Raw genomic sequence first — 72,089 nt, 5'->3', positions numbered from 1 at the left:
AACAGTTTCAGTATAACGACCATAACAGTTTCAGGCCCCCCCCCCCCTTTTTCTTGTCCATTCTTTCAAACCTTGAAATGTGTTGATCAGATTTGACCAGTAAAGTTAAGTTATATGTTAGTCCTATGTGTATTAGTGTTGTTTTCCACTGGTAATAGAGACAATGCAAGTGTGCTTTCAAAACTGCTTATTCTAGGGAAATCTATGCCCGATTCCAGTCTGATCAATATACAGAATGCAGTTCGTAGTAATCATTGCTGTGTGGTGTTGTGTGAATTTAGCTCGTCCAAATTAGTACAAAAAGAGAAAGCTTTAGTTCAGTGGATTTTTGTGGTTACAAACTTTGCCAAATAACGCATCATTACTACGTGTTACTATGCTTGTACTTGCACCCACTTGTACAAGGAAAAACTCACTCATTGCCTAAGTAGGCTGGCGACCGAATTATGAATTATTGGTAGCATCTACTGTGTGTACTTCTTGTCCATGCGAACGAGCAATTATACTTTACATTTGCTTGATGCATCACTGTAGTTATTAACTGAGTACAAGTCCGATTTTGCTTCTATTAGGTACACGCGGTCAAATTATGTACTAAAATCCTTGTTTATAAGGTGAAGCCCGTGAACTTATTACAGTACAGGCTTTATACAGCTAACCTACGTCCGTTTAGGGCGGTAGCGTTGCAACCTGGCTGAAAATGACTTACAACTTCGTGGCGCCCTTAGCCTTGATGGCAGCTTCCACTCTCGCAGCACACGTTCAATCAGGTGCTGGAATGTTTTTTGGGGAATGGTATGGTAGCCCATTCTTCACGGAGTGCTGCACTGAGGAAATGTATCGATGTAGGTCGGTGAGTTACATTGCATTTTGATCATCATCTGGTCACTGTATTTGTGCTGGTTAACTATGAGAAACAGCTCTCGTTATGTGCTTTGAGTAAATAAGGAACATGTCAGCTGGAGAAGTCAATGAATTTGATCATCTAAAATAAAACTTTTCTCAATAAGGTCAGAAGCTGAAGCAATGAATTAAAATTTGTGCCACGGACGGGACTTGAACCAAAATCTCCTGGTTACTTGGCGGATGTGCAAACTACTATACCACCACACCATTACTACTACCACAGCTGCACAAATACAGCACTAAAATTCCCTCCCTACCAGAGACTTCAATTCACACCTTCAGCCCACTTGCTCCTTCTTAAACCGTTTGAGAACTGTGTTAGGGAGGACACTGGACTACAGTGGTCTGTGATGCTGTAGTAGCCTGACTGTTACGGTGATGCAGCGGTCAGCTGATCTGGCTAGTAAACAGAGGTTCTGGGTTGAAGTCCTGGCTGTTGCTCAAATTCTAATTCATTGCTGTAGCTTCTATCCCTATTGAAGATAATGTTGAGACTCATATGTCTCCAGGAAAATATTAATCCATTGTGTCAATAAAATTGTTTTATTTTATTTTTACAGATGTAATTTATTACGGCAGTTATACGGGTAGATATGCAATTGCTTATTAATCATACACTAATGACAGTGGCTCTTCATAATTTGCCAGCAGGAATCAATTACGCATACCAGATCATGATGATAACGCTAATGATGATGATGATGATGCTGTCGATAGTAACCGTTAAATTTTGTCGTACAGAGTATTTCAAAAAGGTTAACCAGATTACACAAGATTATATGTCCTACACAAGGGCAGATAGAAGCTTGATCAAGTTTTCGTTACGCATAGGACTACAAAGCTTCTGAACGAACTCTCCGGTTTTACGAGGGCAAATCTTCTGCTGGCAAATAAACGCAACTTTGAAGAACATTTTACAGTTACGTTTAGGATCAAAGTTTTCGGTTAGCCCTCACAAAATGCTCAATGTTCCCTCCATCAGGGGACTCGACATGTATCCAGACGATAGTCAAACGCGTCTCATACCGTAGGGAGCATACCTGGAGTTAAAGCAGTGCTGTGATTCTCTTCATCCAAAGTGTTTAGAGGGAAAGGACAGATACAGACGAAGTGTTTCAAAACACTCTAAACATACATTGCTACATAATTTGTTCAGGAATAAGGTTAGAGAAACGTCTGACACGCTCGAAGCTCGAAATCATGTTCAATCGCTGGGATTATCATATTTTAGCCAATTAAGTGAACCGCTGAGCTAAATTCCACCAGCCAAATATGTTCTAGTATTCATTAAAATTCTGAGATTCTAAACAAAACATTTAACCCTAAATTTTCAACCGGTATATCATTTGCTGCACGTAATTTCGACCATCATTCAAAGGTGCGTCAAATGTTTCTCTAATATGTTTTATATCATACATTTCGACAAATTATTTCACAAAACATTCGAAAGCGTTTTTTCAATTTTGTTTTTTCTTTTTCAAGTTTTATTCGTAAAGCATGAAATATAATGTCTTTAAATATCGTTTGGTATACTGTTACTGTTAAGCGTATATAAATCAAGAGAAAGCAGAGACGTTTCAATTCATGTTGTGTTATGATATTTTCCTGCACTTCATTTACACAACTAGCCGCAGCTCTTCGTGCAATTTTCCAGTTTTCCGTCTAGTCGCCAACTGATGCTGGTCAAATCGAGTCCCCATTTGTCCAGTTGTCACTCTTCTTTCGGCAATGAAAGTTCGGAGAAAAATCAATCGTGTCATATTTTCATTCGCTGAATCGTTTGGCGAAAAATAAGCATCATGTACTACCTTGCTGGCCAGTGGTGAAGTGCGAGATGCATACGCTGTAGGGATGCAGCCCCGTAGTCTGGTGTAAAATAATGTCGAGAAGTTGTTAAGTAAATTGCAGCTGCTGAAACAGAGAACGTAAAACGTCTTCTATACTAGTGATCTCGATTCAACACATGTTGGGCAACTAGGGGTGGAGCGAGAGACATCGCAGCAACAACTACACTCATACGAGCGACCACATGATCCGGAAACTTACAGTGGACGTAAAGATAAACTTTTAGTTTCGCGTCGTCAGTTAAAATTACTATCTTCAAACGTGTACTTTGTGCAACCGGATAAAAATTTTTGAATCCACCTGTTTTGCAACTTCCTGGCGGCAATGTTTTCCTTTTGAAAATTCGGTCTTGGTGTCATTACGAATACATGAGAACAGGATGTATGAAGGTAAAGGGATCCATTTTGACTATTCAGTACAAAATGGAACCACCCATATCGTCAGTAGGTAAACAAAGTAACTCTTTATCTCACCGTGTCTGCGACATAGATGTAAGAAACAACTACTTGTATTTAACTGACCTTAATTGGTACAGAAATCAGACGCTAAGGAGTGGATCATTTTCTTCTACAAACGCTAGGAAATAATTCTCTTGTGCGTTCTCGTGAATGTCTCTATTGTAATGTAATAATTATTTCTACGAAGTACTGAGGTTAGTGTTTCTTGCAACCTAACCTTCATTAGCGCAGATTTCGCAAGGCATCCTCTGTGTAATAGATATTATTTGTAACACGGTGTTTCCTTTGCAGTGTGTTTTTGCACCATACAGAGCGTTCCTAGAATTTCTCATTAACCTAATGCAGAAGTGTTATGTTAATTGCCTATCAGTCTCCCATTTCAGCATCGCGCCTTGAAAACGTTTCTTGTATAAATAAATGCTAGCAGCTGCACAACACAGTTATCTCTCTCTGCCGATCTGACTGAACATAAAACTTCCAGACAGATAAAGTCATACCTTTCACCGGATACAAAGTTCTGCCCATTGATTTTCGAAGGAAAAGAAACTTACATCACCTGAAATTTTCGTCCGTGTCTGGTAGAACGTAACAATATTAAATCGGAAATACTTCCAAATGTTCTGCAAAATTATATTTATTGAGTCACGAATAAAATTCGGTTTTTAGGCCACTGTCATGTGAAAACTAAGTGTTGCAAACAAGGATAAAATGACGTGCGATTTACACACGTATTGTCAACCAAAGTGTTTATAGTTTCATGTACGTATCAAACCTCTGTGTGCTTAAAATTTAATTTTTGTCGCTAACCTTATTAAAGAATTGTAATGGCTGCACTGTTTTCTGCAAAAATCCATTAAAATGAAACTGAATGAATCATTTTTTACATAAGACTCAATAGTTTCGACGTACACAGTGTTTGTATTTCTTATGTAACCCTCAAATTAACTAACACACAATGCATGTTATGTGGAGATACATTTAACAACAGGGGAAAACAAAATTGAATTAGAATTTTAATCTAGTATTGATAGTTAAAGACTTAGTTTAACAGAGGTGAAAAACGTAATTAAGTTACACCACTACACAGTAAACTAACATTACATGTCTTATATTTGCTGATTTCTACTGTCTGAAGTAGAGTCATCTTTCTCTATTCCTTACGAGAGTTTAAAAATTCATATCCTACATCACATGAACCGTTTTCTGTCAAGAGATGATCGGCTTAGGTTGTATATTTGTTTCTTAATCTCCAGCTTCTCTCATGTTCAGATAACAAAATTACCACAGCTCTGCCTGACTGACCAACATATACTTTTCCATAGTGTACCTCAGTTCCCAGGGTTGCAGTTTTATTATTGAATAAAATTTCTTGTATGTTGTTGCTGCTATAATATTCAGGTCCTTGATTGTCAGACTCTTAATTTTTTCTGACGTCAATTGAAATTTCACCAACATGTGGGATGTTTCTATAACTACTGATTGAGTTCTGCCTGCGAGCGCACAATAGTGGTGTGATTTCAAACACATTATTTTCTCGTCGTAACTTATCAGACAGACGTATAGCCATGTGTGGCAGCGATATGTTTGGTGGCCAGTAGTTCTGCGTGAAAGGCAGATTCAAGTAGTGGAACTTGTGTAGGTGATGCACCACTGAATGGAAAGCAGCATGTTAGTAGCTGTGTGGGTGCAGGGAGCTTACAGGAATTATCGTATCTGCAGCTGTGACTTTTCTGTAAATGCTAAATAAGTGTCTCCTTGTGCTAGTATCTGTATTAATATCAAAGAATGTTATAGGAGAAAGTCAATGTTCCATTATGAACTGATTTTTTTATGTTGGGAGTCCAAAATACTGCAGTAATTTACCTAATTGTTTAGTGGTAAAGTTTATATAAATTTATCGAACTGGGGAACGGGAACCTACAGCTTAGCGTTTTGTTTCTGGCGACTCGACTCTTCACGTCGTTGAGAGGTGAAGGCCACGTTGAACCATAAACTGAAAAATCCTTGGTCCGATCGATATAAAATCCCACAACCCGTCGGTGGCCAAAGGCTCTCTTCAGAGCTAGATCAGCAGATGCGACTATTTTTGGTATGTGTAGGTATTATGAAATCCAGACCTTTTGTTGCGAGACTAACGTTTTCGTTATGTTAGCTGAAATTTTATCACCGTAAGGAAATCAACGGATATAAAACACAAAATGCCATCTTATTGTTAAATGACCAAATTTAGTTCTTTTTTCCCTCTAGTTAAATTAAATTTTAGTTAGAAACACAAAATTAAAATTGTAAATTCAACTTCACGTTTCATGAGTTATTAATTGCATCTCCACATAAAAACTGTAAGTTTCCTCTTTAGGGTTCCGTACCGCAATCGGTAAAAAGGCATCGCTTATATAAAGATTTTTGGTCCCCTGTCTGCCCGTCTGTTAAGCCTGCTTTCTCTCAGGAACGGGTAGAGGTAAAGTTGAAATTTATGTCATATACTAACGTCTACAGTCTTTTTGTGGTGTAAATAAGCTTCTAAATCAGTGCCGTCAAAGCGACAACCACATAAGTCACATACTCTACTATTTGCAAACTCAGAGCTAAAACAAGGTTGCGATGCCATCATGCGCAGCTAGAACAGAAATATTCGTCCTCGGAGTCATTCGCGGTGGAATGCTACAATAAAATTTACTTGGTTTAGAAACCGTGTCATTTCAAATAAAACACTCGAACTTTCGATAGTTGTCTCCGCCATCGTCGTCTGGAGGTAAAACCACTGACTGCCGGGCATTGCAGAGTGTTCTGTTCATATAGATGTCATGGGAGCGTCTCGAAACTTCCAGAAAGGGCCGGAACGGCGCATGTGCAGAAGCCAACTTGGCAGATCCTAGCGGCTCAGTCCTGTTCCGGAACCAGGGCCCTCGAGATATACAATCTCTGCAACGAGCGTGTGGCGTCACAATAGTCAGCTTGTCCGCCACACATCGCGAACTTTCGGCTCAGTGCAGGACCCGCGGGAAATCAATACGTAATTGAAAATGTCTCCTCTAAAGGTCTTACCTTTCTCGTGTGCTACTGAGAGCTTGCATGCATTTAAACGCGCAGTCAAGAATTACTAAACTCGTCTGAATTAGTTACTCGCTCCCCGTTGTACTACGCTGCTGGCATTCGTAAGACCTGCAGTGTCACGTGATGTGACGTACGCGCCATGGCCTGTCCTCCTCGTGGGCCTCGAGAGGGACTGAGTGACGTCACTCGGTGCGAGCGGCCAGCACCACGTTTGAAATTGCTGCTTGCGCGTCCATACAAGCATAAAGCCTACGTCTTTGCTTTCGCTCAATGTCCAAAGCCAACTCCACTCCGTACTAAGGCTACACCCCAGGTATCTGTTGAAACTGTTGCTGTTTATTCTAATTTCCTCTGAATCTTTGAAAGAAGAATCCTGTTGCTATGTGGTTTGAGACAAAACGCTCGTTATTGTTTTATTTTATTTTATTTTATTTTTCAAATTGTAGTTTATGCCCGTTTTCTTGCCAATGTTCAGTCACGACCGACTTCTCAAGTTCCCTTTGTCTCATGTGTCATAAATGCTCTGCACAATGCTTGGCTACAATGCGAGTGGTTTGATCTACCCATATACCAGCACACTCACAGAAGTAGCCATACACGCCAGGAACAAGGCGAGCTGTTTTGTCCTTAATGAGGCTTGACATATGTATCTCTTACCTTGGAGGCGGTCTGGAGTCCTGGTTTCATTCCACGTCTCTTGAGCACGCGCCCTATTTCTCTGGTAATTGCTCCACGGTTTGCAGCTGGCTCGACGTATTCTGCCGATAAACGAGTCGTCTTACGTCCATGGCATTTCAAAGCTGTAGCGGTGTCTCCCCCGCTGTAAGCATTTTCTCTGAACACGCGCTTCAAATGCTGAAATTCAGACTCTTGATGGTCACCGTCAGATACAATCTGTGCACTGTTTGCTACCGTGCTTAGTACCGCTTGCACGTGTGTAGTGGGTGGAAGCTGTTGGCGTTTAAGTACCGGTCGGTGTGCGTAGAGTTCCTGTACACTGAATGATCCAGCCGGCCTCCTGCCTTCTATTCATCTAAAACACCTAAGAACGGAAGCTTGCCATCCCCCACCAACTGGACAGTGAATTTAATGTTGAGATCGACACCGTTCATGTGGTCGACGAATTACTACAGCGCATTTTCACCATGAGGCCATATCGAGGTGACGTCAGCGTATTGTTGGAAGCGAGATGGTCACAACCTCGCAGAGTTCAGAGCTTGCTCCCCAAAGTGCTCCACGAAAAACTTGGCGATGGGCAGAGACAATGTGCCCTCCGTCATCTCATAACATTCATGTGGTACATAAAGTGAATTGTCATTAAGGCATGGCGGAAGAACTTGAAGATCTCAGGCGGCAACTGTTGGACCAGAAGATCCAGCGTGTCTTGTATCGGCACTCTCGTAAAAAGTACCACAACCTCCAGACAAACTATCATGTTAATTCGCAGTCTTACTTTGCGACCCACAACAAATCAAAGATAGGCCGATATTGCATAATGTTTAAATAGGTTAAACCGTTCCCACTGCTGGCTAGCGTAGTTCAGAGCGTTCACGCCGCATTAGAGAAAGGCAAATTGAAAAGTCGGCCGTGGCTGAACATTGCCTAGGAACGGACTTAACAGTACAATTACAAAGATCGAGACATTCGGCTCAAACCACATCATACTGGGATTCTGTTATCAAAGAAGCGGCTGAAATTAGAGTAAACAGCAACAATTTTAACATAGGCGAGCGCTACACACTCAATAGGGCATGTGTATGTGTTTGTGTGTGTGTGTGTGTGTGTGTGTGTGTGTGTGTGTGTGTGTGTGTGTGTGTGTTTGTGGCGTGGCAGGGGGGGGGGGGGAGAGGACGGAGGGGGCGCTGCCTTGGACATTGAGCGAATACAAAGACTACAAAGACGTAGGCTGGACGTTTGTAAGGGCGCGGGAGTGGTGACTTCAAACGTGGCGCCATCTGCTCGCGCCGTGGCCAACGAGATATGTGGGTCCTGCAACGAACTTGTGACGTCACACTAGAAGGCTTGTCCGCCACACTCCGGGAATGCTGGGCTCCGTGCAGGGCCCACGGGAAGTCAATATTTAATTGAAAAGTTACCGCCTAAATGTCTTAATCTTGCCAAGTTCTATCGAGGACTTGCATGGATTTAAACACGCAGTCAGGAATTATTACATTCGTCTTAAATACTTACTCGCTCCCCGTAAGACCTGTAGTGTCACGTGCTGTGACCTACGTGCCATGGTCTGTCTTTCCCGCGGGTCTCGGCTCGCACAAAATGACGTCACTCGGTCCCCCGGCAGGACGGAGCCACTAGGAGCTGTCCGTGCATGTGCCACTCTGGCCTTCTTTGGAAGGTGACCGACGCTGCCATTACATCTACGTAAGCAGAAAACCGTGCCAGCGCCGACAGGCAGCGATTTCAACTCCTGATGACGGTGACGTAGACGGCTGTGGAATGCTCGAGAGTTGTATTCGAAATGACGCGGCATGTAAACCGAGAAGATTTTATTGAGAGAGAATGATTCCTTTTATAAATAATAAACACCTTTCTCTCGCTGCAATGTATTTTATTAGTTCCAGAAGCCTTTCGTCTTTTACTCTAAGCCCTAAGGCATCTTCAGTGGGCTCTAGAATGACACAGTATTGTTTTTCAGTTACTGTTGCATCGCTATATGGCTGTATGATCTTTGAATTTCACACCCAGCTCCTTTAGGTAATCTGTTAATGCCCAAAAAAGGTGAAGTGAGTCACTGACATTAAATAATTTCGCAATCAAGACTGATTTTTATTCTGAAATAGATGTAATCATCTCGTTCCATGTGGAGAGTTATGATGTTGGTTTACTGCAGTGTGCATTAGATTACCAGTAAGACAATTCACTGTCGCGAATGTATGTCATCGTGTGAGATATGTGTCAGACCGAGACTTTGTAACCTTTTGTGCACATCTTTTCCCATGAACGAGTATTCATACAGAGTGGTGTAGACTATAAGGGAGTATGATTTAACAGTATGAATTTCAAGATATAGAAAGTGGTTCTGCATTATTTTTCAAATTTATTTCGTTGGATTTTATTTTCAGTTATCCATTATAAGTTCTGTGAAACGGATAATCTTTGTCTTGTAAATGATAGAGGGCTGTACTTCTGATTTCCAAGGCTGTTTTATTAAGTTAAATATCGTCACCATTCTCACTGGGAAACTGTAGTTTTGTGGTCTCATTTCACTAAAGATCAATACACTAATTTTAACTCAAAGTGTTGAACAGTCTTTTCTAGTTAGATCACTTTCTGTTTTCGTGTTTTGTTTAAATACACGACAAATCTGAGTGCTATTCCGAAAGTAAGTTCCGATCGGTCGCGAGCTGGAAACCACTGTGAAAATCAACAGTTAGCTATACCTCCCAGCCCACTTCTCTACATAGTCACCGCTACAACTTTGACATCTGTCGTAGCATTGCACCAACATATCAATATCCTCATCATAGAAGGCAGCTGCATGTGCATTCCGCCAATTCTCTACGCTCATCTACACCTGGTTGTTTGTGCTAGAACGTTGTCCTCATAGCCAGCAGTTCATGGGAGCAAACACGTGGGAGCCAATTAAGGGCTCTGTTTTGGGTGACCGAACACTTTCCAGTGAAAACGCTGCAAGAGCATCTTCTTGGCCCCTGCAGAGTGTCCCTGAGAACTGTCACGAAGAAAGAAACGCATGACAGTTATGTAATGTGGGCTGCATTACATCAGGCGAAATCTCTCACCAGGCTTACTCTGCGGGAGACACAGTTATCTAGGTATCTGCGCATGCTCACAGTGTGCTCAGAACTGGAAAGAGCGACGTGACCTGATCGACGGCCTTACTAGAGACATTGCTGAGCACATGTGTGCAAATCTTCATTTGATTTTCACAGCGGTTTCCTTATCGTGACCGACTGGGACTTGTTTCCCAAATAGTCCTCGTAGGCTGCTACCCTCTTATGAACTGAGCTTAGGCAAATAGTGGCACAAGTAAATAACGTCAGATGATTAGAATAACGTGCCACGAGACAAGAGTGCAAACAGGTAAAACAATGTGGCACAATATGCTTACATGGTAGTGCAGCTATTAGATGAGGTAAGGTTATGTTGGCTGCTGTAGGTGGATCTCAGAATGCTACATGTGGTATCGCTGGGTCAAAGTATCACATTCGTTTTACATATGAGCAATATGGAAGTGCTTAATTATTGCATTCGTTGTCAACTCATATTCAGACAGACAGCGGATTGATACAAGCGGAAGCTAACGCAAAACCAATGGCACCAGTAGTTTTCATGAATCTGTTTACTTATATGTATATATATTGAGATATGCTGACCGTTAATTAACCATTGCTCATAATTATATAAAATTGTATGCTTTTTGACTATTCTTGCGGCTTTAATTTGAGTAAGAAAGTGTTAATACTCTTATCATGGCCGTTATAAGTTTCTTCGTATATGTCACTGTAATATCAGGGCTTGATCGTCACTACTTTTGGGACTGATTTATCCTCTCGTAAAACACCGACGCAACTTTGACACTAAAGAGACAGATTGTTTGCTGGAGACTTCCACGATGTGATGGCGACCACTTCAGACACCAATTTCTCCACAGTCACAACAATCATTATACTGCGCAACGGGAAATCAAGGTTGGCACCGGACAGCAAAATATAAAACGGTCCTAGGCTCAGTTTGAAGTTTTTGGTAGAGTTAAACAGAGTGCAATGAGCAGTTCTGAATTTTTATGAGCACTTGATGAACATATTTATCAATTTCTGTTTTCTTTATCTAAACAACTCCTAATCTACGAGGGCAGTTCAATAAGTAAGGCAACACATTTTTTTTCTGAAACAGGGGTTTTTTTATTCAGCATTGAAATACACCAGGTTATTCCCCAATCTTTTAGCTACACAACACTATTTTTCAACGTAATCTCCATTCAATGCTACGGCCTTACGCCACCTTGAAATGAGGGCCTGTATGCCTGCACGGTACCATTCCACTGGTCGATGTCGGAGCCAACGTCGTACTGCATCAATAACTTCTTCATCATCCGCGTAGTGCGTCCCACGGATTGCGTCCTTCATTGGGCCAAACATGTGGAAATCCGACGGTGCGAGATCGGGGCTGTAGGGTGCATGAGGAAGAACAGTCCACTGAAGTTTTGTGAGCTCCTCTCGGGTGCGAAGACTTGTGTGAGGTCTTGCGTTGTCATGAAGAAGAAGAAGTTCGTTCTGATTTTTGTGCCTACGAACACGCTGAAGTCGTTTCTTCAATTTCTGAAGAGTAGCACAATACACTTCAGAGTTGATCGTTTCACCATGGGGAAGGACATCGAACAGAATAACCCCTTCAGCGTCCCAGAAGACTGTAACCATGACTTTACCGGCTGGGGGTATGGCTTTAAAGTTTTTCTTGGTAGGGGAGTGGGTGTGGCGCCACTCCATTGATTGCCGTTTTGTTTCAGGTTCGAAGTGATGAACCCATGTTTCTTCGCCTGTAACAATCTTTGACAAGAAATTGTCACCCTCAGCCACATGACGAGCAAGCAATTCCGCACAGATGGTTCTCCTTTGCTCTTTATGGTGTTCGGTTAGACAACGAGGGACCCAGCGGGAACAAACCTTTGAATATCCCAACTGGTGAACAATTGTGACAGCACTACCAACAGAGATGTCAAGTTGAGCACTGAGTTGTTTGATGGTGATCCGTCGATCATCTCGAACGAGTGTGTTCGCACGCTCCGCCATTGCAGGAGTCACAGCTGTGCACGGCCGGCCCGCACGCGGGAGATCAGACAGTCTTGCTTGACCTTGCGGCGATGATGACACACGCTTTGCCCAACGACTCACCGTGCTTTTGTTCACTGCCAGATCACCGTAGACATTCTGCAAGCGCCTATGAATATCTGAGATGCCCTGGTTTTCCGCCAAAAGAAACTCGATCACTGCCCGTTGTTTGCAACGCACATCCGTTACAGACGCCATTTTAACAGCTCCGTACAGCGCTGCCACCTGTCGGAAGTCAATGAAACTATACGAGACGAAGCGGGAATGTTTGAAAATATTCTTCACGAAATTTCCGGTTTTTTCAACCAAAATTGGCCGAGAGAAAAAATGTGTTGCATTACTTGTTGAACTGCCCTCGTAGATTCTCTATTGCAAACGAAGTACCTACTCTATCTAACACCAAAAAACACTTAATGTAGAGTAATGAAATTTCAAGAATACATTTGCCTCGGTGACATATATAAGTGATTAACACTGCAAGATCACTGGTTTATGTTAGACCCATTGCGAATGTGCAATGCTGATACATTAATAAAAGGTGTAGCTGCCAGAATACTGAATGAAAACATGCAGACGTGTGCATTGTGTTTTACAGATACCGGATGTTAGTTTGTGGGGTAGAATTTCGACACTCCATAGCGCATGTCGGGTTACAACAACGGTATGTGGGCGAGCATTATCCTGTTGGAAAGCAACCGCTACAGTGCTGCTCAGGAATGGCAGCAGCACAAGTCGAACCACCAGGTATACGCTCGAAACCACAGTCAGGGAGCCTGGGACAACGATGAGGGTCCTCCAGCTGTCATACAAAATCACATCCCAGACCATAGCCCTAAATATAGGTGGAATGTGTTTAGCATGCAGACCAGTTGTACGACCTGAACTTCACTCCTTGTAATCAACACACGGCCGTCACTGGCACCGAGACAGAACCACGCTGCCCTCCAATGAGCTCGTGCTTGATACCACCGAAGTCGCAAATGGCGATGGTTAAGGGTCAGCGAAATGCATGTTGCAGTGCGTCGGGCTCGGAGCTGTCCTTGAAGTAACCCGTTTGTAACAGTACGCTGTGTCACTACGGTGCCAACTGCTGCAATATTGCTGCTGCAGCTACAGTACAATGTGCCAGGGCCAAACGCTGAACACGATGATCTTCCCGTTTGGTAGTGCAATGTGGGCATCCGGAGCTCTGTTTTCTTGCGACGTACGTTCTTGTGACTGCTGCTGGCAGCAATCACGTAGAGTTGTTACAATATCGCAGAAGGAAGACCCAGCTGTTCATAGACCCATTACACGACCTCGTTCAAACTCGGTGAGATGTTGATAGTGGAGTCTTTATCGCCTTAAAGGCATTTCCGAAAGACATTTCTGAGTAAAATCAACCGACCAAGTCCAATCTCAAAGGTAACTAACGCTCAAAACCGCTTCAGCGTGTATTTAAGCAAATCTGATTTTTATCCTCATAGCCCCACTACTAGCTTCACTCTTACGCGACTGGAGAGAAATCTAAGTAGACATCATCTTTCAGATGAATATACACGCCTACCAACATTCATTTATGTCGTACAACCCCTTCTTGTTGTTGCGATTTTTTTGTCCGTCAGAATACCTGGTGATCAAAAAGTCAGTATTAATTTGAAAACTTAGTAAACCACGGAATAATGTGGATAGAGAGGTAAAAATTGACACACATGCTTGGAATGACATGGGTTTTATTAGAACAAAAAAAAACAAAGTTCACAAAATGTTCCTACAGATTGCGCTGGACAGCAAAACGTCAGTGGCTGCGCATGACAATCGTGTATAAAAGGAGCTGTAATGAGAGAGAGAATCAGATGCGCCAGCAGTCGCAGCATGTTGACATTACCTGAAAAGGCGCTTTCAGTGAAGCTGTATTATCAGAATGGGGAATGTGCTAGCTGAGCGTTACGATCCTATCGCCGTAGGAAGGGGATTCGAACGGGTAAAGGTCCGTTGACAAATTCAGCTGTGGCGAGAATGATTTCGATGTTCGAAGCCACGGGTTGTTTAGACGATAGACCCCGTAGTGGCCGACCGAGCACAAGGTGTAACGCTTCTGAGACAGTTCAGGAAGAAACGGAGACTGTAGCGGGTTCGTCTATGCACGGGGAAGTCAGCGCTCGTGCAGTCGCACGTTGCACCGGCACTCCATACACTACTGTTTGGTTGGCACTTGGGCGTACCCTCCGATGCTATCCGTACAAAATCCATCGTTATCATGAACTGTTACCTGGCGATTTAGTGAAGCGGAGGGCATTTGCGGTGTGGGCGTTTCAAAAGATGGCGGAAGATGACGATTGGTTGAGTAACGTGTTGTGGACCGACGAAGCTCATTTAACGCTACGCGGGTATGTCAACGCCCACAACTGCAGAACGTGGGCTACCGAAAATCCTAAAACTGTCGTGGAAACTCCATTGCACGACGAGAAAGTCACGGTATGGGTTGGATTTACCACACATATCGTTATCGGGCCTTTTTTCTTGGAGAAAATGCGTGATTCTGGTTTTGTAAATGCTACCGTGACGGGTGAGAGGTACGCCGATATTTTACAGAATTGCATCATCACCAGCCTGGCTGATAAACACCTGCTGGAACGTACGAGGTTTATGCAGGATGGCGCTCCACCCCATATTGCTAGACGCGTGAAAGATCTCTTGCGCGCGTCGTTTTGTGATGATCGTGTGCTTAGCCTCCACTTTCGTTATGCTTGGCCTCCCAGGTCCCCAGACCTCAGTGTGTGCAATTATTGGCTTTGGGGTTGCCTGAAGTCGCAAGTGTATCGTGATCGACCGACATTTCTAGGGATGCTGAAAGACAACATCCGATGCCAATGCCTCACCATAACTGCGGGCATACTTTACAGTGCTGTTCACCACATTCTTCCTCGACTACAGTTACTGTTGAGGAATGATGGTGGACATATTGAGCATTTCCTGTAAAGAACACCATTTTTGCTTTGTCTTACTTTGTTATGCTAATTATTGCTATTCTGATCACATGAAGCGCCATCTGTCGGACATTTTTTTGAACTTTTATATTTTTTTGGTTTTAATAAAACGCCACGTCTTTCCAAGCATATGTGGATTCCGTGATTTATTCAGCTTTCAAATTTATACTGACTTTTTGATCACCCGGTATTTAGTCTTAATTAATACGTAACACATTACTACTAGCGCCAACAGCCAGTTCAGTAATTTTATGTATTGTGTGATCAATTTGTAAATGGAAATGAGTGCCAATTGATGTGACTGTCATAAAACCAGTAGTTTTGTTCGTTAATGTGGATACATAATTTGCATTTTCTGCAGCTGGTACCTTACTACACCGTAATAACCTCTGTTGCCTTTGCCTCATTCAGCCAGTAGTTGACTTACCTAACCTTACCTTACTCAAGCCAGGCTGGCAACAGTTTACCGGCCGGCCACTGTGGCCGAGTAGTTCCGGGTGCTTCAGTCCAGAACCGCGCTGCTGCTACGATCGCAGGTTCGAATCTTGCCTCGGGCATGGATGTGTGTGATGCCCTTAGGTTAGTTAGGTTTAAGTAGTTCTACGTCTAGCGGACTGATGACCTCAGTAGATGTTAAGTCCCATAGTGCTTAGCGCCATTTGAACCAATTTTGAACAGTGTACCAAACAACTCAACATTGTCCTTAAACTAACTCCTTTGCAATAGCGGGTCTGACACGAACTACCACCGTGATACGTGGTCTGAGACCAAACCTCTTAGAGAACTGCTATAGCTATACAAGTCCATTTCCAATAATTTCGACGATTCTGTCTGTGGCAGTGGCTGCCTCTTCCGATGTTACTTTCTGCTTATTGTTACAGATCGCACTTCAAAAATGGTTCAAATTGCTCTGAGCACTATGCGATTTAACATCTATGGTCATCAGTCCCCTAGAACGTAGAACTACTTAAACCTAACTAACCTAAGAACATCACACACACCCATGCCCGAGGCAGGATTCGAACCTTCGACCGTAGCAGTCGCGCGGTTCCGGACTGAGCGCCTAGAACCGCTAGACCACACACATCGTACTATTAATTTGTTATCTAACAGGGAAAGTCATGGACAGACACGTCATCCGATTGTATTATATGAATGTTCTATAGTTTTAAGTCATTCATAGTCCCGTCATATTCACAAATTTCCGTACTAAACATTTTGCGTGTGTTCTCAAGTCTCAGACACTCTTCAGATATACACTCCTGGAAATTGAAATAAGAACACCGTGAATTCATTGTCCCAGGAAGGGGAAACTTTATTGACACATTCCTGGGGTCAGATACATCACATGATCACACTGACAGAACCACAGGCACATAGACACAGGCAACAGAGCATGCACAATGTCGGCACTAGTACAGTGTACATCCACCTTTCGCAGCAATGCAGGCTGCTATTCTCCCACGGAGACGATCGTAGAGATGCTGGATGTAGTCCTGTGGAACGGCTTGCCATGCCATTTCCACCTGGCGCCTCAGCTGGACCAGCGTTCGTGCTGGACGTGCAGACCGCGTGAGACGACGCTTCATCCAGTCCCAAACATGCTCAATGGGGGACAGATCCGGAGATCTTGCTGGCCAGGGTAGTTGACTTACACCTTCTAGAGCACGTTGGGTGGCACGGGATACATGCGGACGTACATTGTCCTGTTGGAACAGCAAGTTCCCTTGCCGCTCTAGGAATGGTAGAACGATGGGTTCGATGACGGTTTGGATGTTCCGTGCACTATTCAGTGTCCCCTCGACGATCACCAGTGGTGTACGGCCAGTGTAGGAGATCGCTCCCCACACCATGATGCCGGGTGTTGGCCCTGTGAGCCTCGGTCGTATGCAGTCCTGATTGTGGCGCTCACCTGCACGGCGCCAAACACGCATACGACCATCATTGGCACCAAGGCAGAAGCGACTCTCATCGCTGAAGACGACACGTCTCCATTCGTCCCTCCATTCACGCCTGTCGCGACACCACTGGAGGCGGGCTGCACGATGTTGGGGCGTGAGCGGAAGACGGCCTAACGGTGTGCGGGACCGTAGCCCAGCTTCATGGAGACGGTTGCGAATGGTCCTCGCCGATACCCCAGGAGCAACAGTGTCCCTAATTTGCTGGGAAGTGGCGGTGCGGTCCCCTACGGCACTGCGTAGGATCCTACGGTCTTGGCGTGCATCCGTGCGTAGCTGCGGTCCGGTCCCAGGTCGACGGGCACGTGCACCTTCCGCCGACCACTGGCGACAACATCGATGTACTGTGGAGACCTCACGCCCCACGTGTTGAGCAATTCGGCGGTACGTCCACCCGGCCTCTCGCATGCCCACTATACGCCCTCGCTCAAAGTCCGTCAACTGCACATACGGTTCACGTCCACGCTGTCGCGGCATGCTACCAGTGTTAAAGACTGCGATGGAGCTCCGTATGCCACGGCAAACTGGCTGACACTGACGGCGGCGGTGCACAAATGCTGCGCAGCTAGCGCCATTCGACGGCCAACACCGCGGTTCCTGGTGTGTCCGCTGTGCCGTGCGTGTGATCATTGCTTGTACAGCCCTCTCGCAGTGTCCGGAGCAAGTATGGTGGGTCTGACACATCGGTGTCAATGTGTTCTTTTTTCCATTTCCAGGAGTGTATGTTCTGTAGTAGGTTAAGCTTAAGCGGGTCGTGTCTATGTTGAGAGATGGCGTTTGTGGTTTTGTAAAATGGGTGGCGTTCTAATCACGATAGAGAATCACGTTTGCATTAGTCTATCTGAATATTAAAGCATTTGAACTTATTACATACCCATTTAATGATCTTATGTCAATATCTTCAGATGCGTAAAGAAGGACTTCACCATTCTGGACATATTTTGGGACACATGCTTGCATGTAGTCTGACGTAAACTATAACTAAGGTATACAGATGATAACAGTTCCATTACAATTATTTTCCGACAGTGACTTTTCAATTTATTCTTTATACTGTTCTTATAGTTTATCTGAGAATTATCGCATGAAAATGTGAGCAAAATAGGTATTGGCAAGTCTGACATCAGTACAATATGTCTATTAGTTCTTAGCACCGCCTAAAGACGTGATTAACGTATACGCCTTACACAGATTAATTAACTCTCTCGCTAGATGGCATAGAGACCTTAACCACTACTGGCGCTTAGACCCTCACCTAAAATAATCTGAAATCTGTTACTTATAACAGGAACAATTTTTATGTGTTATACCGTATGGTCGCAAAACCCTAGTGTACAATATTTGTGTACGTAAATATTACATGGCTTAAGTATGATCTTATGAGGTAATCAAAAAGTTGTATGGTAATGGTGGCACAGAGAAGCCCTTAGGTGTGCTCATCCGTCTAATTGGAAATATCTACTGTTGTATACACAGGGATTCCCTCAGCGGGTGGTGTGCGCTCACACACAGGTTATTCCTGTTGAATAGCACCATCGTGCTGTAACAATAATGTGCGGTGTTCACCCACGATCATATTGTAGATACGTGTTTAAGGCGTTGGGCATTCTGATTGCTGCTTCACAGTATAGTTACTCCCTCTCGAAGTTTGTTCTAAATAATCCGCTAGAGTTCAAGAGGAACAATGATGAACATAATTACAATACCGAAAGGAAGAATGGCATTTATAACTCCAGATTAAGATTATCTTTAGCAGCCAAAGAGGTGAACAATGGAGCAACAAGAATTTTTGATCACTTACCCGGTGATATAATGTCTCCGACTGACAGCAACATAAAATTTGAAAGCAAACTGATAAAGTTTCCCCTTGACAACTCCTTCCATTCCGCAGGAAAATTTCTGTTAGTGTAATGCGTAAAAGGTGGTGGGCAGGAATTATTAACCCATATCTCTATATCTTTTTTTCTGTTTGTAAAAAAAAGCAAAACTTACAAATGTTCAGAATGTAATCATATGTACAAATTAATTTTCACTGTGAATGTAAAGTGACTCGTTCTACATCATTACAAACTATTGTGCAAAATCTAACCAGGGCTGCCATCGCACTTAACGCCCGCATCAGATCAACATCTATAGTCTAAACGTTCTTGCGGCGGTCAGTTTCCCCAGCAGACACACATATTTAATAAGCATCGTCAGTGGGCGTCAGTAAAGTGTGTAAGTGACTACTTGGAAACCACGCAGTTTCACGTAGAAAACCGGCTGAAAACCTCCGCATTTTCAAGTAGTCACTATTCACTTCTTCCTTCTAGGTTAAGACACGGCGCTTTCAATTAAAATTTCTTGTCCCATGAAGTAATTTTTACTGGAATCCAGTTTCCTGTAGTGTACAAGCACATCGATTATTATCGAACACGAAACATGGGATAACTGGACCATTACACCTCTTGTGCAATATTAGATTGGTGCCTAAGCTTAGATCTTGCATTATGGTGAATACGGTTATTTGAATAACGCTTTGTTTTTGTCCAAGGCATTGCACTTACGACTGTTACAATGGAGCATCATGTTCCTCCTTAACGTAATTCTACAGTGGATTGCTTAAATTCACGGCAGAGCGGCCACTGTATTACTGTCACGTGGAGGACTTTTGTTTGATTCTTGGTACCACTATGGAATTTCCTTCTAGAAATATATTGCTAGAGTAGTTTACTTACAAGGGAACCTCCCCATCGCACCCCCCTCAGATTTAGTTATAAGTTGGCACAGTGGATAGGCCTTGATAAACTGAACACAGATCAATTGAGAAAACAGGAAGAAGTTGTGTGGAACTGTGAAAAAATAAGCAAAATATACAAACTGAGTAGTCCATGGGCGACATAGGCAATATTATGGAGACCGTCAGCTCACGAGCGCCGTGGTCCCGTGGTAGCGTGAGCAGCTGCAGAAGGAGAGGTCCATGGTTCAAGTCTTCCCTCGAGTGATAATTTTACTTTCTTTATTTTTGCATGGTTATTATCTGTCAGTTCGTTCATTGACGTCTCTGTTCACTGTAATAAGTTTAGTGTCTGTGTTTTGCGACCGCATCGCAAAACCGTGCGATTAGTAGACGAAAGGACGTGCCTCTCCAATGGGAACCGAAAACATTTGATCGCAAGGTCATAGGTCAACCGATTCCTCCACAGGAAAACACATGATATATTCTATACGACACTGGTGGCGGCATGTGTGTCACATGACAGGAATATGTTGTCGACCCACCTAACTTGTACACTTGGCGAATGGGTAAAAAGATTCTTCTACCTTGCCCGATTTAGGTTCTCTTGTGAATGTGATAATCACTCCCAAAAAAGTGATGAAACATAAGAGTTTGTCACGTAAACTGAAAATAAAAAAATAAACTTTTCACTCGATGGAAGATTTGAACTAAGGACCTTTCGCTCCGCTGCTGCTCACGTTACCACGAGACCACGGCGCTACTGCGTTTTAAGCGTCCTTGATGTTGCCTATCTTCCCATGAACTACTCAGTTTGTATATTTTGCTTATTTTTTCACAGTTCCACTCAACTTCTTCCTGTTTTCTCAATTGATCTGTGTTCAGTTTTTCAAGGCCTATCCACTGTGCCAACTTATAACTAAATCTGAGGGGGGTGCGATGGGGAGGTTCCCTTGTTAGCCACTTCAGGAAAAAAGAAGTGATTCTTGAAGGCGAAACAGCTGCTCAAATTAATATCAGACAATAAGGGACTTTAAATCTCTGATGACTAACATACCAGTAAACCACTGCCGTATAGAAGTACAAGTGGTATACCGTATTTTAAAAGATAATAACGAGAGTAAGGAGGATTGATTGTTCATCTTAAGATGATTTGGTGAGTACCCAAGTATAGGAGGAATAAATGATATAATTCTAATGCAGTGACGGAAAAGAAACTCAACGCCATGAAGGAGTTGCGCAACAAAGTTGATAGGCGTCTTTCTATATCTGAAAGATGTTGTCTGTTGAAATTTCGCGCCAGTCGCATAAGAGCGTCGCTAGTGACGCCACTATGAGAATACAGATCAGATTTGCCTTTAGCACACACTGTGACGTCCACGAGCGTTAGTTTCCTTTCTCATTGGACGTGGTCAGCTGATGTTAGTCAGGAAGGCCTTTAAGGTGACAGAGACGCCCTTACGGACACCTGACGGTGTTTGAGCGAGGACGTGTAATAGGGCTACAAGAAGCTGGATGTTCTTTCAGCGTTACTGCGGAATGTAGGCATTGTTCATGATTACTGCTAGCCTTGGTGACGAGAATGTACGGCTGCAAGAAGACCGGGCTCCGGACGGACGCGTGGCGCTACCGAGAGGGAAGACCACCGTGTTCGGCGTATGGCTCTGGCGCATCGCACTGTGTCTGCTGCAACAATTTGAGTAGCAGTTGGCACAATCGTGACAGAACGAACTGTTACAAATCGATTACATCAAGGACAGCTCAGAGCCAGACGCCCTGGAGCGTGTATACTCCTGAACCCAAAACATCGTCATTTGCGAATTCAGTGTGTCAAGCGAGAGCTCATTGGAGGTCATGGTGGAAGTCTGTTCTCTTTTGTTATGAAGCTGGTTCTGTCTCGTTGCCAGTGACGGCAGCGAATTGGTTAGAAGGAGTCCAGTTGAGGTCCTGCAACCTACCCGTCTGCGTGTTAGACACACTGGGCCTACGTCTGATGTTATAGCCTGAGGTGTAGTTTTGTATGACAGCAGGATCACTCTCGTGGTTACCTCATGGACCCCGACTGCAAATTTGTACGTCAGTCCGGTGCTCCGCCCTGTTCTGCTGCCATTCATGAAGAATGTACCAGTGGGTGTTTTCCGACAGGATAACGCTCGTCCACAACATACTCTACAGGGTGTCGACATGTTTCCTTGGCCTGATCGATCACCAGATCTGTCTCCAGTCGAGCATATGTGGGACATAATCGGACGACTACTCCAGCGTCATTCGTTTCCAGCATTAACCGTCCCAGTATTCACCGACTAAGTACAACAGTCATGGAACTCCGCCCACAAACTGATATCCGGCACCTGTGCAACACAATGCATGCACGTTTGCACCCTTGCATTTAACATTATCACGTTACATCAGTTATTAATGCACCAACATTTCACATTTACAGTGGCTTATCTCGCGCTTACATTAACGTGTGATCTTGCACTATTAATCACTTAAATATACTACCTAGAAAAATATATTCCCGAAATTTCATTATTCTACAAGTTCTTTCTGTGTGTTGCGATTTTTTTTTTGCGTCAGTGTAGTTCGGTGTACTATAAAAGGTAGCACCACTGTGTTAAGCCTACTCGTTTTAGATAAAGACACAACCGAAATAACATTCACACTCACAGCCAACTGGTTAAGGTAAGAAGATGGAGAGGAGGTGGACTGACATTTGATCTCTTCGAGTAAACTAGGTGGCGGAATTGCTTTCCTTTCAACTGGATCAGTACAAACAGTGGATTCTTTACTGTGTGTGTGTGTGCGTGTGTGTGTATGTATAGGGGGTCTCACGTAACTCTGCCACTTCAGATATCTCTGGAACAACAATAGATATTCAAAAAGGTTTTCACCAGCATGAACGTACATCAGGGACTTAGGAAACCAAATACTATGCGTAATTTTAAAACGTAAACGAATACTATTTTCAACACAAACTTGTATATTTTTAAATGGACACCCTCTATTATTTCATATGCCATCAATACGTTACCATATAGGGTAGTTAAGCAGACCAGATTAGGAGACACTTGTACACTGAAGGTAGAGCGTGCCGTGGTGGTATTGGTATGTTTACGACAGATACAGGCGCCAGTGCAGGCAACCCCTACTCTGAGCACAGTACTACATGCGATGCATTACGTCAGAAACTGTGACGCCGTTCTATCATTTAGCAGCCACATGTTTCAGAACTTACGGGGTTAGCTAACGTGAAACCATGTGTGTTAACACTAATTGTGCCTCTAGTTGTCATTTTGCAACAATAAACATTACGCGCAGACATCCATCATTCTGATACCGCATTATTTGACACATTATAGGAGCTGGACCGGTTCAAGTAAGGTACAGCTCAAGAAGAGGCTAAACTATCCCCCTTTAGGAGTGCGATCAATGAAACATGGGACAATGATGTGTTTTCATACAATACCACACCATACATTAACACTCCACTGACGTAGTACGTCAATCACATCCCGATTACCGGCAGCGTGAGGTGCACGCTTGAGTCTCAGGATGTGCGCTAGCTGTGCGCTTCATTCATTTCAAGCGTCATCTTCGCTTCGGAATTTCTCCTCATGTAATTGACGTCTTGCGATGCTACAAACGCCATTATTTTTGTGATTTTTTCATGCTATTGACTGCATACGAATAATTGGTGGCGTCCATTTAAAAATACACAAGTTTGTGTTGTAAATGGTATTTGTTTACGTTTTAAAATTTCGCATACTATTTGGTTTCCTAAGCCCCTGCCGTACGTTCATGCTGGTGAAAACCTTTTTGAATATCTATTGTTGTTCCAAGAGATATTTGAGGTAGCAGAGTGGGGTGAGTGCTTCCAGAGATGCAGATATAGCTTGACAGTAATTGAATGATTTACTGAAAAACTTACGTTCGTTTTATGGCCCGTAACTACTACCTAATAAAACTGCTGGCGGGCCTTTTAGTTACTAAACCCATGCTACAAACCGTTCTCATCAAATAGATAGAAAACAATCAGTGGTCTCGTAAATACTGTAACTCAGTTCTCATTCTTTCTTGAAAGTATATCTAAAAGAAGCTACTGACATGCTACAGATTTGAGTTGCTATTGAAATGTTAGCTTGCTCAGCAGGTAAAAGTGCCATAAGTGAAAAGTATGTATTTTGGATCGAGTCCTAGTCTGGTTCACGGTCTTTTACATGTTCCAGTTCAGCAATGTAAGGTGTATCCTGAAGTGAGTGAGATGACTCCATGTCTGTCATTTTATTTCTGTGGCAGCTGGCTCCCAAGGCTACCGGGAAAGTATTCAAAATAAATGGGTTGGCAGTGGGCAATCGTGGTGGATGGTCGCACTCTGCAAGCGCTCTAGCATAAATAATAGTGGTAGCAGAATGTTTTAGATTTGTTGCAGGACTTGTCGTCGTTTCCGGATAATGTATTGAATACTGTTGATGGAAATATCTTGCTTTTTAGGGTTCCATATCTCAAGTAACAGAAAAAAAAACTTTGATACTGTTTTTCTTGTTTTTTTTTTTTTTCTTCTCCGTATCCCTGTCTTCTAAGACTTCTTTTCCTCAAAAACGGGTAAAGACATAAAATTGAAAGTTGTGTAAAATACTATGTCCTAAGGTATAGCCTGATGGAAAACATTTAAGCTTCCAAATCAACGCAATCAAAACATAGAGCTATATGTGTCACATATTTTGAAAGTCGCAAACTCACTTATCAAATGCTGTAGGAACCCTGTTGATCTAGTACAATGAAATTTGGCAAGAGCTTACAGTATATGAGGCGTGACGTAAGAAGGTGGGTGAGAGGCACACAACAGGTGAGTACAGAGGCCGTCAGGGGTTGAGAAGGTATAGTATGAGGATACTGTGACTGGTCGGCGCTACAGGGACGAGCAAGCCCAATTTAGAAGATTAATTTATTAATATTTGATAAACCTGAATTCGGAATTAATTTCCAATCATACTGAATAGACTCTCGAGAGCGAGATGTAATACACGTATTTGGGATCGGATTTTTATAACAGGTCGTATTAACTTTAGAATAATGACATTCTGACGAGACACGAAGCAAAAGTGCGCTACGAAATGAAGTGCTTCTGGCTGTCTGGTCCGAACGATTTGGTTCGCATTACAGGCCGCACAATTAACATATCGAATGCGCACCGTGTACAACTGTATTTAGCTATCGCGTCTGTGCGTGCAAAGCAAAGAAGAACAGATAAAAGTGTATTTACTTTGTGAAGATATTTTCTACTAGATACTTAATGTAACAGGGTTGTAATTGATCCTAACATGAAATGTAAATAGTGTGGCTTTGTAGGCGCATACATGTATAACGTCTTTTAGCAGTTTATAGCTTTAACTGCTTCGTGTGTTGTGAATAGAAGAACATCTGTAGGCATCCCAGATTTGGAAATTTCCAGATGATTTAGTATGATTCAGAGCTGAACCATCTTACCAGTTATTTTACAGCTTTATTTCATGCACAACGAACTTGCGACGTGGCACCACATCTGCCCTGGGACGAACACATTTACAGAAGATATCAGGTTAGTGAAATGTTACAAAGTTCCTGTGTTCTACATTGAAGAGGTAGAACACAACTGGATCCTTTGCGCATGTCCTGCATTACCAGTAAAATGAATACGGCTAAACGGCGTTCGTGGTTACGAGGAGAAAGAAAAGTAGAGGAGGAACTGATGTGAAGTTTGAGTGTTGAGTTGGAAACAATGATATCATCATGTTCCACAGTTAGTAACGCTTGACTTGACGGGAGTTCCATACAACCCCTTATTTCAGTCTCATCTGATTATCGTGCAGTATCTGACAGCACCACATTTCACATGTCCATTCCCATCTTTGTGCCGCCGTATTGTCCCTCTGCCTGTCTGTCCGTCTGATAAGACCCTTTTTCCTCATGAACGGACACATCTATCAAGTTGAAATTTATGTCATAACTATGCTAGGGTCTACGGTCACTCGCCTGTGAAAGAAACGTCTCAGTTGAGACAGACTCCACAAGATATGTCTCATTTAAAATGCTTTTTGCCGGCCGGAGTGGCCGAGGGGTTATAGGCGCTACAGTCCGGAACCGCGCGACCGCTACGGTCACAGGTTCGAATCCTGCCTCGGGCATGGGTGTGTGTGATGTCCTTAGGTTAGTTAGATTTAAGTAGTTCTAAGTTCTAGGGGACTGATGACCACAGCAGTTAGGTCCCACAGTGCTCAGAGCGATTTCAACCATTTGAAAATGCTTTTTAGTGGAGTACAATTACGTCCCTTTCAGAATACCGAAAAATAGATTCATGAAAGTCAACGAAATTTATAAGAACCTTTTACAATTTAAGAGAAGGAAAGTGGTACAACAGAATTACGATCACAAGTAATGGTCAGTCATGGGGTAAAGCATACACGACCAATATTTGGCATCTTACGTCGGGGACCTGTGGTGCTTCTCAGTGAACAGTAAATCCCCAGCAAATTCTAAGCGTCATGCAATTCCCTTAGCGGCCTCACCCATATCTACCGTATGTGACTGTAGGCAGCGACATAGGTTCGTTGAAGCAAATTCGAAGAAGGTACGGTATTTCATAAAACACAAACTTACGATTCTAAATAAGATCATAGCAGAATAATCATCTTGAGATTGAAGCTCTTTTATCCGTGTTTGCTTTAACAATACATATGTTTTTGGATGGGGTCCACCTTTAGCAAAACACAATGTTTGGCACTTGCGTTTTGAACAATGTGGGTCCCATCGAAAAACATACGTATAACAGCAGAATACACGATACCCGCTACCACATCGACTCTTTATAACTAAACGAAACGCGATGAACTGGTAGGAACGACACATAAATTTCTTCCTTTGAACAAAAGAACTGTTCTTAGAATATTTAACAGCACAACATCACTGTCAGAGATTGTAAAAGAAGTGTAAAGAGAACTTTGCAAATTGTTTGAACTGGACAGGGTGTCTTAATGGGACGGGTGCAAGGTAACGAAATCGCAAATTTTAGTGACATCATAGAAGCTATAATCTTACTTTCAATTACATTTATCTCATATTTTAATATTGCAGCCATTGTAATTAATTTTAAATACACATCTCTAGGTGAAGAAGATGATTTAATTTAATGTATATCAAAACACCTTTCTTACAAACGAAGAAGACATTTAAGAAGACATAAGAAGCCTTAGCTAAGTTCATGTTACAGAAGGACTTTTAACAGCTACTTATTATTTACTGCAGTGCCGTATGATGCCACCATTTACGAATGTCCTCCAACAGCATAAGACGCATGTTTCTTTAAAGCATTTAATTTTGCGTAAGACGTCAGTTACACTATTACAATATTTTCTATATTTACAGTATAGAATACAAGTTCATGGGGGGGGGGGGGGACTGTTTCATTTTTAGAACAATTTTTCTAACGACAGCAGAAAATGACATGATCCAGTTATCTTTTCATGCAAATGTATAAAATTACTTTGAACATCTTTTGTTTTGCGAATCATAGTGGTAGAAGATGGCATTTATTTTTAACTACATTCCTTAACTGGAAGAAGAAAACTTAAGTTAGTTAAATCACCCCACATCACGCGAAAGAAAATTACCGGATGTGATTATCGCCCACAGAAACAAACAGAAGTAATTGAGAAGAAGCCTGGCCTAGAACCAGGAAAGACAAGGAGAACATAGGTCAGTAGAGCACTTGTCCACTGAAGGGAAACGTCCCAGGTTCGAGTTCTGGTCCGGCAGATATTTTTAATCTGCCAGAAAGTTTCGTAGTGAACTTCGGTTTTTAAGAAAGAAATTACACACGATATGTACAAGGTTAATTTATAATTAATGTACAATACCTAATTTTGAGTTGTATCTTCTTAGAATAAAATTTTATTTCTTGAATGAGAACGTCAGAAGTAAATAATTACACTGATTTACAAAATGAAATCTTCGGAAGATCCGTATTATTCATTTGTGATTACGTTACCTGAAGCTAGCCGATGAAGCGCAACTAATGAGCGAAGGGAAAACAAAATACGAAGAAGAAAGCTTAGCTGTCTGGGAAAGCGGTCAGTGAAAGGTAAAAGCCCCAGGTTCGGGTCCCGGTCTGGCATAAAATTTTAATCTTCGTGTAAGTTTCAAATCAGAGCACACGCTACTGCAGTATGATAATTTATTCTGAATTATATAATACAAATGTATCTGATGATTCTGGCTTCGCCTGAAACCAATAAAACAAAGTCTAGCATTTGTTTCCGCAAATTGTATATGTTTATTCCATTCTAAAGTTGATCCTCGCTGAAACTAATTACTTGTTTGGTACAGTCAAGTTCTGTCAAAGAAAGAACTAACTCACTTGCAAATTCATGAGAAGAATGCACAGAGGAAATTATTGCGAGGATTTGTTTTTAAACTAAAAAATTAAGACTGCACAATTACATTTTTTCCTTACATTGATAATACCACAATTGGTTTGATGGGGCCCACCAACAGTCCCTCTGCTGTGTCAACTTCAGGGTAGCGCTTACACTAAACGTCCTCAGTTATGTGTACTACATATTCCATCCACTGTCTTCCTCTGTATATTTATCTGTTTGAGACATCCTCCAGTTGTTCTGTTACTATTTCCCTTTTTCTAGTTTTCCATACATTTTTCCCTGCTCAGTCTGTAGGTATCTTCTTCAGTTATTCTCTTACCAGCTCACTTAATCTTCTGCAGCCTAATGTAACACCATTTCTCGATCATTTCATTCACTTATATTCCAATTTTCCTACATTCCATGGTTCACTTCCTTACTATGCTGTAAAGCACAGGTAATTTTCCATAGTAAATTTTCGCTCTGCAGCGCTGATATGAAATTGCCTGGCAGATTAAAATTGTGTGCAGGACGGGGACCCAAACCAGGGGCCTCCTGCCTTTCGTGGCAAGTTCACTAAGTACCCGAGCACGACTGACGACCCATCCCCGTAGCTTTACTTCCGCCAGTTCCTCATCTCCTGTCATACGAACTTCACATAAGTTCTCCTAAGAAACTTCTGGGACTGGGTTAGAGGTCCCGGCTTCCAATCCCAGCATACAGTTTTAATCTGCCAGGAAGTCTGATATCAGTGCCAACTCTGCTGCAGAACGAAAATCGGTCCGGGAAATGGTTCCCAAGGCTATAGATAAGCCATGTATCCGTCATATCCTGTAACCCAAGGGTGATAGTCTCTCACACTTTGCAAGAGAACATCTGCGAAGTATACCTTTAATCCAGGAGTGCTAGTACCTCAGACTTGGCAAGAGAAAATCTGTGAAGTCTGGAGGTTTGGAGATTAGGTAGTTGTGAAGAACAACTATGAGGAAGCACTGTGAGTCGTACTCTGGTGGCCCAGCGTGTAGAGTACTTGCCTTGGAAGGCCAAGGGATCCACGTTCGAGTTCAGTATGGCACACAGTATTATCGTCCCAGAGTGTACTTTGTCGGAAATCTATTTACGAAAGGTGGGCAATGTTCAATTCTAGTAGCTTTCTTTTGGCAAGCAATGCTGTTGTTATGTATGTTTGCAGATGGGGCTGTTCAGCCTCCGAATAATTGTCTAAATTCATGGTGAAACGATCAGCTGTCATTTATTTTGCTTGCTAAGCTTGATAATGGTCACTAGTGGTGAACTGTGCAAAATAACTGACAGCTTAAAGTTTCACCACGAATTTTAACAATGCTGTCTTCATCTGCCTAAGCCGTCTTCCCTTATGGACCTTGTTTCCTCCATCAAGCCGCATTAGTTCACTTCGTCTACTACGTAGTCAGGAATATACTCTACCTGATCAAAGCCATCCAGACAGTAATTAGCAGACAATAATATGGTGTGTGTCAGTCCTTTACCTTCATGACGACTTGAATTCTGCAGCTGAAACTTTCAGTGAGGTGTCTGAGTGTCAATCTAAATGAATGGTGGCGCTGATGCGCTTGTCTACAACCACCCTGCGAAATGCTCGACGGTTCCTGCCTTGTCTTGTCTTAGGTGTGGTTGTTCCTTCACATTTACACTTCAAAAACAAACCACCGATAGTCGACTTGAGCCACTTTGGAAGTAACGTACCTGATGGATCTGTTACTCAGTTGACGTCCAGTGAGTAGTGCACGTTCTGAGTCACTGAGCTCTCATGACCTTACCATTCTGTGGCCACTGCTTTTCTTGTCAATTAAACCTGCCCAAGAGATCGGATTTGAATATGGTGTAGTGTAGAGCAAAATAAGAGACACACATTTTTTGCACGTGCCTATACGGCCAGAAATTCCCCTTACAAACTTCTAGGACTTGTAGAGGAGAGTTAGTAGACAATATTTTGGATTGGAATACACGTCCAGAAACGCCATGTTTCAGTGCTACAATCGTTTAAAAATATGTTGGCAACGCGGCCACATTTACACGTAATATAGTGGGTGAGACACAGTACATCACTTGATTTACAGTTTCACTCATTAATCACCATAGAAACACGCGCAATAGTTTTGTGTAGTCGTTGACGAGCTCTTTTCAACGTGCTGCAGTATGGCGTCTTTCAATTCAGGGGTACAGCGTCTCCTTGGAGCACCACAGCCACGCCTGCTGAAGGTGAAGGTACCCATTTCTCAAAGCCGTTGCGCAAATGTGGCGAAAACGGTGCGCTGTTGAATCGGTCTTTGTTGATAACGATCATGATAAAAGCAAAGAGCAGCTCTTCCACTACCTTGGCGTACAGAAGGATCACGTCCTTGTATTCTAAAAACATATACTGTAAGTAGGCTGTTTAGGTTCTTATATTGGTAACGCCACCGCCACGTAGCGCTCTGTATGAAGATCACTGGCTGTGCTGTGTGCAGTCTGTGGCTGGGTGGCATTGTTGGAATTTGCTATTGTACTGTTGGGCAGTTGGCTGTTAACAGCGCATAGCGTTGCGCAGTTGGATGTGAGCCGCCAGCAGTGGTGGATGTGGGGAGAGAGATGGCGGAGTTTAAAAATGGTTCAAATGGCTCTGAGCACTATGGGACTCAACTGCTGTGGTCATAAGTCCCCTAGAACTTAGAACTACTTAAATCTAACTAACCTAAGGACATCACACACATCCATGCCCGAGGCAGGATTCGAACCTGCGACCGTAGCGGTCGCACGGTTCCGGACTGCGCGCCTAGAACCGCGAGACCACCGCGGCCGGCTGCGGAGTTTTGAGAGCGGATGATCTACACGTGTGTCCATCAGAGACAGTAAATTTGTAAGACTGGATGTCATCAACTGATATATATATATATATATATATATATATATATATATATATATATATATATATAATTACTTTTGAACACTATTAAGGTAAAAACATTGTTTGCTCTTTATCAAAATCTTTCATTTGCTAACTATGCCTATCGCTCATTAGTGCCTTCAGTAGTTAAAATCATTTATTTAGCTGGCCGTATTGGCGCTCCCTGTATTGCAGTAGTTTGAGTAACGAAGATTTTTTTGAGGTAAGTCATTCATGAAAGGTATAGTTTATTGTTAGTCAGGGCCATTCTTTTGTAGGGATTTTTGAAAGTCAGATTGCGTTGCGCTAAAAATATTGTGTGTCAGTTTAGTGTTTATCACAATAAGTAAAGAGAGTAATCCAGAATGATAATCCAGAATGGAAGGTAGGAGACGAGGTACTGGCAGAAGTAAAGCTGTGAGTACCGGGCGTGAGTCGTGCTTCGGTAGCTCAGTTGGTAAAGCACTTGCCCGCGAGAGGCAAAGGTCCCGAGTTCGAGTCTCGCTCGGGCACACAGTTTTAATCTGCCAGGAAGTTTCAAAGAGAGTAATGTCTGAGTACGTTCGGTTTTGCTCAGCTGTTTGAAAATCAAATAATGTAAGAGGTTTATCAGCACAGTCATTCATTAATTTTTCTAGGGGGACGTTTCAATACTCCATTATCACAAAAAAAACCAATGACGAACCGAATAAGGAGGATATCAAAAACAGACTAGCACTGGCAAAAACGGCATTCCTGACAAGGGTAAGTCTGCTATTATTAATCATAGACCTTAATGCAGGGGCGGGAAAACGTTGCACGCGGCTCATGAGCGCACAGCGCTGCACGTGTGCTGCTCGCGTGCAGGCGTCGACCGGGGCTGTGGAGACAGCCGGCAGGTTGCGGCAGTGTAGTGCCAGGCTAAGCTGCGGACGTTGATGCGAAGCGATCACTACGTAGTGAACGTTGTATTTCAAGAACCGGAAAGTGCAGAGTGAATCAAGGAAACGGAGGAGATTTGCTATCTTTTAAAAAGGAATGGGAGAATCAAATTTTCTTGGTGCAAAAACGTGAAAATTCGAAATGTTTAATATGTGGGAGTATTCTCGCTGGTCAGCGGAAGTTTAGTATTGAACGCCATCATAATAAATTTCACAAGAACGAGTACAGTTTATTGTCGGATTCTGAGCGGATGGGGAAATTGATTGAACTTAGGAAGAGCGAGCTGACGATACTATATGAATCTGACGTAAGTTGCTGTTGTCACGAGAGATCTGCGACTTTCTTCCGTCATGTCTCTCTTCTAACTGATTTAACGTTTCATGGAGCACTGTTTTCAATTTTTCAGGTCGACAACAATGATAGCGGCACGTGCAAGATATAAGATTGCGCTTAATTCAGAGAGCTGTGAAACCATTTGTTGTAGGTGAGATTATAAAGGAGTGCATCAATGACGCAGCTGATTTACTTTGCCCACTGAATGCAGATCAGTTTCGAGCTATCACTCTTTCTCGGCGGACTGTAAGTTGACGAGTAAGTGCCATGGCAGGTGACGTTTACCGTCAGACGAAAATTTAATAGTCATGGGTGACTGGAATTCAAGAGTAGGAATAGGGAGAGAAGGAAACATAGTAGGTAAATATGGATTGGCGCTAAGAAATGAAAGAGGAAGCCGCCTGGTAGAATTTTGCACAGAGCATAACTTAATCATAGCTAACACTTGGTTCAAGAATCATGAACGAAGGTTGTATACATGGAAGAAACCTAGAGACACTAAAAGGTATAAGATAGATTATATAATGGTAAGACAGAGATTCAGGAACCAGGTTTTAAATTGTAAGACATTTCCAGGGGCAGATGTGGACTCTGACCACAATCTGTTGGTTATGAACTGTAGATAAAAACTGAAGAAACTGCAAAAAGGTGGGAATTTAAGGAGATGGGACCTGGATAAACTGAAAGAACCAGAGGTTGTACAGAGTTTCAGGGAGAGCATAAGGGAACAATTGACAGGAATGGGGAAAGAAATACAGTAGAAGAAGAATGGGTAGCTTTGAGGGATGAAATAGTGAAGGCAGCAGAGGATCAAATAGGCAAAAAGATGAGGGCTAGTAGAAACCCTTGGATAACAGAAGAAATATTGAATTTAATTGATGGAAGGGGAAAATATAAAGGTGCAGTAAATGAGCAGGCAAAAAGGAATACACACGTCTCAAAAACGATATTGACAGAAAGTGCAAAATGGCTAAGTAGGGATGGCTGGAGGACAAATGTAAGGATGTAGAGGCTTATCTCACTAGTGGTAAGATAGATACTGCCTACAGGAAAATTAAAGAGACCTTTGAAGAAAGGAGAACCACTTGCATGAATATCAAGAGCTTTGATGGAAACCTAGTTATAAGCAAAGAAGGGAAAGCAGGAAGGTGGAAGAAGTATAAAGAGGGTTTATACAAAGGCGATGTACTTGAGGACAATATTATGGAAATGGAAGAGGATGTAGATGAAGGTGAAATGGGAGATACGATACTGCGTGAAGAGTTTGACAGAGCACTGAAAGACATGAGTCGAAACAAGGCCCCCGGAGTAGACAACATTCCATTAGAACTACTGACAGCCTTGGGAGAGCCAGTCCTGACAAAACTCTACCATCTGGTGAGCAAGATGTAAGAGACAGGCGAAATACCCTCGGACTTCAAGAAGAATATAATAATTCCAATCCCAAAGAAAGCAGGTGTTGACACATGTGAAAATTACCGAACTATCAGTTTAATAAGTCACAGCTGCAAAATACTAACGCGAATTCTTTACAGACGAATGGAAAAACTGATAGAAGCCGACCTCGGGGAAGATCAGTTTGGATTCCCTAGAAATGTTGGAACACGTGAGGTAATTGTATGGAGTGTACCCATGTGTGGAAGTGAAACGTGGACGATAAATAGTTTAGACAAGAAGAGAATAGAAGCTTTCGAAATGTGGTGCTACAGAAGAATGCTGAAGATTATATGGGTAGATCACACAACTAATGAAGAAGTATTGGTTAGAATTGGGGAGAAGAGAAGCTTGTGGCACAACATGACTAGGAGAAGGGATTGGTTGGTAGAACATGTTCTGAGACATCGAGGGATCACCAATTTAGTATTGTAGGGCAGCGTGGAGGGTAAAAATCGTAGAGGGAGACCAAGAGATGAATACACTAAGCAGATTCAGAAGGATGTAGGCTGCAGTAGATACTGGGAGAAGAAGGAGTTTGCACAGGATAGAGTAGCATGGAGAGCTGCTTCAAACCAGTCTCAGGACTGAAGACAACAACAACACAACATCTTTAAAAAGGACGACCACCGATGCGCACATCCTAAAAGCCGTTGAAGAAGCTGTCGATTAAGCTGGCTTAAATTGGGAACGTTTGGTGTCAGTGACAACAGACTGAGCACCTGCAATGAAAGGGGAAGAAATGGGATTTGTTGGATTACGTAAAAAAAAGCTACAGCGTGCAGAATAATCGTTGTACAGTATCTACTGCATTTTGCACCAAGAAGTACTCTGTGCAAAAGTAGCAAAACTGGAGGACGTCATGCAAGTGATTACTCGGGCAGTTAATTATCTGAGATCCCACGGGCTTACACATAGACAGTATTACACATATTTAGCTGAAATTGGGGAAAAGTCGGTGACATACCGTACCACAGTGAAGTACGCTGGCCTAGCCGCGGTAATGTACCCAAAAGATTGTTTGAGCTGAGAATACCAATAAATCAGTTTTTAAAGGACATTGTAAGGTACGACCCCAAAGTTAGAAGATCCAGAGTGGGTTGCCGCCATTGCATTTTTAGTGGACGTTACCGGACACTTGAATGCATTCAACACAAGTTTACAAGGAGAAAATCAGCTAGTTTGTGAAATGGCTGAAAAGGTGCCAGCTTTCACTAGCAAGCTTGAGCTGTGGGAACGACAGCTCTCGTCAGGGAACGCAGTCCATTTCCCTACTGTGTCTACTGTGCGAGATTGGAATTGCAAAGAATATGTTTCCGTACTTAGTGCAATAAAAGAGGAATTTCTCAAGTGATTTGGGGATATATCATATTCATCCCAAGCGTTTTAATGGTTCAAGAGACCATTTGCTGTTTCTTTAGATGATATTCATCCCAATTTGCAAATGGAATTAATAGATCTACAGTGTAATTCTCGTCTGAGAGAATTACAAGACGTGTAATAGACTTCTAACACGACTTTCCACAGCAAGAATTTCCTCGTCTCCATCGTGAAGCCGCGAAGATAATGTCAATGTTTGGCTCTACATACGTTTTTGAGAGATTTTTTTCTCTTACGAAAATTAGTAAGTCTCGGTTAAGAAAATTTACGTAACTGTTTGCGGGCGCAGTTAATAGATACTCTTTCAAACCATGATTTCTTTCAAGCACTCCTACTAATCTTATTCCTTCATTCAATAAAGCAAGCTAGGAAACAAAACGCATTACAGAGGAAGGAGTGGAGAGACGGTATGGTGGGAATGGGAGAGAAGCGAGTGGCCAGTTTGCCCCTGTGTACACGCAGAAAACCTGTTAACAGCTCGCGTGCAAGTGCACCGCACACCTGCAGGATTCCTGCCCGCCCCTGCGGCTTAATGTGAGGAAGAATTTTCTTAGAATGTACGTTTTCAGGACCGCACTGTACGGTGTTGAAATATGGATTGTGGGATTGCTAGAACATAAGATAATAGAAATATTTGAGATGTGGTACCAGAGACGAATGCAGAAAATTACAAATAAATGGACTGATAAGGTAAGTTTAAATGACTCTGAGCACTATGGGACTTAACATCTGAGGTCATCAGTCCCCTAGAACTTAGAACTACTTAAATCTAACTAACCTAAGGACATCACACACATCCCTGCCTGAGGCAGGATTCGAACCTGCGACCGTAGCAGTCACGCGGTTCCGGATTAAAGCGCCTAGAACAGCTCGGCCACCGCGGCCGGCATAAGGTAAGGAATGCGGAGATTCTGCGCAGAATCGGAGAGGAAAGGAATATGTGGAATACACTGAGAAAGAGCTGGGACGGGATTGTAGGAAATCTGTTAAGACATCAGGTAATGACTTCCATGGTACTAGAGGGAGTTGTAGAGGGCAGAAACTGCAGAGGAAAACAGTGATTGGGAAACATCCAGCTAATAATTGAGGACGTAGGTTGCTAGTGCTACTCTGACATGAAGAGGATGGTACAGGAGGGAAAATCATGGCGGGCCGCATCAAAGCAGTCAGAAGACTGATGACTGAAAAAAGAAACTATCAGGTTGCTCTAATGCTCACAGACCCGTGAATGAGGCTCGAATCAAGTGAGAGAGTTAGGACAGTCATCAAATAATGGACGTAACCCACCTTCCCCCGCCTTTTCCCCCATGACTACCTGTTGCATACATACGTTTCCGGACGTGGATTCCAACTCGAAACATTATCTACTCATTCCCCGCTACAAGTCCTACAAGCTTGCAACGGGAATTACCGAACATCCTGTACAGTGGTCAGTAATTGTGCATTGCACAGGGGTGCTTAGATACGGTTTCTCAGGTAGGATAGGTGTTATCTTTAGCGCTAAAATCATGTGTGGTGCTCCTCAGTACTTTCGTCTATCTTTGCTTTACTTCAGCCTACATTGTGTGTTCTGTAAACAGTTAATTTTATTCAGCAGATCCTGCAGATCTTTTTCTCTTTCACAGGGGACAGCAATGCCACCCAATAATTTTATCATTGATATTTTTTTACAGATTCACGCGAAATATTGGACTTTGCTTTCATTTCTTTCATCGTATATTCGGGATACAGCCTGAACAGTACGTACTTATCTAGTGTATACCAGAGAGAGGTTTGAAACTGGTACTGTTAGTGTTTGGTGCGGCAGCGTTGCTTACTGCCTCGACGTATTGCAGCCCCGCGCCTTGCTGTTGAGTCAGTCGGATTTAACTTCCCTCCCGGAGAGTCGACACTCTCAGATTTGACTCGCGTGATTAATAATGGACGGCAGGAAAGAGGACCGCCGCCTTGTCGGGCAATAAAGCGCCACGGCGCAGCTTATTTTATAGCTTAATAATTGCATAATCCTCGCAGCAGCTTTCATGAAGTACTAATTAGGCGCGGTTGTAGCCGCCGCCCGGCCCACGCCAGCGGCTGCCCCGCGTAACGGCCGGCTAGTGCTGTGCCGTGCGCGGCTGCCTACGCACACCCACTTACCCCCAGCGTCAACCTCCACCCCCCTCCCTCCCTCCCACGCCCCCGCCAAGCCACTCGCAACAAGGCCCGGCTCAGTTGCGCTCTCCTCGCGACGGGTCTAAACGTTTACGACACAATAAAGAAAGTTTTTCTGGATTGCTTAAATGCGCCGCCTGGTGGCGCAGCGCAGGCTGCCTGGCGGCAGGGTGGGCAGAGTGGGGGCGGCAGAGGGGGAGGGGCAGCTTAATGGACTGTAAACTTCCAATCTGCTAAGAGCGAATAAAAGTCGTCCGCGGGCGCCCGAGGCTCCCGTACCGGACACCACCCATAACCGGCGCCGTGCGGCTTACACGCCGCGTACTGCACTCACCCTTCTCTACCCTGGCGGCTCCGCTCTCAAACTGGACGACTTCTTTCCTTCTGTCTCCCGATTCTTTGTCCCGAAGACTGTTCTAGTTGTGTCTGCAGTTGCAGGAGGCAGATACGAGGAAATAGTTACCGAACCAGGACTCGAAAAACGATACCCCGCTGCTCTAGGACTGTTGCCTTAACCGCCTCGGACATCCGTGCACATCTCCCGTCCAGCCCTAATTCCCTCATGCTGCGCACTATAGATTTAGTGTCCTCCCTCCATTATCCCCTGTTTGCTCGCAGCTACTCATCTGAGTCCCGCAAGGGTTCGAACGAGTGAGCGCATCCTCACGTAAGATACCACATCGCCGTCAAGGCGCCTGCATGTACATATTATGGTCTGCAGTGTCTGTTGTTTCAAACGTGCCCGAAAAAACAGACACCACACATACAAACTTATGCAAAGACATGCAGTTGTACAGCTACTATTATACACTTTTACTTACAAGAAGCCAAACTTGCAAAAGCAATAGCAGGAAGTACTTATCTTTCCCTGTTGATTCGATGGTAGTTCATGTAACTGACTGACGTTCCTGGTTTACTGTCAGTATACTGATGATCCCAGTGCAGGTATGGACTCGCTACCTCGATGAGATTTCCATGGCAGCTTTCCAGCGTTCATCGTATCCCATCCTCCGAATTGCTGCGTGCGCTCAGGGGCGATTCCAGAAGTCGGTCAAGGGGAGGGGGCTAATGTGGGGGAGGGGTTTGGTTGAATGGAATATTACTTACAAAAGGAGAGTTTGAGTCCTCTACCGACGAATTGGTAAAATTTGGCGTTGCTTTTTGGTAACTGTTTTGGAGTTCAGGGTAAAATATGTACATTAATAAACAATAACACGTCCATTTTATGTTAAATTATATTTATTGATTTAGACGGTAATCTATTTGCCGCTCTTATTCTTTTGTTGAAATCTGTTTGAAAACATTGCAACATATATTGCTACATAATTATAAAAATGTGGTTCAGTCTGTTTGAGTAATATATTCGCTGATTTCATTTTATCCCATCTAATATGATACTCCATTGGGGGAGGGGGGGGGGGGGAGTTTAGCCCCCATAGCCCTCCCCTTGCCACCGCCCCTGCATGCGCCGACATACGAGGAGGTCCTGAAAAGTAATGGCTCCGATTCTTTGTATGAACACTCTTAAAGCTCTTTAAATAAATTGAACCTTGTTAACATTCTACATCTTTATTCTTCTCGTCTTGATACTAAATTTCTCAACATAGTCCCCAAGACCACAAACACATTTCTGCCACTGTCACTGTAGGGTTGTATATTACTACTAAATTGATCACAAATTGAAATTACTGACTAGCGGTTTTCTGAACAGATTTGAAAGATATTTAACAACCGGTCTCGTCTTTACCTTTTGTCGTTGCAAACTGAGACGCCGTAGTTGATATGGAACGGCAGCTGAATGATGTCTTTGAGTGTCCGTACAGGCAGCCATTGTTACTTGTACACTTATCTGCATTTCGATGCCATTACGACCCGGTTAAGCGCATGCCACATTGCCAACAGTTCAGTCGGAAATTTTTGCAGTACGACCATTTACGTTACGGAGAGTACTTTTTCTATCATCCAATCCATCTATCTTCAGTCTTGTCCCCAATCTAATTTAAATAAGCATCTTCAACACTGTTACAAAAGAACGGATCTTACTCATGTTTCACTCGTGCTTCTACCACAACGGCCGTCCGACGTCTGACCACTGATTGCAAACTCTGTCTTTGTTCGCGCTTTTTGCACACGGCACTATCCACGTGCAAGGACACTCAACGCTAACCCTTGTACATTGATTTATGAAATGGAAAGCATTAAACTAATGAAGCATTAGTTTATTACATTTTCAATAAAACAATTACTGAACGAGTTAATATAATTAACAAAAATTGTATTTAAGATAGCGACATATTCACACGGGGTACATCTTACATTTAAGTGTCATGGCTTTCACTGGTGCGACCTTATGGACAGTATGTACCTAATAGTCAGTTGTAGTGTCCCTTTTTCAATATTCACCATTATCGAGGTGAAACATAAATAAAAATGACTGTATGTGACTCAAAATGAATTGCAAACATCGATTTATCTGCGAAAGGTAATAACACTAACTGTAAAAATATACAGTATAGATCGATAGATACAGAAAAAGGCATTATTTTTATTGTATGAGATTATAATGTGTAAGTAATTAAAAAAAGGTTGGTTGGTTGGTTGGTTTTGGGGAAGGAGACCAGACAGCGTGGTCATCGGTCTCATCGGATTAGGGAAGGATGGGGAAGGAAGTCGGCCGTGCCCTTTCAGAGAAACCATCCCGGCATTTGCCTGGAGTGATTTAGGGAAATCACGGAAAACCTAAATCAGGATGGCCGGACGCGGGATTGAACCGTCGTCCTCCCGAATGCGAGTCCATTAAAAAAAGGACTATTATCTTTGTAAGAGTATAAAACACAATGCAATGTTCATTCTTCTGTCTAGTCTGTTTTTTTCTGTTCGTTCTGGTGTTAGCTGGAATAAGGTACGCAAGCTATTGTGCTGCGCTAGCATTTGTTTCTGTCGTAACGTAATTGCAAATATTTAATGGTGTATACTGTGTCCTACTAAGAATATATTAGTATAAAGTGATCTCTGTGTGTTATTTCAAGAACCTAAGCCACATTTATCTTATGAAAAAAATACTCAATGAAAATTATTTAGCATGTTTCCAGCTGCTGCGGAGGGAGTAACAGTGATCTCTGACTGTTAACATTTAGCCGCCATTACGCGGTACATTTAAAAATATTTTTTCACAGCACAATGTCTGATAGCCGGAGCGGAAGAAATTATGTTAAAATATTCAGTGAGATTAATTGAAGGAATCCAGCGAAATAATTTTATTAGAACTTGTCTATTTTCTGTGATAGTAATAATTTCAGAGCTGAGTAATACTACGCTCTTGCATTTACAGTAATTTGTAGGGAGCCTGGCGCTCGGTAAAACCAGATACAATATGTAATTGGCAACCAATGAAATTCATTATTTTGCTTATTATATCTCTTTTGTATTTTTTTAAAGCTAAACGTAAAAACTAACTTCACTAAAAGTCAGTAACTAATCACGATAAATCAAAGGACAAACAAATTTACTAGGAGAAAGTTTCCTCTAAATAAACAGTATACATTATTTTTTTAAAGAGATATAATAAATGGCGCCCAACGTGTGGCCGGAAGAGATAAAATATTTTTTTAGGGTTTGTATGTATGTAATGGCATGCGACAAAGAAGATCAAGTGAAAGTCCAAGTTCATGTAGGCAATGAACTGCTTGAACAAATTGATAAATTTACTTATCTGGGCAGTAATATTACCAGGGATGGAAGGAGCAAGGCAGAAGTGAGAAGTAGAATAGCTCAAGCAAAGGCTGCTTTTAACAAGAAGAAAAACTTATTAACATCTAAGAGCATCAGCCTTGAAACCAAGAAAAGATTTTTGAAATCATATGTGTGGAGTGTGGCATGCTATGGGTGTGAAACATGGACTCTCGGGACAGAGGAACAGCAGAAGCTAAATTCTTTTGAAATGTGGTGCTATAGACGCATGCTCAAAATAAAATGGGTCGACAAGGTCACAAACGAAGTGGTTCTGGAAAGAGCAGGTGAGAAGAGTTTCATTGTTAAAAGAAAAGTGCAATTTACGGGCATCTATTAAGAGCAGGTGAGAAGAGTTTCATTGTTAAAAGAAGAGTGCAATTTACAGGCATCTATTAAGACATAAAGGACTCCTGAAAACAGTCATAGAGGGATATGTCGAGGGAAAAAGACCAAGAGGAAGACCACGACTGAGGTACATGGATCAAATCGTGAAAGATGTGGGATGTAACACCTATAAAGAAATGAAGAGAAAAGCTGAAAGACGCACAGAATGGAGACAAGATGCCATTGTAGCTGTTGCAAACCAATCCTTGGATTGACCACTACAGAAGAAGACGATGTATGTAATTATTAACATGTATTCTGATGTCTATCAAATTCCATTCCATTTATAAACTTGAACGAGCAAAGCGGAGAAGAACTGTACAGACCCTGAGAGGACGAGATAGCAAAAAGAAAAGAAAAGAAAAGAAAAAGGAATCAAGGTAAGGACCACTATGCACAAAAGCTTGCTACATAGGCCCATATCATTGAAGTATAGTATCATAAATGGTACATGGTGTACAGTGGTGTAGATATTAATATTTTGTGATTTTGGAAACAATAAGCAGTTTGTCTTGTGAACTTAGTCCGCATTTGTAGTTTGGAACAATTTTTGTAGTTAGCCCAGTGAAAGTTATCGTCATTATGGGACGTGTGTTAGATTTGCAACCAGATAACGTGTCCAATGTTACAAATAATGTGCAACTATTGAGCGATATGAATAGTGACACTGACTTACTAAATATGAGTAGTGATAGGGGGGGGGGGGGGGGAGAAAATGTAAACAATGTAGTTTGAGGTGATATGCCAGGAAGTAGCCAACAGACGAAAACAGTAAAACCGATAGGTGCTACTAGTAGCGCTAGTGATAATTTTCCAATGATTAGAACAACTACCACACCGGTATGCTCACCAATACCGGATCCATTTGCTGAATTTTTACGGAAATTAGAAGAAAGAGAGAGATTGAGGGAAGAGAGGAATGAACAGCTAGTCAATCAGATAAGGGAACAAAACGAAGAAAGAGGAAAGGGCTTAATAGAAAGTATAGGTACAATGTTCGAAAAGATACATTCAGAAATGACAAAAATAAAGAAAGCCCATGTCGAACTGCCGAACATTGTAAGCAACATAGCACAAGATGTGCAAACGCTTCAGAACGGCGCACACCGTCAAGCGGGACGAAGTAGAGCAGCTTGCGAACCTAATGGACAATTCAGAAATGACACAAAAAGAAACCATAGAAACGCATTTAAATGATCAAGCCCAGAAAGTAGAAAAAGAGTTCCATGACTGGCTCACTGAAAAAGAAAGCCAGATCACAGAACGTGTAGAAAGCAAAATACAGTCTGCTCTGCAAAAAGTAACTAATGGAGCAGCTGTATGTAAGCAACCCACAGTAGACACGCCACCACTCGCAGGTGAAAAAAGCAAAGCGAGATACAAATTGCCAGTACCGGTGTGGCTATAAGAAATGATACCCACGATTTCTGCACTGACGCGTGCACATTTGCAAATGCTTAACAACAACTGCTTACTCCATGAACCATGCACCTCGTCGTTGGTGGGGAGGCTTGCGTCCCTCAGCGATACAGATGGCCGTACCGTAGGCGTAACCACAACGGAGGGGTATCTGTTGAGAGGCCAGACAAACATGTGGTTCCTGAAGAGGGGCAGCAGCCTTTTCAGTAGTTGCAGGGGCAACAGTCTGGATGATTGACTGATCTGGCCTTCTAACATTAACCAAAACGGCCTTGCTGTGCTGGTACTGCGAACGGCTGAAAGCAAGGGGAAACTACAGCCGTAATTTTTTCCGAGGACATGCAGCTTTACATGCAGCTTTACTGTATGATTAAATGATGATGGCGTCCTCTTGGGTAAAATATTCCGGAGGTAAAATAGTCCCCCATTTGGATCTCCGGGCGGGGACTACTCAAGAGGACGTCGTTATCAGGAGAAAGAAAACTGGCATTCTACGGATCGGAACGTGGAATGTCAGATCCCTTAATCGGGCAGGTAGGTTAGAAAATTTCAAAAGGGAAATGGATAGGTTAAAGTTAGATATAGTGGCAATTAGTGAAGTTCGGTGGCAGGAGGAACAAGACTTTTGGTCAGGTGATTACAGGGTTATAAACACAAAATCAAATAGCGGTAATGCAGGAGTAGGTTTAATAATGAATAAAAAAATAGGAGTGCGGGTTAGCTACTACAAACAGCATAGTGAACGAATTATTGTGGCCAAGATAGACACAAAGCCCGTGCCTACTACAGTAGTACAAGTTTATATGCCAACTAGCTCTGCAGATGATGAAGAAATTGATGAAATGTATGACGAGATAAAAGAAATTATTCAGGTAGTGAAGGGAGACGAAAATTTAATAGTCAGGGGTGACTGGAATTCGTCAGTAGGAAAAGGGAGAGAAGGAAACATAGGTGAATATGGATTCGGGGGAAGAAATGAAAGAGGAAGCCGCCTGGTAGAATTTTGCACAGAGCATAACTTAATCTTAGCAAACACTTGGTTCAAGAATCATAAAAGAAGGTTGTATACCTGGAAGAATCCTGGAGATACTAAAAGATATCAGATAGATTATATAATGGTAAGACAGAGATTTAGGAACCAGGTTTTAAATTGTAAGACATTTCCAGGGGCAGATGTGGATTCTGACCACAATCTATTGGTTATGAACTGCAGATTGAAACTGAAGAAACTGCAAAAAGGTGGGAGTTTAAGGAGATGGGACCTGGATAAACTGAAAGAACGAGAGGTTGTAGAGAGTTTCAGGGAGAGCATAAGGGAACAATTGACAGGAATGGGGGAAAGAAATACAGTAGAAGAAGAATGGTTAGCTCTGAGGGATGAAGTAGTGAAGGCAGCAGAGGATCAAGTAGGTAAAAAGACGAGGGCTCATAGAAATCCTTGGGTAACAGAAGAAATATTGAATTTAATTGATGAAAGGAGAAAATATAAAAATGCAGTAAATGAAGCAGGCAAAAAGGATTACAAACGTCTCAAAAATGAGATCGACAGGAAGTGCAAAATGGCTAAGAAGGGATGGCTAGAGGACAAATGTAAGGATGTAGAGGCTTGTCTCACTAGGGGTAAGATAGATACTGCCTACAGGAAAATTAAAGAGACCTTTGGAGAGAAGAGAACCACTTGTATGAATATCAAGAGCTCAGATGGCAACCCAGTACTTACAAAGAAGGGAAGCCAGAAAGGTCGAAGGAGTATATAGAGGGTTTATACAAGGGCGATGTACTTGAGGACAATACTATGGAAATGGAAGAGGATGTAGATGAAGATGAAATGGGAGATAAGATACTGTGTGAAGAGTTTGACAGAGCACTGAAAGACCTGAGTCGAAACAAGGCCCCGGGAGTAGACAACATTCCATTAGAACTACTGATGGCCTTGGGAGAGCCAGTCATGACAAAACTCTACCATCTGGTGAGTAAGATGTATGAGACAGGCGAAATACCCTCAGACTTCAAGAAGAATATAATAATTCCAATCCCAAAGAAAGCAGGTGTTGACAGATGTGAAAATTACCGAACTGTCAGTTCAATAAGTCACACTGCAAAATACTAACGCGAATTCTTTACAGACGAATGGAAAAACTGGTAGAAGCGGACCTCGGAGAAGATCAGTTTGGATTCCGTAGTAATGTTGGAAGACGTGAGGCAATACTAACCTTACGACTTATCTTAGAAGAAAGATTAAGAAAAGGCAAACCTACGTTTCTAGCATTTGTAGACTTAGAGAAAGCTTTTGACAACGTTAACTGGAAAACTCTCTTTCAAATTCTGAAGGTGGCAGGGGTAAAATACAAGGAGCGAAAGGCTATTTACAATTTGTACAGAAACCAGATGGCAGTTATAAGAGTCGAGGGGCATGAAAGGGAAGCAGTGGTTGGGAAAGGAGTGAGACAGGGTTGTAGCCTCTCCCCGATGTTATTCGATCTGTATATTGAGCAAGCAGTAAAGGAAACAAAAGAAAAATTCGGAGTAGGTATTAAAATTCTTGGAGAAGAAGTAAAAACTTTGAGGTTCGCCGATGACATTGTAATTCTGTCAGAGACAGCAAAGGACTTGGAAGAGCAGTTGAACGGAATGGACAGTGTCTTGAAAGGAGGATATAAGATGAACATCAACAAAAGCAAAACGAGGGTAATGGAATGTAGTCAAATTAAATCGGGTGATGCTGAGGGGATTAGATTAGGAAATGAGACACTTAAAGTAGTAAAGGAGTTTTGCTATTTAGGGAGTAAAATAATGGTCGAAGTAGAGAGGATATAAAATGTAGACTGGCAATGGCTAGGAAATCGTTTCTGAAGAAGAGAAATTTGTTAACATCGAGTATAGATTTAAGTGTCAGGAAGTCGTTTCTGAAAGTATTTGTATGGAGTGTAGCCATGTATGGAAGTGAAACATGGACGATAACCAGTTTGGACAAGAAGAGAATAGAAGCTTTCGAAATGTGGTGCTACAGAATAATGCTGAGGATAAGGTGGGTAGATCACGTAACTAATGAGGAGATATTGAATAGGATTGGGGAGAAGAGAAGTTTGTGGCACAACTTGACTAGAAGAAGGGATCGGTTGGTCGGACATCTTTTGAGGCATCAAGGGATCACAAATTTAGCATTGGAGGGCAGCGTGGAGGGTAAAAATCGTAGAGGGGGACCAAGAGATGAATACACTAAGCTGATTCAGAAGGATGTAGGTTACAGTAGGTACTGGGAGATGAAGAAGCTTGCACATAATAGAGTAGCATGGAGAGCTGCATCAAACCAGTCTCAGGACTGAAGACCACAACAACAACAGCAACAACAACAACTGTGGCACGCCTGTTAGGAACGTGTACACACAATTACTGAACTCAAGCGTGCACATTTGCAAATGCTTAACAACAACTGTGGCACGCCTGTTAGGAACGTGTACGGTAATGAGAACATTACGTACAGTTCACACCAACAAAAAAGCGATTCGGAAAGAGAAAACATACAATTTAGAGGAAGCATTGCTATTCATAACCCCGTGGTGGCAGCTTCTACTTCCACAAGCAATAAAATTGATGAAAGCTTAATACAACACAGACAGTTCCAAGTATTTAACGCGGAAAAGAAGACAGTGCATCCGGTAATCTTCATAAAAGCATTCCGAAATGTATTACCGAGTGCCTGGAATGAACGCCAAAAGATTCAGCTCATAATCGCACACATACAAGGCGACGCTGCCTTATGGGCAAATGAAGTCATACAAAATTGCCATAGCCTGGCACAATTTGAAAAATCTTTTCTAGACAGATACTGGTCTAAGGCTATTCAAGAACGCCTGAGGACTGAAGTATACAGCCCGCAAATGTACAAACACAGACAGGGTACACTCCGTAAATATTTTGAAAAATATATCAACTTAACTAGATATTGGGATGACCCTATATCAGCCCGTGATGTGATCAGAATCTTAAAATTACGATTGCCGGGTTATATACGAGACAAATTAATCAATGTACCCGAAAATGGCCTGGAACGGTACTTGTCTGTGCTGAACGAAATCGAACTCTCCCAGGATGAAAATAGGATAAATAAAGACCGGGAGAACATTACTGGTTCACCACGCAAGTTTAAAAATGGCAACAACCATTCCAATTTTGGAAGCCACGGAAATGGAAAAGAAGATCAATCCGCAGAACAAAACAGGAAGAACGGAAACGGTCAACCATCTTACAATTAAACATGTAGGTGGGAAGATAGAGGACATCGCGGCTACAGTAACAGTAATTACAACTACAATAACAAACGTCGGAATGAAGGTCAGTGGCCGCAACAAAGCTTTAGTGCCAACAACCGCACTTACCCGGTGCAGTGGATGCAAACTTCTATGCCACCACCACCGTCTCCTAACGGTAAACAGTACCAGTGTGACAATAGGAATTCTATGCAGAATACTAATGCAATACCATAGACTCGAATAGAAGCGTAAGGATAGTAGAAATGTCCACTGACGGAAACCACCATAGTGCAAGACCGTCAAATGAACAACGGCCACAATAAGCTCCCAATTGATGGTCGGCGAAAAAACAGGGGGCACATCTATAAACAATACACAAGATAAAATATTATTACAGAGGTACCAGGATGGAAACAGTACACAAGATGATTTACTTATGGAATCAAACCAATGTAACAAAAAAGAAATAACTGAAGTACAAACCATCATAAAAGCTAGAATCATTGAATTGCCAGTAGAAATATACATAGATACAGGTGCCCCTACTAATGTTATGAGCTATGATCTATTCAAAACCTTGAGCCAGAACCGCAACTTACCGACATTTCCTGTACAAAACTGCTGTGTCATTGGAGCCTTGGGAGCACAAGCACAGAATGTTCAGTATCAGGTGCTGGTAGATTTATGCCTAGGGGAAGATAACGTAAAATGTATCTTTCTCGTAGTCAAAGGATTGAGAGTAGCCTGCATCCTGGGGGAAGGTTTCCTGAGCGAGAAGAAAGCAAAAATTGATTTCGCCAGCGGGAAGATCTCCCTACTGAATGTAAATAAGCAGATTGTACTGGATTTAACACGAACAGTAAGGACACCCGGTAAAGATTACCCGAGCGTACTAGTAAAAAGCGAAGAAATGCCCATATTTCAATTAAGCAGCAGTTTAAGGGGCTAGGGAGAATATTGTTCGGGCGTAGCTCACAACGAAACGCTTCGCTGGACCGAAACCCTTAACAACAAAGCCAAGAATCATGTTATTTAACTGAAACCCAACGAAAGCAGCTCGCACAGTTATTGAATAACTACAGTGATATTTTCTCTGAAAAACCTGGAATCATCAAAGGGTACATGTATAATATAGATGTGTTTCCCCTTGCGATATTCAGTGCCGTGGACGAAAAGGGAGGCAGTTAACAAAGAAATACAAAAAATTCTGCAATGGGGTATAATAGAACCATCCCTTTCGCCGTACAGCAGTCCGCTGGTAGTTGTAGCCAAGCCAGATGGAAAAATCAGACTTTTCCTAGACGCCAGGAACATTAATAAAATTATAGTACCCGTTAGGACGAGACCGGTGAATTTAGAAGAACAAATACAGAAATTCTATGGAGTCAAATATCTCACCTCGATAGATATGCGAAGTAGTTACTGACAAATCCCGCTAACCAAGGAATCTAGAAAATTCACCGCCTTCATTTTCAATGGAAGGAGTTATCAATTCAAAGTGCTACCTTTTGGACTCAACGTAAGCGCAGGCGTATTAATTACGGCATTGGACCAAGCGCTAGGCGCAGACTTGCTAGAAAAAGTTACTCTGTACGTGGATGACCTTCTAGTGGCCACAAGCACATGGGAAGAACATATAGAAATCCTGGAAAGAGTGTTAAATAAGCCCGCAGAAGCAGGAATAACTGCAAATCTTGAAAAATCAAATTTGGGAGGGATCAGCTTAAATTCCTTGGACACATCATTTCACCCTCCGGAATAATGCCTGATACCAAGAAGGTACAAGCGATCAAAGAATTCCCACAGCCCACAAACAAAAAACAGTTAAAATCATTTATCGGACTAGTCTCCTTTTTCCGACGTTTTGTGCCGAATCAGCTGCTCAACAATGAAGCCTTGCTCACCTTATTACGAAAGAATGTTACATTGAACTGGTCCGCAGAGTGTCAGCAAGCTTATGAAGAGATCAAAGGAGCATTAGTGAATGCACAAATGCTCTACCATCCGGATATGACCCGGGATTTTTGTATAGCCACCGACTCTTCACCCTATGGTTTAGGAGCATGTCTGTTTCAAGTCGAAGAAACCAATGGGAACAGGGAAGTAAGGGTTATAGCTTTTGCCAGCCGAGTGCTTACTCAATGTAAAAGAGCATATTCGGTGACCGAAATGGAAGCACTCATTGTTGTATGGGCTCTGCAAAAATTTCATTATTATGTTCATGGCAAATCAATTAAATTGTTCTGTGATCACCAAGCCTTAAGTTTCCTATTAACCTGCAAACTATTACATGCCAGACTAGAACGTTGGCCATTAGTACTACAGGAATACAATTTAAAAATTATGTACATAAAAGGAAAAGATAATGTCATTGCGGACGCGTTATCATGTCTACTGGTAGGCATGTCACAGCTAGATGAAATGATCGAGCGAGCATCAGAATAGAAAGTTTTAATAATGACGTCGCAACCATACCGTCGCGAATATTTGCACCTGTGGAAGAATGTAGGACAGCTGCAAGACGAAGATCATACCTGGACGAAAGTGGAACGATCACTAATATTAGAGCAAGCTAACAGCGAAAATTCGCGGTACAAAATGGAGAACAACATATTGTACCACAGAAATGACACCGCCTCAGAAAACTGGTGAGTGTGTATCCCGTACAAATACATACAAAATTTTATCTGGTACACGCATTAAGCATGGGGACATGTAGGAATACAGAAGTGTGTAGCAATAATACAAAGATATTGTTACATCCCGAATAGTAAACGTGTGGTCCAAAAGATATTACGAACGTGTGACGTTTATCAGAAAGCTAAAGCCAACAATAGAAGCAACAAAACAGAACTGCATCCAATTATTCTGATACAGCCACTTCAAATTGTGTCAATGGACATCGTAGGACCATTACCTACGGCTCGCGGTGGAATGAAATATATATTAGCTGTTTACGATACCTTTACTAAGTATGTGAAATTGTTTCCAATGAAAACCACTCTGACAAACAGATGATACAACGCATATCAAAAGAATTCATACCGAAAATAGGAAAACCACTAAACATTCTAACAGACAATGCTAGATATTTCACTGGTCAACTGTGGACGTAGTTTCTACGTGACCAAAACATAAATCATATATTAGTTGCACATTTCCACTCGGAAGCAAGTGCCGTAGAGATAATTTTTCGGGAACTCAACAGATTTATCCGAACATATACTCATCAGCAACATACAAAGTGGCCGGAAATGTTACCCTTCTTTGAAAATATACACAACAATGTACCTCATCCAGCTACCGGATACACGCCCAATGAGTTATTATTTACTACTGCAGAAGTAAATGCATGGATCACGCCACTACCAAAATTGCCGCGCACAGATAAAAGGCAAGAGGATAAAATACAGGACGCCATCAGGAACATGACGAGCTGCGCTAGTCAACGAAAGAGTCGATATGACAAGTCAATGAAACGGACAGTCCCATATCAGATAAACGACTTAGTTTTGATAAGAAACCATACTAAGTCGTCACTCATAACAAAGAAGAACAAGAAATGCCAAATGCTGTATAATGGACCTTTTAAAATTATACAAATACTGCACGGTTGTAGCTACCTTATAGCTGATGTGATGAGCGGGAAGATCAAAGGATTGTATCCCTATAAGGACTTAAAAATTTTGTGGTACCTGACAATAGGACATGAATGGTTTACCGTATTTTTGTGTAATATGTAGGTTTTGCACAGACTTCAATATATATTTTTGTGTAGTTGTAAGAAGTTGATGTTTTGTTTGTGCTTAGTATGTAAGATGTTTGGTCTTTATATCAAGGAATGATTTACAAATCAGCCTTCAAAAATGAGTAAAAGGAAGCTAAAGGACCATCAGTCCAATGATAGAACTTGTTTAGAAACATAATCAGTAAGTGTAAGATGTTTTTCAGTGGTTATTAGAGTTAGTAACTGTAAATTTTATTATACTGCGTGATAAATGTTTATTTAAAGAATGCACTCAATATTCTAATCTGTCACATGAAAAATAAACAGAAAGGTGTATGCAAAAGACTGTGCACATACTATGTGACATCTGTGATGCTGTGCTTTGACCTTAAAAGAGAAAGTATAAACATCTAGCCACAATATTTGATATTAAATGAGAGCTCCACTTTAGAGCCTGTTTTTGACAGTTCCAAATCTTTTATAGGATACGCGATTATGCTAACAGCTTATGGAGCAAGCACATGCGCAGTGGTCCTAATCCCCAAATGAATATACTCTATGAAAAATTTATTAATGCTCAAACATAGAAGTATTGCAAGTCAGGTCAGAATCCGTTGCATGTATGATGTAACACTTAATTGTATGCAATAAAAGAACAAAAGTGCTTTTGATCTGTGAAATTTCATTGTAACAAATTGTGTAAACGAACAGACATCTGTGTCACTATGTAATATAAAAAAACCGGTGATCATGTAATACAATTTTATCAAAGTCATGCTGTAAGCAATACTAACAGGAACTGTAATAGTGTGTTGGTATTCGCGGAGGAAGTGGGAACTTTGAGAACTGTATTAGTGATCAACTTGGACAGTGAACACTTATGTGCTGTACAACTGAAAAAACGCGAGGTGCAAACATTAACAAAACATATCTGTGTGCAGTAATCGAAAATACAAAACTGTGATCAGTGTGTGTTCGAAACTGTACAGACAACATTTTTAGTTTGGACGCTACCTCCTGTACGCCAACAATTAATATGACGTCACGGACCACGTAGTAGGACGTTACTGCAACGGCAGCTACGGTGGAACGCTGTCAAACAAAAACTGTGAAACATAAATATTCCATACGAAGTGATGACAATAGGGATGTGCAGTGCTTACTTCAGCATCATATCTCCTGCATCATTCAGCCCCAGTACGTGCAAACGAACACGAAAATACCAAGTAACTGAGCCTGTGCCTCGATGATGCAATAATGTTCACTAATCAATTCTTACCCACAGCCATAACATCTTACAATATCCGTTCTATAACATATGTGCATTTGTTTCATGATTTGCACGAGTCAACATCCTCTCCCGTGCTGAAAACTTTAACGAGCGGTGTGCAACAATGCAGACGCACCACGCAGACAAAATAACGTCGATCCGTACTCCACATCCTGACCGCCGGCTACGGACAAGAAAGAAGACAACAGTTTCCAGCCGACGCTCCATGGCAACGGGCACGAGGCATCGTGATAGCGACATACAGCGTCATCCACCCCACACGACGAGAAATGCGCCGACAAAAATAAAAAAAATTCAAAATATTACCAACACAATATAAAAAATTTGATGAACACTTTCGTATAAAAACTATATGTTTGTTTCTTTTACAGAAAATTTTATATTTGATGTAAATACTTGTAATACCAAAACATGTAGAACCAACTTATGTAAGTAACACAAAGGGTGAAATATATCAGCTCTGCCGAGGTTTTTCTGGGGTCTCCCTGCGGCCCTCGTTCAAATGGAAGAGCTTGTTATATTGTAACTGTCCCCAGCCATGTTATGTAAAAAGACTCAAAATGAATGTGTACCCATGACCTAATACACGGTAAAGTGAACTGAAAGTGACCAACGAACGATAGAAAAGTGACACTCGTGGTCTACAACGACAAAACATTAAGTAGTGTGTTCCTTGTAGCCCAGAGGGCTGTGCAGTGTCCCTTTTTCAATATTCACCATTATCGAGGTGAAATATAAATAAAAATGACTGTATGTGACTCAAAATGAATTGCAAACATCGATTTATCTACGAAAAGTAATAACACTAACTGTAAAAATATACAATATAGATCGATAGATGCAGAAAAGACATTATTTTTATTGTATGAGATTATAATGTGTAAGTAATTAAAAAAAGGACTATTATCTTTGTAAGAGTATAAAACACAATGCAATGTTCATTCTTCTGTCTAGTCTGTTTTGTTCCGTTCGTTCTGGTGTTAGCTGGAATAAGGTACGCAAGCTATTGTGCTGCGCTAGTATTTGTTTCTGTCGTAACGTAATTGCAAATATATAATGGTGTAAACTGTGTCCTAGTAAGAATATAATAGTATAAAGTGATCTCCGTGTGTTATTTCAAGAACCTACGCCACATTTATCTTATGAAAAGAATATTTAATGAAAATTATTTAGGATGTTTCCAGCTGCTGCGGAGGGAGTAACAGTGATCTCCGACTGTTAACAATAAGCCGCCATTACGCGGTACATTTAAAAATATTTTTTCACAGCACAATATCTGAAAGCTGGAGCGGAAGAAATTATGTTAAAATATTCAGTGAGATTAATTGAAGGAATCCAGCGAAATAATTTTATTAAAACTTGTCTATCTTCTATGATAGTAACAATTTCAGAGCTGAGTAATACTACGCTATTGCATTTACAGTAATTTGCAGGGAGCCTGGCGCTCGGTAAAACCAGATACAATATGTAATTGGGAACCTACGAAATTCATTATTTTGCTTATTACATCTCTTTTGTATTTTTTTTAAAGCTAAACGTAAAAACTAACTTCACTAAAAATCAGCAACATATCACGATAAAACAAAGGACAAACAAATTTACTAGGAGAAAGTTTCCTCTAAATAAATAGTATACATTATTTTTTAAAAGATATAATACAGTCCAATCGCCGATATTATCGATTATAGCTTGGCACCTTACTGGCATGCTTTTCAAGACATTTTCTGCATAATTTCTTGGTAACGATCTCCATACCGTCATACCGTCTCAATTTTGTATGACAGCTGCTTAAAAGTATATACTGACTTTCCTTTACGCTTCATCTTAATATACAACCAAACATTTCAAATCGGATTTGCATCCGGAGACACTGCAGGCCAATCCATCGTGGACAGGCCATTGTCTTGTTTCCACACTGTACAGAGGCGGCAGCTCTGTTTCTGATAATTATCCCCTTGATGCGCTCACTTTGCCCCGTTCGAACCGATAGCTTCACAACGGACCATAGAAGGCATTTTTGATAAATATCGCACACTTTTTCAGCGTTTAAATTGGCTGTAAATAAGTGCCAACAGCCGAAACTGCAACCCAAAAAACATAACATTCAATTCTCCAACTGTTTACCTATGCATTGTGAAGAAGCGCATTGAGTAGAGATTCGAGACCACTACCAGACATGTCGCGGTGGACGTTACATTTAACATTATGGCGTACACTTTCTTGTGGAAATGACTGTATGTTTTTAAAAAATTAGTACTCAAAGCTATGTTACGTTGCATGTTGTCATATTGTTGCCGATGATGTTCTTTTGGTGGCGATTCGTAATTGTATCTGTCGACTTGGACAATACCTCATTAGTTATTTCAGACTTTCCAAAGCATTGTGGTCAGTTGTGATAAGCACCGCGTGGCAGAGAGCGTTACTTGCGTCTGCCCGACATGGATTAGTTGTACTGTCACACTTATGAAACATAAATGTTTACGTGGGTGAAGTTCTGTGTGGCCTATGGGACACTGCCATCAGGACACAGTACACTCTGTGATGTGTACTGTGACATACTATGTAGCCTACGCAAGTCCATCAAGAGCAAACAAGCAGTGCTGCTCTTAGAAAAAGGCTATTTTTCTCCACGATAACACGCGTCCCCACGTCTCCCAGATCACATGAAGTGTGATGGCCAAGCTCAAATGACAACAGCTTGTGCATCCGCCCTACAGCCTGGACATGTCACCCTCTGGCCTACTTTGTGACTCTGAAGAAACATATCAGCGTTGAGCGCCCGTAACCACCCACCAACAAGAAATATCACAAAGGGAAGCAGTTTAACTAGAACGACGAACTGAAGGACGCAGTGGAGGACAGGCTCCTGTTACAGTAACAGGAATTTTGGGAACAGGGAATTCTTCGGCTCGTGAAATTGTGGGATAATTGTGCTCAGACCTCTGGTGATTACTTTTTAATAAAGATTGCAATTATACACACAGTGTTGTTTTCTTTTGAACATCCCTCGTACATGACATGCATATAGGGTGTCTTGATACGTCTCTAGACAGTTCTTGTTTTTGTGGTGGTCTTCAGTCCAGAGACTGGTTTGATGCAGTTCTTCATGCTACTCTATCGAGTGGAAGCCTTTTCATGTCCGAACAACTACTGCAACCTACATCCTTCTGAATCTGTTTAGTGTATTCGTCTCTTGCTCTCCCTCTACGATTTTCACCCACCACGCTTCCCTACAATACTAAATTGGTGATCCCTTGATGCCTCATAACGTGTCCTACAAACCGACCGCTTCTTCTAGTCAAGTTGTGCCACCAATTCCTCTTCTCCTCAATTCTGTTCAGTACTTCCTTATTAGTTACCTGAACTACCCACCTGATCTTCAGAATTCTTGTGTACCACCCTATTTGGAAAGCTTCTATTCTCTTCTTGTCTACACTGTTTAACGACCATGTTACATTTCAATACATGGCTACACTTTATACAAATACTTTCAGAAAAGACTTCCTTACACTTAGATCCTTACTCGATGCTAACAAATTAATTTTTTTCTGAAAAGCTTTCCTTGCCACTACCAGTCTACATATTATATCCTTTCTACTTCGACTGCCATCAGTTATTTTGCTCCCAAAATAGCGAAACTCATTTACTGCTTTAAGTGTCTCATTTCTTAATCTAATTCCCACAGCATCGCCTGATTTAATTCGACTACATTACATTAACCTCGTTTTGCTTTTGTTGATTTTCATCTTATGTCCTCCTTTCAAGACACTGTCTATTCCGTTCAGCTGATCTACAAGATCCTCTTCTGTCTCTGACAGAATTACAATGCCGTCGGCAAACCTAAAAATCTTTATTTCTTCCCCATGGATTTTAATTCCCTACTCTAAATTTTTTGTTTTCTTTGGTTTACTGCTTCCTCAGCATAAAACTGAATAACATCGAAGACAGGCTGCAATCCTGTCTCACTCCCTTCTCAACCATTGATTCCCTTTCTTGTCCCTCGACTCTTATAACTGCTTTCTGGTTTCTGTACAAGTTGTAAATAGCCTTTCGCTCCCTGTACTTTACACCTGACACATTCATAAATTGAAAGAAAGTATTCCAGCCAACATTTTCAAATTTTTTTCTAAGTCCACATATGGCAAAAACGTAACTTTGCCTTACCTTAATCTACCTTCTAAGATAAGTCGTAGGGTCAGTATTGCCTTGCGTGTTCCAACGTTTCTGCGGAATCAAAACTAATCTTCCCCGAGGTCGGCTTCTATCAGTTTTTCCATTCGCTTGTAAAGAATTATTATTTTGCAACCATGACTGATAGTTCGCTAATTTTCACACCTGTCAACACCTGCTTTCTTTAGGGTTGGAATGATTGAATATTTTTTGAAGTCTGAAGGTATTTCGCCCGTCTCATACATCTTGCTCACCAGATGGAAGAGCTTTGCCATGGCTGGCTCTACCATCGCAATCAGTAGTTCTAATAGAATGTTGTCTACTCACGCGGCCTTTCTCGACTTAGGTCTTTCAGTGCTCTTCCAAATTCTTCAGGCAGTATCATGTCTCCCATTTCATCTTCATCTACGTCCTCTTCCATTTCAATAATTTCTCTAGACAGTATCAGACCCGAAATCCGCAGTTTCCCTATTCAATTCGCTTCTAGGCACTTAACATTACTTTCACCTTTGTAAATGCTATCGTCTTTGTAAATACACATTAAACATAGATTCCTATCTCATAATATGCTATCTGCACATCATTAGTTCTTTTGACTTGGATATAACACACACACACACACACACACACACACACACACACACACACACACACACACAAACAAACAAACAAACAAACAAACACACAATTTGATTATTTCATCGTTCTTTCCTACTGCAGGGCTTGATGTATTGAGGATAACATATCGCGGATAATAAAACGATAGCTTGTGAATGGTACATACGCTCTCTCAAATCCCTAAAAATTGTTTCGTTGACAACTATGAAAGTAAAAAGGTTCCAAACTAACAGACTAAAGCTATCGTCACCGTGTGCGTCCATGGCATTCATTTGTTGTCGAAAATCGCGGAGTAATCGCCGGTAGTGAATTAGACGGCAGCCGCTGTAGCGCAAGCGTCATGTAGCGCGGTTCCCAGCTGCTGCACTGAGTAAACGACCTATCGACTCGCGGGCTCCAGAGTGATGAACGACTCTCGCCAACTTCTGAGAGGCGTATCCGACTCCGATACACAGAGGGGGAGCTTATCGATGGAATTTAAACAGGCTCGCAGCGAACCACCTCGGGCAACTCCTGAGCTGTGACGTGAACACTGGCTTCACCCTCACCACACGAGGTGGTGGGAGGGGAGGAGGGGTCGGGAAACAGCCTAACCCCCAGATCCTATCACGCGGCTAGAAACCCCCAGGCTAAATATGTGCTGTTGGGAAGAAGTAAACATGTAGGGAACTCGATAAGTGACTAGTTGCGCTTCTTTGTTGACTCCAACCAGTACTCAAGTAAACGATACACACCAAGAGCTCTCCTACCAAATATATGGCCTCTGTTCGCTATTATCACCTCTGATCTATCCCTTCACCCTTTTTCCCTACCGCTTCGTAGACTTCACAGATGCACCATATAAAGGTCGCCTAGTCGTAGATATTGCAATAATCGCACTATTTCACTCCAATTTACGGAGCTTGTTAGCACTTGATGTTAGGTTGGCGCTATTAAAATGTATTGTGGTAATCGCTGCTGCTTGCTGGATCGCTGCTGTGTCTCGATGCTAATGCTGGCTCTAAATCTGGTTGTCTAGGGGTAAAAAGACGAGGTCCCGTGGTTTTGATGTGCTTTTGATGATAAATAATGAGCGAAACCAACAAATATTTAAACTTTAAATATTTATTACTCTGGTGGCCATCTTAATTCCACTGTCCACCAAAGACAATGACACAACACAAAGTAGCACTTCTTTTACATGTTCTTTGCAGTGTTTAACCACCTCGAACAATAACACACATACACTTTACCAAAGTGACATTCAGACTCCGCTCCCGACCCTTGTTGCTGCTTGTATTTATAACCTTGTCAAAGTACTACTAAAAAGAGATATAGCTTATAAATCACATGTACATCTGTTATCGTAATTTGAGCAGAAAAGTTATTAATTTATATCGAGTGACATAATTTAACAGGTTATTAAAATGACAGACAGATTTGTTGACTTCACAGAATAACTCTTTGTTACAAAAAGGCCGTTTTTTAGAAGTTTGTCGATTGACTTCTCTAATTTGCATAAATAAGTAAATAACATGAATTATTAAGAATTACATTGGTTTTCGTCTAAAATAGGAGTGTTTACGTGAATACTGAGTGAAAACGGTCCTAGTGAACAAATACTTTTCACTGGGTGATTTTTATTTAAGGAGACCCAAAATACGTAAGTTGGCCACTATTTTTCGTACTTTATATTAATTATTTAAGATGAACTTAGTGTTTTTACATGATGATATTTGCTGTATTAATGATCAAGTGATATTAACTTTTGCGTGGGTCAGTTATTCAGTATAATTTAATGGGTTGACTGTTTATGGAGACATGTTATGCAATCATTGTTAACATACACAATAATTTTTCTATAATCATAAATACTCGTTAAACTGGTTGAATTTGGAGGGTATCGCATACTTCCGTAAGGTAAAGCCTTTAATAGGTTCCGTTACAACCACTATCATTGTAATCGGCGACTGTTCTGTTCTTTCCGTTTCTATGAGTACTACCTCGCATTTGTCCGTATCTGTGACAACTGGCATTAACACTTTGCCGTCCGCACGTTTCGTAAAAATACATTCGCTTAGCGCCGGCAGCGCTAGTTCGGATTACTTGGCTTGTCCCCGGCCGCTCGTCACCTTTCCGTTGATGACAAGTTTCAAACACATTGACTTTTCGCACTTTAGTTTTCCTGAAATCCTCTATTTTGCCGTATCCTTCCACAAAATCGAATTTTCTTTTGAAGTAACTTCTCTGCAAGTTCTGCACTGTTATAATAATCATCTATGCAGAGGTGATGCCACTTTCCATCAGAAGGTGTCAATAGTTCCACTCCTGTTTTTGCTAAAGGCTGTCCAGCGCCGGAATATATCTTGAGTGAGGAAACGTATCCCGTACTCGAATGACGCAGTAGCCGAATGAGTATGCCGTATTTCGTAATTTTCGACGGATTGTAAACTTTAAAATTCAAGCGTCCACGCCACGGTATCATTCCCTCAATTTGAGACGGTTTGACTTAGATTAATGGTTTCTTTAAACTTTCTGGAAAAATAATCAATTATGAATTGAACTTTGACAAACCCGTCGGCATTATACGGTTCATTGTTGCTTTCGGAAAAATGTAAAAATGATAATATTTGTCTGAATCGGTTGCGGGACGTGGTTTTGCGAAATATCGGTGTGTCTATCAACGGATTCGTTGACCAAAATATCAATCCAAGCTGTTTTTACAATTCCTATAAGGATGGTAGGCCCAAACCATTTCGGGTCCCGTAACGTCGACAAATTTGGCATTTTTTTAAAACCAGTTTCCCGCTATTGCAATTTTGACTGTAGTACTTTTTGGTTTCGTTGCTAATATATTCAATTAGATCGTTCCCAGTATATAATTCTATGATATCCTCGACGCTCTGTGTATCTTTGGGAAATATGTTTGGACCCAGGGATCCTTAAAATTTATTTTTGGTCCTTGGTAATTCAAAGTCTGACCTCAGTGCACTCTCTTCTTCGTCTGATTCAGCCGAATAAGTTGGCAACCGTAGCGTTCGCCGAATTATTCTTGGTCGTATTTCACTATCTTCCTACGATTCTGCTTCACTTTCATTCTTTTGATATTCAGTGTCTTCTTCCCAATGGGCCAAGTCGTCCGGAACGTCAGACAAGAGGTACGCGCATTCAAAGTAAATGGCTCTGAGCACCATGCTACTTAACTTCACAGGTCATCAGTCGCCTAGAACTTAGAACTAATTAAACTTAACTAACCTAAGGACATCACACACATCCATGCCCGAGGCAGGATTCGAACCTGCGACCGTAGCGGTCTCGCGGTTCCAGACTGTAGCGCTTAGAACCGCACGGCCACGCCGGCCGGCTCAAAGTAAATAATTCTGTTGTCTCTTTCGTCCGCCATGATGAAAGGGCACAAGTACTTATAAAAACTAAAAACTTGTCGTCTTGTGTAACTTCTAGTTACCTAAACAAAACACCTACAGAATGCAAAAGATACTAAAGTGCTGTCGTCGGTCACTGCTCGATACTTTGCACACGACACCACTGCGGTGTCGCCGGCCGTTGAGCGCTATTTCAAGCACGACACCACTTTGGTGTCGCCGGACGGATAGTGTTAACGGCACATTTTACTATGATGATCATTCTGTCCTACGAAATGGATGCCAACAAAATATTTTCACATTCATTGGCGACTGACATATCATATACGTGGTACTCTATCCTCTATTCCGCGAGAAAACAAAACGGGACGCCCTTCTTTGAACTTTCTCCGATGTCCCTCGTCAATCCTATCTGATGCGGATGCCACACCGCTGAGCAGTACTCCAGAACAGGGCGGACAAGCGTAGTGTAAGCAGTGTCTTTAGTGGAGCTACTGCGTTCTCAAAGCTTTCTGCCAATAAATCGCAGTTTTTTGTTTGCTTTCCCCACAGCATTGTCTACGTGATAGTTTCAGTTTAAGTTATTCGTAATTGTAATCCCTAAGAATTTAGTAGAATTAACAGCCTTCATATTTCTGTGTTTTTTTTTTTTTTTTTTTCCTGTTACCGAATTTTAGCAGATTCCTTTCAGTACTCATGTGGAGGACTTCACACTTTTCGTTGTGTACAGTCGACTGCAACTTTTCACATTATGCAGGTATACTGTGTAAACCGTCTTGCCGTTTGTTTTGATCATCAGCTGACTTTATAAGACGGAAAATGATAGCACCATCTGCAAACAATTTCAGAAGGCTGCTCAGATTGTCTCTTAAATCGTTTACGTAGATCAGGAACAGAGGGCCTGTAACACTTCTCTGGGAAACGCCGGATGTTAGTTTCGTTTTACTCCATGGATTTACATCAGTTACTACAAACTGTGACCGTCCTGACAGGAATTGTGCCGGCCGAAGTGGCCGTGCGGTTAAAGACGCTGCAGTCTGGAACCGCAAGACCGCTACGGTCGCAGGTTCGAATCCTGCCTCGGGCATGGATGTTTGTGATGTCCTTAGGTTAGTTAGGTTTAACTAGTTCTAAGTTCTAGGGGACTAATGACCTCAGCAGTTGAGTCCCATAGTGCTCAGAGCCATTTGAACCTGACAAGAAAACACGAATCCAGTAGCACAACTAAGACGATATTCCACATGAATGCAATTTGAGTAGAAGTCTCTTATGGGGAACGGTGTCAAAAGCCTTCTGAAAACGTAAATATATGTAATAAATTTGAAATCCTCTACCGATAGCACTCATTACTTCGTGAGTGTAAGTGCAGATCTCAAGACGATAGCGTTACCAATAGGCTTCTAATGTATTCCGACCATAGAACATGTGGACACTACAAGAACGATATTTTCTAATCCGTGCTGGCTGCTTGTCAATAAACCGTTTCCTTCGAGGAAACCCATAATATCCGAATACAGCTTATGTCCCAAAATCCCACTGAAATTAGAGAGTGGTGTGGGCCTGTAATTCAGAGGATTATTCCTATGTATTTTTTTGGTTATTGGTGTGACTTGTGCAACTTTCCAGTCTTCAGTGAAGGATCTTTCGACAACGAGCGGTTGCATATTCCTTAAAAACCAACAGCAACGCCATCGAACTATCTGCGAAGCTTCTGACCGTATCTGAAAAATTTTGACGTATTTAGGGGACATTAAGTGTCGGTCAGTTCACCAGAAGCGATACGCCATTATTTGTCGACTTTAAGACTTTCACAGTTATTTCTGCCAGGTGTTCCTCGATTTTTTGCGATGTCTTTTGCCGGGCGACGAGATTTGGCAACCTTAAGAGAGTCATAGTTACACCTGCAAGTTGCTCCCCGTTTTACCATAGTCACATATTCAAGCTTTCTCTGGTTTTCACCAGAAGCGATACGCAATTATTTGTCGGCCTTAGGACTTTCACAGTTATTTCTGCCAGGTGCTCCTCGATCTTTCCGATGTCTTTTGCCGAGCGACGAGCATTCGGCAACCGTAAGAGAGTCATAGTTACTCCTGCAAGTTGCTCTGTGCACACTTTGTCAACCTCTCATATCTGGGAACAGTTAAGCGACCACATAACGACTGGACTCTACCGGTGTAAAATTTTTCCAATCAGTTACAGGTCAGTGAAACAATTTTGTATCGTCAAATCTGGGTTGTTAGTGTACAAAAACATCTTCGAACACTTTTAAGAAATCTGTTCAGCTGCGGAGAATTTTGTGTTGACGCTTTTCAGTTCTGTATCCCCGTCTAGTCAAGCAAATTCTCTATACCGAGCGAGGTGGGGACTCGCATTCTGGAGGACAACGGTTCATAGCCCTGCCCGACAATCCAGATTTAGGTTTCATGTGGTTTATCTAAACAGCTACACGGAAATGTTGGGTTGGTTCCTTTGAAAAAGGGACGGCCGGTTTTCTTCCCCACCCTTTCGAAATCCGAGCTTGTGCTAAGTCTCTAACAAACGCACTGTGAACAGGACTAAAAACTCCAACTTTCCTTTTCTACGGAAGTCTTCAGTTCGTTATCTATTGGCCGTAACCTCGGACGCTCAAAACGCGCGAAAAATACGCTTAGAATATAAATCTTTCAGCTTAAAAGCAATGTGTGAACAATTCGCATGCAAAACTCTGCGACTTACCACAACATACATCGTAACGATCACCTGTTTAAGGTCTAAGAAAGCAAGTTTGGTAACCGCGAGGAGGTAAAATGTCTTTGTAATGTGACTAAAAACAGACACGTTTCTATGTCGTCACTTATTGCTGTATTTGTCTCTGCTTAAAATAATTGCGCTCTCTGAATGACAGAAGCCTTCTACCTACGTTACCATGTTGCACAGTATGAATGTGCATCTGTGGGATATGAAAGAAGTGGTGAAAGCAAAGAAGAACAGAACACTACGCACGTCTGACTAAAGCCACTTTTTTTCCATCCAACATCAAATAAATTGCGGGAATTCAGCCAGGTAACACTTTCAGCGACCGCCGATATCTCGGCGGGAGAACGGTCATGCGACGTACATGCAAATTCAAAACCTCTGTTCTCGGACTGAAGTGGGAAAGATAACACACACACTGAACACTAGTGCCACCAAAGATGACCAGAGTAAGAGCAATCGATAGTGAGACTACGAATTCGCAGGTGAGGTAGCATTGAGTCTGTTCCTCTGTTTTTTGACAAGGGAAAGAGCCGGATTCCAAACACAGTTTAAACAGAAACCTCCATCCCTGTTAACGAGGTTGCTCGCTAATTTAATCTCTACATCTACATCTACATCCATACTCCGCAAGCCACCTTACGGTGTGTGGCGGAGGGTACCCTGAGTACCTCTATCGGTTCTCCCTTCTATTCCAGTCTCGTATTGCACGTGGAAAGAAGGATTGTCGGTATGCTTCTGTGTGGGCTCTAATCTCTCTGATTTTATCCTCATGATCTGTTCGCGAAATATACGTAGGAGGGAGCAATATACTGCTTGACTCTTCCGTGAATGTGTGTTCTCGAAACTTTAACAAAAGCCCGTACCGAGCTACTGAGCGTCTCTCCTGCAGAGTCTTCCACTGGAGTTTATCTATCATTTCCGTAACGCTTTCGCGGTTACTAAATGATCCTGTAACGAAGAGCGCTGCTCTCAGTTGGATCTTCTCTATCTCTTCTATCAACCCTATCTGGTTCGGATCCCACACTGCTGAGCAGTATTCAAGCAGTGGGCGAACAAGCGTACTGTAACCTACTTCCTTTGCTTTCGGATTGCATTTCCTTAGGATTCTTCCAATGAATCTCAGTCTGGCATCTGCTTTACCGACGATCAACTTTATATGATCACTCCATTTTAAATCACTCCTAATGCGTACTCCCAGATAATTTATGGAATTAACTGCTTCCAGTTGCTGACCTGCTATTTTGTAGCTAAATGATAAAGGATCTTTGTTTCTGTGTATTCGCAGTACATTACACTTGTCTACATTGAGATTCAATTGCCATTCCCTGCACCAGGCGTCAATTCGCTGCAGATCCTCCTGCATTTCAGTACAATTTTCCATTGTTACAACCTCTCGATACACCACAGCATCATCCGCAAAAAGCCTCAGTGAACTTCCGATGTCATCCACCAGGTCATTTATGTATATTGTGGATAGCAACGGTCCTATGACACTCCCCTGCGGCACACCTGAAATCTCTCCTACTTCGGAAGACTTCTCTCCATTGAGAATGACATGCTGCGTTCTGTTATCTAGGAACTCCTCAATCCAATCACACATTTTGTCTGATAGTCCATATGCTCTTACTTTGTTCATTAAACGACTGTGGGGAACTGTATCGAACTGCCTCCTTAATAACACTGTCTCATTAGCTGGACGTACATGCCAATATCTCGGTGTTATTATACAACATGCGGTGACCAGTATCCAAGCAATGTTCGGCAATAGCAGATCTACTTGGCTGCTGTAATCGTGTGTGCCGTTTATGCTCAGTACATGGGTCCTCCACGGTCCTGATAGTTTGACCAATATATGCCATGCTGCAGCTACAAGGAATACGATATATACCCACCTTACGCAGACCAAGATCATCCTTAACGCATCTCAAAAGCCCTCTAATTTTAGATGGAGGTCGGAAAACACATTTCACATCGTATTACCGTAAAATACGACCGATCTTGTTGGAAGTGTTTCCTACGTAAGGTAGAAAGGCAGTAGACTTAGGTGTTGACTCAGAATTATCATCAATCACCCGATGTACAGATGGTCGATAGTGTAACGCACGTTCGATCTGTCTATCAGTATAACCATTATGACGAAATGCAACCTCAAGATGGGACAGTTCAGCTGGCAAAGTCTCAGCGTCAGAAACGACATGTGCCCTGTGTACCAAGGTACGAAGTACCCCTTCACGCTGATCCGAATGGTGACAACTATTAGCCTGTATGTACAAGTCGGTGTGAGTAAGTTTCCTGTAGAATGCATGTCCCAATGATCCACCATCCTTCTTCCTAACCAACACGTCAAGAAAGCGAAGACAACCATCTTCTTCCACCTCCATCGTAAAACGAATGTTCGCGTGGATCGAGTTGAGATGTTCTAGAAAGAGATTCAAATTCTCTTTACCATGAGGCCAAACAACGAAGGTATCGTCAACGTATGTAAACAAACAGGCGGGTTTCAAAGGCGCCGACTCCAATGCACGTTCCTCGAAGTCTTCCATAAACATATTTGCGATCACAGGAGACAACGGACTACCCATCGCAACTCCATCTGTCTGCTCGTAATACTGGTCATTAATAAAAAGTAAGTGGATGTCAACACATGCCGAAAGAGATTAGTTAATTCAGCACGAAACCTGGCCTCAATGAACCGCAACGAATCAGATAGAGGTACACGAGTGAAGAGAGAGACCACATCGAAACTCACTAAAATATTAGATATCTGTTTAAAATCTGTTTGGAAAACAGGAACAGACTCAATGCTACCTCACCTGCGAATTTTCGTAGTCTCACTATCGATAGCTCTGGCTCTGGTCATCTTTGGTGGCACTAGTGTTCAGTGTGTGTGTTATCTTTCCCGCTTCAGTCCGAGAACAGGGTTTTAAATTTGCATGTACGTCGCATGACCGTTGCAGTTTGCCTTAAAAATGGCGGAGTGTTCTCCCGCCGAGATATCGGCGCTCGCTGAAAGTTTTACCTGGCTGAATTCCCGGAAGGTATTTGAAAGTTGTATACGGCAGGAGAAACTCAGGTCTCACATCCAACATCAGTTTCTCACAGAAACAGGCCAGAAGCAGACGACACATTAATTAAATTTTCAAACGATCATACTGTTATGTCGTTGTCTTAACCTGCTTTTCCGAAGGATATTGTAACGTAAGCTTTTACATCGCTGCAGAATGTTGATTGCACAGCGCGGAGGTAAGTCTGGCAATGAAACGACGACGTGTAAGTTCCTTATTTTATTATTATTATTTTTTTATTGAAGCCTTAAAACATCGCCGACTGTCGTTATGAAAATCTTAGAGTGCCTAAGAAGTACTCACCAAGAAGTTGTAAATTGTTTCTGCCTTCTGTGGTACTATCTTGTTCGCACAACTCTCCTCCAGCAGAGTGAGCTCATTATGGCCTGATGAAACCCAACGCAACAGTACCCTTCTCGCGTCATCACTTAAATGCCCATCAAGAACAGTAGTTACAAAAGCTGTCATATGCTCTTACGTCATTTTTTCACTTCTGCTTGCCTCCGCATTAAGATTTCGGGGACATGTTGATTCATGTTTCTTTGAAATACTTAGGCCAAAAGTCCCTTGTGGCTATTTAAAGCAGATGCGTAAATAGGTAGCGAATTTCTCACTCACTGTTGAAGCTACGTCAGTTATGTAGACTTGTGTGTATATATGGACGGACTGCAACACACTGTCCGTAGTTTTCTCTCTACTGTGAGATAGTGTTGTCAGTCAAGAAATTACCTAATTGAACTGACTTTGGACACTGTGCTACAATTTTTCTTTGTTAACACTCCAGTCGGTTACATATTTACCGACTTCCTCCAGAAACCCTTGTGCATTGTAACGAATACTATGGTATTCTTGTATGCCCTTACTTACCAGGAAATTTAGTGATATGCCTGCATGAAATGACGGCTTGAGCCAAAAGTTTGTCTATGAAAGTAATCGAAGCTGTGGAACCGTCCCAGCCACCCACTTTAGACGCTACTAGAGCCCATATTTGCAGATGTTAGTAGTGAATAGCAGATCGGTGTGTTCCTGGCTGATTAAATTGTGACATCGCATTTCCCAGAGTGTCCTATTGTGATAGCCTACTTTCATCAAAGTGAATTAGACCTCGTCTTTTCCTAGTCACTTAGCGTAATAGTACCTCGCAACTGGATTTACTTCGACTACGCTCACAATGAGGTGACAAAAGTCACGGGATATTTTCTAATATCATGTCGGACCTCATTTTTCCCGGCGTACTGAAGCAGCTCGACGTGACATGGACTCAACAAGTCGTTGGAAGTCTTCTGCAGAAATATTGAGCCATGCTGCCCCTATGGCCGTCCACAATTACGAAAGTGTTGATGGTGCACGATGGTCGATGGCACTCACGTCGGGCGATATATGTGGCCAAATAATTCGCTCGAATTGTCCAGAATGTTCTTCAAACCAGTCACGAAGAATTTTAGGTTCAGCGATATGGCGCTTTATCAGCCATAAAGATCCCTTCGTTCTTTGGGAACATGAATTCCATGAATGTGTTCAAATGGGCTCCAAGTGACCGAACATAGCCACTCCCAGTCAAAATCAATTCACGAATTCCTGAAAATGGTCTCCAAGTAGCCGGACATGACCATTTCCAGTCAATGGTAAGTTTAGTCGGACCTGTCAGTTCCATACAATTCAGTCCTCGCCATAACGAAGCCACCATCAGATAGCACAGTGCCTTGTTGACAACTTGGGTTAATGGCTCCGTGGGGTCTGCACCACACTCGAACCCTACCAATCAGCTGTTACCAACTGAAACGTGTCTCATCTGAGCAGTCCACGATTTTCCAGTAGTGTAGGGTCCAACCGATATGGTGACGAGCCCAGGAGAGGTGCTACAGGCGATGCCGTGCTGTTAGCAAAGGCACTCAGGTTTGTCGTCTGTTGCCATAGACCGCTACTGCCTAATTTCGCAGCACTGTCCTGACGGATATGTTCGCCGTAAGTGCCACAATGATTTGTGCAGTTATTTCTCTCAGTGTTCTTGTCTCTAAGAAAACGCCGCTGCTCTCGATCATTAAGCACAGGCCGTCGGACACTGCGCTGTCCGTAGTGAAAGGTAATGCCTGAAATTTGGTATTCTCGGCACACTCTTGACACTGTGGATCTCGAAGTATTGAATCCCCTACGATTTCCCAAACGCATGTCCCATGCTTCTATCTCCAACTACACTCCTGGACATGGAAAAAAGAACACATTGACACCGGTGTGTCAGACCCACCATACTTGCTCCGGACACTGCGAGAGGGCTGTACAAGCAATGATCACACGCACGGCACAGCGGACACACCACGAACCGCGGTGTTGGCCGTCGAATGGCGCTAGCTGCGCAGCATTTGTGCACCGCCGCAGTCAGTGTCAGCCAGTTTGCCGTGGCATACGGAGCTCCATCGCAGTCTTTAACACTGGTAGCATGCCGCGACAGCGCGATCGTGAACCGTATGTGCAGTTGACGGACTTTGAGCGAGGGCGTATAGTGGGCATGCGGGAGGCCGGGTGGACGTACCGCCGAATTGCTCAACACGTGGGGCGTGAGGTCTCCACAGTACATCGATGTTGTCGCCAGTGGTCGGCGGAAGGTGCACGTGCCCGTCGACCTGGGACCGGACCGCAGCGACGCACGGATGCACGCCAAGACCGTAGGATCCTACGCAGTGCCGTAGGGGACCGCACCGCCACTTCCCAGCAAATTAGGGACACTGTTGCTCCTGGGGTATCGGCGAGGACCATTCGCAACCGTCTCCATGAAGCTGGGCTACGGTCCCGCACACCGTTAGGCCGTCTTCCACTCACGCCCCAACATCGTGCAGCACGCCTCCAGTGGTGTCGCGACAGGCGTGAATGGAGGGACGAATGGAGACGTGTCGTCTTCAGCGATGAGAGTCGCTTCTGCCTTGGTGCCAATGATGGTCGTATGCGTGTTTGGCGCCGTGCAGGTGAGCGCCACAATCAGCACTGCATACGACCGAGGCGCACAGGGCCAACACCCGGCATCATGGTGTGGGGAGCGATCTCCTACACTGGCCGTACACCACTGGTGATCGTCGAGGGGACACTGAATAGTGCACGGTACATCCAAACCGTCATCGAACCCATCGTTCTACCATTCCTAGACCGGCAAGGGAACTTGCTGTTCCAACAGGACAATGCACGTCCGCATGTATCCCGTGCCACCCAACGTGCTCTAGAAGGTGTAAGTCAACTACCCTGGCCAGCAAGATCTCCGGATCTGTCCCCCATTGAGCATGTTTGGGACTGGATGAAGCGTCGTCTCACGCGGTCTGCACGTCCAACACGAACGCTGGTCCAACTGAGGCGCCAGGTGGAAATGGCATGGCAAGCCGTTCCACAGGACTACATCCAGCATCTCTACGATCGTCTCCATGGGAGAATAGCAGCCTGCATTGCTGCGAAAGGTGGATATACACTGTACTAGTGCCGACATTGTGCATGCTCTGTTGCCTGTGTCTATGTGCCTGTGGTTCTGTCAGTGTGATCATGTGATGTATCTGACCCCAGGAATGTGTCAATAAAGTTTCCCGTTCCTGGGACAATGAATTCACGGTGTTCTTATTTCAATTTCCAGGAGTGTTTAATACCGCGTTCCAAATCTGTTAATTCCCGTCATGCCACCGTCATCACGTCAGAAAATTTTTCACATGAACCACCCGAGTACAAATTACAGCGCCACCAACGCATTGCCCTTTTATACCTTGTGTTCGTAATACTTTCGCCTTCTGTATATGTGCATATCGCTATCGCATTCAGTGGTCAGACACTGGACTCACATTCGGGAGGACGACGGTTCAATCCCGCGTCCGGCCATCCTGATTTTGGTTTACCGTGATTTTCCTAAATCGCTCCAGGCAAATGCCGGGATGGCTCCTTTCAAAGGGCACGGCCGACTTCCTTCCCCGTCCTTCCCTAATCGGATGAGACCGATGACCTCGCTGTCTGGTCTCCTTCCCCGAACCAACCAATCAACCAACCGCTATCGCATTACTTTTTTTCACCACAGTGTAGAATACCTCATAAATTTGCTACACGCAACAACGGTTGCAAAAATGTTCGTTGCACATTTTTGACATCTTCGGAAATGCCATTTTTGACTTTATTATGATGATTTGAAAATGGTTCACGGCCCGAAACTGGTCATAGAATGAATGAAAAGTAGAAACTTGCAACTTAGACTAGTTTTTCGTTCTACTGATTAACAGAATTTGCTGACTGAAGCTACTCCAGCATGCTGGAAGTTCATAAAAGATTTGTTTGTTAGCAGACAGTTGGTCACGCCGACAACAATACATTCTTCCAATGTATTACATTCGACCATTCAAAAAAAGAAGTCTGTTCGTGATTGTTTTGTAAAGTTATACTTTTTGTAAAACGTTATTAAATGCTTTCCATGTTTACTGATGAAATTGTTTTATACGACAGAACGGTGAAAGTTGCGGTTGTAAACAAGAAACAAATTTCTGCGCGTACCACGAACACTGCGTAGCGTTTTAGTCTACTTGGCTTCCGAAATTTTTCCTTGGTAGCAGTTTGCACTCAACTCGTGATTAGTAATGTTGACGTGATATAATGTATCTAATGAACAATTTACTTGAATGACATAATACTGGTAAGCTAGGAAGTCATATTGTAGTCGTTGTACTATGTCTCTTATCAGTGCTGAAATGTACCATACTTTCCTGTCTTCTGATACCAGTTATGTGTTGTCATTTTCAGCCTTTGAAAATGACGGAAGGTCGAAACGCGTAATATTGTTAGAAAATAAAATTGTGGTGAAGACATAAGAAAAGTTATTAAAAGTAAAATTACACTGCCATAACATATTAATTCACATTATATTGCTTTCACTATGTCACGCTATGTACTATAAAAATGATGCTTTGTACACAAAGAGAAGAGCAGCTAGTTAAAATTACACTGCTTCAGAAAAATAAATTGTCAGAAGATGTCTCCTTATAGTCAGTTTGCTCGAGTTACAAATTTTGTGGTGAACTCTTACCGTTTGAGAAAATTATCAGGGTTCAATAGTTCGGCTGCTGCAATGGAAAAAATGTTTAGCGAAACTTCCTGGCAGACTGAAACTGTGTGTCGTTATTTTCAGTTGCAGTAAATCGAACTCTAGTACTACAGGGATTTTCTCTGCCTGGTGATGACTGGGTGTTGCGTGATGCCCTTAGGCTAGTTGGGTTTATGTAGTTCTAAGTTCTAGGGGACTGATGACCATAGATGCTAAGTCCCATAGTGCTCAGAGCCATTTGAACCATTCTAGTACTACGACGTAATTACTTATTTCTAGTTTATTTTCGACGTGTTGATAGTAATTAGTCAATTTACATGATTTCGCTCTACACAAATGTGCCTTGTATCAGAGTTATGAAACCAGCACGCAAACAGAAAAATGTATTTTCTGTGGGTCTTCGAACTACTTTTCTGACTGGCATAATGCGTGTTGCTGGCAACGGAAAGCAGAAAACGAAACGGAAGGAGGTTCGCAACCGGCAAAAGCCCGCGCCTATGGCGGCGTGTAACGGGTGTACGCGACAGGTGGCTCCCCCCGGGGCCGTGGCGGCATTTGCAATTAAAACGCGACCAGGTGTTGTCTGTCGTCGGAACTATTGTTGGGGCGCAACTCCCGCTGCAAAACCGCCCATTAATGGCCACGCATGAATATTGAAATGGCCAATTTTTCCCATCGCAAAACCTTTAATTTCTGGCCACGTTCCCCCTAATGTCCCTGATTGGTATTCCGTGGACAACCCGTTGCGCTCAGGCCTCCGCCCCCCCCCCCCTCACATCAGCCAGTACCAAACATCATCACAAAGCGCTTTGCTCTGCGCCCCAACAAGGAGCGGAGGCGCGCTGGCCGACCGCGAGGTCCGACTCCGCGAACTCGGTCGGTTGATCGACAGATTTTTCTGGAATATTACCTCTTGATTGCTGAACACATTTCGAACGAATTAACGTTATCGATCGATATCGCTTTTCCGTTTTGCTGCTTATACTCGCGGTCCGCTTCATTCGTTTGCAGAACTAGTGACCTGTAGGTGCGGAGACATTACT

Source organism: Schistocerca nitens, chromosome 5, assembly GCF_023898315.1.
Source record: "Schistocerca nitens isolate TAMUIC-IGC-003100 chromosome 5, iqSchNite1.1, whole genome shotgun sequence".
NCBI classification, from domain to species: Eukaryota; Metazoa; Arthropoda; class Insecta; order Orthoptera; family Acrididae; genus Schistocerca; species Schistocerca nitens.
The sequence above is the reverse complement of the archived record's forward strand: the minus strand, read 5'-3'. Positions refer to the sequence as shown.